Source organism: Urocampus carinirostris, chromosome 2, assembly GCF_059441175.1.
Source record: "Urocampus carinirostris isolate Australia breed hairy pipefish chromosome 2, RoL_Ucar_1.0, whole genome shotgun sequence".
NCBI lineage: Eukaryota > Metazoa > Chordata > Actinopteri > Syngnathiformes > Syngnathidae > Urocampus > Urocampus carinirostris.
Genome location: NC_142350.1, coordinates 8,048,829 through 8,102,434, shown reverse-complemented (window position 1 = coordinate 8,102,434; position 53,606 = coordinate 8,048,829). Strand labels below are relative to the sequence as shown.

At 41.5% G+C, this 53,606-nt stretch overlaps 2 protein-coding genes and 2 pseudogenes across 6 annotated transcripts; 3 read left to right on the top strand and 1 right to left on the bottom strand.

Moving 5' to 3' along the window:
- The first annotated feature begins 905 nt into the window (after positions 1-905).
- chd4a (chromodomain helicase DNA binding protein 4a) lies at positions 906-23,455 on the top strand. Of its 4 annotated transcripts, XM_088328713.1 has the most exons (41): positions 907-1,115; positions 1,354-1,557; positions 5,215-5,321; positions 5,406-5,654; positions 6,469-6,587; positions 6,668-6,930; positions 7,009-7,139; positions 7,281-7,422; positions 7,559-7,725; positions 7,828-8,061; positions 8,136-8,339; positions 8,466-8,674; positions 8,774-8,905; positions 8,968-9,067; positions 9,158-9,349; positions 9,810-10,010; positions 10,090-10,227; positions 10,295-10,416; positions 10,479-10,652; positions 10,972-11,113; positions 11,184-11,315; positions 11,396-11,513; positions 11,589-11,713; positions 11,870-11,962; positions 12,040-12,178; positions 12,263-12,432; positions 12,523-12,700; positions 12,785-12,874; positions 12,965-13,056; positions 13,598-13,731; positions 13,808-13,952; positions 14,016-14,166; positions 15,210-15,313; positions 15,387-15,597; positions 15,665-15,724; positions 15,787-15,939; positions 16,006-16,114; positions 16,216-16,348; positions 20,127-20,322; positions 20,401-20,576; positions 23,130-23,455. In XM_088328713.1, the coding sequence occupies exons 2-41, from the start codon at positions 1,494-1,496 to the stop codon at positions 23,142-23,144; spliced, it is 5,814 nt and encodes a 1,937-aa protein (XP_088184839.1). In that variant the 5' UTR covers positions 907-1,115; positions 1,354-1,493; the 3' UTR covers positions 23,145-23,455. The 4 variants fall into 4 exon arrangements, with proteins under 4 accessions (XP_088184837.1, XP_088184836.1, XP_088184839.1 ...); XM_088328711.1 differs by having other exon boundaries at positions 906-1,115; positions 12,523-12,874; XM_088328710.1 differs by having other exon boundaries at positions 906-1,115; positions 12,523-12,874; positions 15,207-15,313.
- On the bottom strand, positions 17,318-17,434 carry LOC148370899 (U2 spliceosomal RNA; annotated as a pseudogene).
- On the top strand, positions 17,936-18,072 carry LOC148370898 (U2 spliceosomal RNA; annotated as a pseudogene).
- Positions 23,456-31,144: 7,689 nt separating the features above from the next.
- Positions 31,145-51,419, top strand: LOC148370896 (solute carrier family 2, facilitated glucose transporter member 1-like). Of its 2 annotated transcripts, XM_088328708.1 has the most exons (10): positions 31,145-31,389; positions 33,891-33,998; positions 35,332-35,492; positions 38,404-38,644; positions 38,714-38,876; positions 39,902-40,089; positions 40,152-40,256; positions 41,226-41,324; positions 41,409-41,612; positions 46,648-51,419. In XM_088328708.1, exons 1-10 carry the CDS (start codon positions 31,375-31,377, stop codon positions 46,981-46,983), a joined length of 1,620 nt encoding a protein of 539 aa, XP_088184834.1. In that variant the 5' UTR covers positions 31,145-31,374; the 3' UTR covers positions 46,984-51,419. The 2 variants fall into 2 exon arrangements, with proteins under 2 accessions (XP_088184834.1, XP_088184833.1); XM_088328707.1 differs by having other exon boundaries at positions 41,226-41,612.
- Positions 51,420-53,606: the final 2,187 nt, after the last annotated feature.

The window sequence follows — 53,606 nt, the reverse complement described above, 5'->3', positions numbered from 1 at the left end:
GCACATTCAACATCTGGTTGCTGTTGTTTTCCAGTGTAAAAAGTGTCATCCGGCTCTTCAGAAATGAAGACTTCAGCATTGACCAGCAGCGACAATACTGGTACTGAGGAAAAACTATATTTCCGAAATAATGACTATCAAATGACTATCACGTCGTACAATACGCATTAAAATAAGCAATGGTCAAATGGTGTACCACAAGGCCCGAGAACCTAGTTATCTGACTAGGGAGTGTGCCCCGAATTTCTCGCTGGGTTAATACTGTTTCGGTTCACTCAGGCCAAAATCTCCATCACAAAAACTCAATGTTTTTAGAATAAATATAGTCAAATAATTACCAAAACAAAGTTTGTGGAAGTCCTTTGCCAACACAGTTAAATTACTCCCAAGATACACAAATTAAAAAGGGGGCGCAGGGTGTCACCTGTTTCCAGTCCAGGTGAGGGGGATTCAGCCCATCATTTTCATCTGCGTGCCTTCAATTTACGTTACAGTACGCAAGCGCGGTGTGCACGCACTCAAAGTGCGCGTGCACGCGCAAGTCAGTAGTCATGTGGCGCGCACTGTTGCCATGTGACGGCTTGCCCCCCCCCCCCCCCCTATCGCATTTTGGGGGGGGAGTTATTCTTATTGTGGGATGTTAGTGACTGAGCACTATTATGGGATGTCAGATGATGTGGGCGGGGGAGCGTTACTATGACAACCACGATGGGGGTGCATAGAGGAATGGGGAAGATACTAAAAAAAAGGGAGGGGGTGAGTTTAATATTATGGTCTGTATGTTGCAAGGTAACTATGCAGAGTGGGGGGAGGGGTGACCGAAGTGTGTGCGGCAAAGGAGGAGGGAGGGGGGTTTTATATTATGGGATGTCTGCCCCCTGATCTCTTTGTGAGTGCGTGCGCGCGCGCGGGGCGTGTGGAGCGTGCAGAAAAAAGGGACGAACGACGTCGTGCGCGCACACAGAAGCCAAAAACAAGAAAATCTGCTACTTATATATTTTTTACCTGGATGAAGGAGAAGCGCCCGCCAAGTATTGATTGATAGAACAACTGAAGCTGGACTTTTTTGGGGAGGGGGTTATTTAAAAAAAAAAAAACAAGTGTGGAGACAAGTTGTGAGTATACTTTTCTTCTGAATTGATGAAATGATGGCGACTGTTTTTTTCGTCGTTTATTGAGTTTAGACGAAAAGCGGTTAAGATTGTGCTAGCTTGCATGCTAATGGTAAAAAAAGGGGGGGAGTTATACTAACCGGCTGCTAATCTTTTTCGGCATGTTCGATTAAAGTTGAATGTGTTGACTGCTCCATTGTGTGTTATTTCCTCCTTCACTAAAAACTTTGTTTTCTTTTAGTGTTCTTTTCGACGACAACCGAACCGCCTTACGGTACAGCACCCAACGCTGGATTACTATCGTTTAAAGTCAACTTTCTTATTAAGTTAGCTGTTCAAGCTAGCTAAAAAAGAACGAAAACAAGTTTCCGCCTTTCCACGATGTCCGGGAGCGAGGACGATACGGAAGAGTACGGAGCCCCCACGCAGGAGCGCTTAATGCAAGGTAAGACGACGCCAAGCTTGGTTGTTAGCCACGCTGTGCTAATGTTCCTCGCGTTTTTTTCACGTTCATATCAATCATGTCTACTTAGCATTAGCGGCTAACTACCGGGTTGCTAACGGTAGCGGCCGGGCAAGCAACGGCGCGCCATTTATCGGATAATTGAAAAATAATATCACGCAGACACAATGATAAATGTTTTTTTTTAACAACGAAACAAACGCCTGTAACTGTTAAGTGTGGTAGATATATTCCCGCCAGGGCCTTACTTGAGTCTGCTACCGGTATTTTTTTTTTTTTGCGCTTACGTGACGATGACAAGATGGAGGCAGCCAGTTACCTTGGAAGCTGTCGGATGACGTTCGGCGGTGGCTTCCCTCCTCGTGGCCGCCCGCTGCTGCCTGACGCCAAATAAAAATGTAAGACGACAATAAAACAGAAAACAAGCTCTGTCCTTAAGCGAAGTGTTCAAACCCAGTAAGGGCAGACGTTTAACAAAAGCATATTTACGTGGGATGTTATTTAGCAGCTAACGCCCGAAGCATATAGTGTACGCTAGTTAGCCTCCAGCGCTAAAGTATAAATGTGTCTGTCCGTAAAGCATTAACGTTATTATTTTGCGATTAAATCCCTTAAATTGAATATTTAACATTAATGCCGTTGGATGGATGGGAGTGGGCCGAATAAGAGGAATTTCCATATTTATATAATAAAAAGAACAACAATCAGAAGGCACAATTGATGAGCTTGTCTCAAAATCGTGGCCGAAGCGTCAAATTCGACTCCCCTACGCTTAAACGCGCACTAAGCTTCTCAGCATTGCGCTTCTGACAACATTTTTCGCAAACAGTCTGAATAAGTAAGGAACATTAAGTGGCCCGATTAAAACAAAAAGTAAAACACGATCGTGGTGTATATAATGAGTTAAATGTCAACCCAATGCACCCAAACGTTATAATATTCACGATTGCGATTAGTTGTACCCGGGTACGCTTTATTTGGTGTACTGTAGTAGCTTTGTTGTAATTTATGTTTATTGTATATAGTTGTTCACTGATTGTTGTAACCAGAGGACCATTATGAATGAGATTTTGCAAGAGAGTTGGATTAGGGCACAACACCGGTCTGCTAGTTAAGTGTAATATCTGGGCCTCAGCCACCAGCATCTTTGATTTAGGTAAAATAAAAACGTTGAGCCAGGAACACTTCCCCCATTACGCTCTTTACTCTCATATTTTGCAGAATGTTTCTGCTGATGTCATTGCACAATTTTCTGAAACACTGACAACATAGGCCTGTTTACAAGCACTACCTTGTAAACATCGCTTAGCCTAATTTTTATTTTATTCCTTTTCTTTCAAGTTGTTTATTACATGTTTGTCCTGGAATGCCATGTCTAAGCTCGCTGTTAACTATCTTCACTACAATGTTATCAACAACATTTGTAATTCCTAAAAAACCCTCCTATAAAACATTTTTCAGTCGTTGGATCTTGGTCTAGGTCTTTGTTAAAAAGAAGATGTATTACATTTGGTTGTATATGTCCCATCCAAAATAGGTCAACTTTTGTCTACAGAGTTGTTTCAAAAACTCTTGATGGAGCATTTATTGCAACTGTCACTTCCCGACCAAAAAAGGCCTTGGTGTCTTCAACGTCATTTGAACGTCTTCAATCTGTTGAGGAACACAATAGTTTATACAGTAAAAGAATGGCTAGATTTTAAAAATAAGATGTCGGTGTTACCAAGCAGATGCCTGTTTTTATTTTTTATTTTTTTAATCTAATCTAGCACTGCATTATTTTGGGGGGGAAATGCGTTTTTTTTTTTCAGGCATGTATTGCAATTTCAATGTGATTTCCGATTTCAAAAGAAAAACGCATTTCTGTGCTCGTTTTGCTTTTGGGTAGAACTTAAACATAGTGTTGTGCAAACTTGCCTCGAGAGGACGTCCTTAAAGACTGAAGGGTAAACAACTGTAACAAAATAACAACTATACATCTACAAATAAAAACAATTGTAGTTGAATAAATTGTCTTTGTCATTATGAAAAAGTACAATGAAATCCTTTCAGTGTAATAAAGCAATTTGGAAAGCAGTCACAAGAGTCACAAATGTAGCGGTTTTCCACGAGAGGTAGCTCCAAGTCGTCTGTTTCATTGGTAATGAATCTGGCGTTGATGACGAGCCACATTCGACAGTGGTGGCTTAAGATTTGTTTGGCCAAGCTATTGGCTTTCACTTCCGACGCCGCCTCAGTCAATTCCTGGACGCGATAAAAATTCAAGTCACACCCACTGGTGATCAGCTTTTCTTTGCGCTCTTTTGACTTTCCTCAGTCTGATTTCATTGATCAGTTCATTTTCAATGTAACAAGCTGCCAAAGTTAGGAGCTGTCGTGCTTGTTTTGGTTGCCAGTTGTGTGCCCAGCTGCTCGACGGAGCACTTAAACCAGCCTATCAAAGTGATGTACACACGTCTTGCAAACTTTGCCTTGCCTTTATTTGCTGGTGCCATTAAAATCTGCTTCTGATTGCCCAGCACTGTGAAACCCCGAAATGCGAGAATTCTTGTTGGCCAAAGACTCATCACTCAAATAACAAACTGGCACCCTAAATCAATTTTAAGAAGTGTTTTGGGGTTACACTATTGCACTAGGTCACATCGTGATATCGATTCAATTTCGGCTCATCATGCAGCCCTATTATCAATACTTGCACTGGCACCAGATACCAGTATCGCCCACGTTCCATTTGTCATTTACAATGCTTGTACGGGTGCTTGAAATCCTTGAATGCTTGAATTGAATTGTGTTTGAAAAGTGCTGGAATTTTGTGTGTAGTGCTTGTAAGAAAAAATGGCGCGTTAAAAAGGTGAGTTTCTAAATGTGGCCCCAACACTGCTCTCCGATGGATTCGTTTTGCCACTTCATTTCTTCTTTCCTAATGAATAACTACAGCAGGCATTAATTTTTATGGCATTGTCCAATGAAGTGACAGTGCCCCCCTACGGGACAGGTTCATGCTACACCTAAACAGGACAATTGTGCATTAGTGCATAGAATACGTATCAGTTATGGACATTTATCAGGGGCAATGTAGAAAAGGAAGGTAGGCTTTCCCAATGGTAAATTGTAATGGGGTAAACTGAAAATGTAAGCTACATATTGCCGTAATTTCTACACAACACGTATATGGGGATAGATATTTTACACACAGGTGTTCAGATCCACAAAAATCTTTGCAATTTGCTCAAGATCTAAAAATGACATGTCTTGGTAAATGCCATATGCACGCTTAAAAATTGCATATGTGAATCATAGATGTCTGCCAAATATACGACTTACATCAGATATCTTCTTTTAATGGTATTGGAGAATTTGGAAAATTGGCTTTGAAAGTACTTAAAAAGTGCCTGAATTTGGTCATTTAAAGGGTGTACAAAACCTGAAGGAAAATGCTCTGATTTGAAGGTATTCATCTAGGAATATTTATCAGTTTTAATGCTTTTTGTATGTGGTATTGATGATTGACTAAAACCTTATGGGTATTGGCTTGAAAAAATAAATAGGGGATCGACTTGCAGTGCCACAAGCTATTTCAATCTCCTTTTTTTGTCTTTCTGTCCCAACCCGAATTTTCATTGCTCTCCTAATCTATAGATGAAGAAGATGAGATCTCTGAGAACGAAGCTCCAAAGGTGAAGAAAAAGAAGAAGGCTAAAAAGAGCAGAGAAAGTAAAGGCGGCAAACGGCGCTCGCGCAGAGAGGTCAGTTTCCATGTTCAGAAACCAATGGTAAGAGAAGATTAGACTTGCAAGAATTCCGGTGGTTACTCATGAATTACCTTCCAGGAACTTCCCATCAGCTCCCCGGAACCCATGGACGTGGCTGAAGACGAAGCAGTAGACGGCGGTGGCAGCCAAGCTCAGCACTCCGACAGCGAGGGCAGCGACTACACGCCAGGACGCAAGAAGAAGAAACGGCCTAGCAGCAGCAAGGAGAAAAAACGCGGCGGAGCCGGATCTGAACGAAGCTCGTCCAAAAAGAAGGAACCCGAACCAGAAGAAGAAGAAGATGAAGATGATGATGATGACTTCTCAGTAAGGAGAGCTTTGTGGTTGATTGCTTGAAAATTAATGATTGTGAGAAACTGCTGAGCAAAGGGTGCAAAATGTAATGGTTACAATGGTTTTGTTGTATTGCATGTAGATACTCGCTAGTTTAAACAACAATTGCTTAGTGTTCAAGCTGTTGTCATCGTTATTTTAAATGAAAATCGGGTATTAGAAATATGTCAGGTTATACACGACGCTCCAACTGAGTCGTGTAAAAGATCTTCGAGCTCTCGTGTGCCACGAAATGAAAAATGGCTTTTGGCTGTGTATTTTGGGGTAAAATAACATCAAGCCTTTTTTTCTTTGTCTCACCTGTCATGGACACAATATGAGCGATGGTTAAACAAAGAGCTGGTGCAGCCAATAGTGGGCCTCCTACTTAATGACACTTGGAGGTGGAGGGGGCTGTTGCATGTGTGTCTGGGGCGTGTATTGCATATATGCAGTTTCCATGGCAACTTGCCTGCCTGTCTTATTGACCCTTTTCTCTCTCCTGGTTTGGGTTGGAAAAACATTTTTTTTGATTCATTTGTACCGAAGCGTTTTTGAAGATTACTGATTGCAAGCTATGCTTTTGTTTTTCATTATGTGGGGCGGGGGAATCAATTTATGAGTTGAGTTGACTTTGCTCAAATGTTTGATGTCTTCACTTGGAATGAATCCAACACAAGTTACCGTTTTAGTTTTTTCCAAACATTTCTATAATAACTTGAGGGAAAATTGTGAAGGTGGTCATGACAAACATGCACCTGTTGTCATTATTTATTCTTTTTTTTTTTTTTCTGCGGTTTCTATCCAGGAGCCCAAGTCGTCCTCCCAACTGCTGGAGAACTGGGGCATGGAGGACATTGATCACATTTTCACAGAGGAGGATTATCGCTCTCTTACAAACTATAAGGCCTTCAGTCAGTTTGTCAGGTAGACACGCTCACCCTCAACTCAATTGCCAAATAATCAAAGGACAAATAAGCACACTAATTGGGTCGCCACAATCCAAGGCCGCTCATCGCAGCCAAGAACCCCAAAATCGCAGTGTCGAAGATGATGATGGTCCTGGGCGCCAAATGGCGGGAGTTCAGCACCAACAACCCCCTGAAGGGAGCTGCAGCTGCCAATGCCGCTCTAGCCACGGCTCAAGTGCCTGCCGCAGTCGACAACATGGTAGCTGAGGCCGCGCCGGTCCCAGCAGCTGCACTAGCGCTAGCGGAGCCCCAGCCGGCCCCTGTTCCCATCCGTAAAGCCAAGACCAAGGAAGGCAAAGGTACAGCTTACTCTGATTGCAGCGTTAAGGTGTATAACTTGTCTTTGCCTGTGTTTTTTTTTTTTTATGGCTTTGCAGGTCCCAATGCCCGCAAAAAGTCTAAAGCTGCTCCGAAACCACAAGAGAAAAAGAACAACACAAAGAACAAGAAAGTGGCTCCTCTAAAAATCAAGCTGGGAGGCTTTAACAGCAAGAGGAAGCGCTCATCGGTTAGAAACGTCGCTTCATTCTCTCGCAGCAATACCAAAGGAACTCTGGAAACTTAAAATAAACTGCCAAATTTGGGGACCCACAAACAACTCATTGACACTCCAGAAAAATGTGGAAACAGATGTACTTTGTGGTTCCAGAGCGAGGAAGACGAGCCTGACGTGGAAAGTGACTTTGAGGACGGCAGCATGAACAGCGTCTCCGTTTCAGAAGGCTCCAACAGCCGAAGCAGTCGTGGCAAAAAGAAGCCTTCGTCCAAGGCTAAGCCCAAGAGAAAGAAGGGTAACAAGTCCTAAAACTGTTGAAGAAATTCTTGAGGATTGATGACATTCTTTGAAATTCTGGGTGCAATAATTTAGTCAGGCTTAATTTTTTTTAATTTTTTTTTCATTTTCTTTTTTTGTGTGTGTATGTGAAGCTGAAGATGGTGACGGCTACGAGACAGATCATCAGGACTACTGTGAGGTGTGTCAGCAGGGTGGTGAGATCATTCTGTGCGACACTTGCCCCAGAGCCTACCACATGGTCTGCCTGGACCCAGACATGGAGAAAGCCCCTGAGGGAACCTGGAGCTGTCCGCACTGCGTAAGAAAAACTTGCTACTATAAGATAAATAATAAAAACTTGAAATGAATACTGACTATTAGTAATATAAAGTGCAGGTTTCATCTATGTGTTTCCCTCTAGGAGAAAGAGGGCATCCAGTGGGAGGCTAGGGAGGAGCCGTCAGAAGGCGAGGAGGATAACGGTGACACGGGGGAGATGGAGGAGGATGACCACCACATGGAGTTTTGCAGGGTCTGCAAGGACGGTGGCGAGCTCCTCTGTTGTGACTCATGCCCGTCATCCTACCACATACACTGCCTCAACCCACCTCTGCCCGAGATCCCCAACGGCGAGTGGATCTGCCCGCGCTGCCTGGTTAGTTTCCACTCAAACCAACGTCCATTCCCATTCTCAAAACACCACATCAACACATCACCCACTACCAACAGTGCCCCCCAATGAAAGGGAAGGTCCAGAAGATCTTGACGTGGCAGTGGGGAGAACCTCCTCCCCCAACCCCAGTGCCTCGCCCACCGGACCTCGCGGCAGATGCGCCTGACCCAGCCCCGCTGGCAGGGCGACCCGAGCGAGAATTCTTTGCAAAATGGTACAACATGTCCTACTGGCATTGCTCTTGGGTCACTGAACTACAGGTCAGTGGCAACAAAAATAAAGGTCTTAAAAATGGGCACTGTCTTTTTGAAATAAAAAAACACATTAGATACACTTTTACACACTAGCTTTGATGCCCGTTGACTCTTAGTTTCCACCCCTACTAGCTGGAGCTCCACTGCCAGGTGATGTTCAGAAATTACCAGAGGAAAAATGACATGGATGAGCCACCGCCCATTGACTACGGCGACGGTGAGGAGGACAAAAGCGAGAAGAGGAAAAACAAGGACCCCATGTACGCGCAGCTGGATGAAAAGTACCTCCGTTTTGGAATCAAGATGGAGTGGCTGATGATCCACCGCATCCTCAACCACAGGTTGGAGGGAATTAATGTCATCTTTTTTTTATTCTTTTAATAATTTCAATATATTAGGTAACTTATAATTGCATTTCATTCACTCACCTTTTCTTTCAGTGTGGACCGCAAGAACAATGTGCACTACCTGATCAAATGGCGAGAGCTGGCGTATGACCAGGCAACCTGGGAGGCAGACGACATGGATATTCCTGAATTCGATGCCTTCAAACTACAGTACTGGAACCACAGGTGCTTGCTAAGAGCAGCCTTTTTTGTCGACCATCCATATGCTAAAATGCCTTTACCTGCAGAGAGCTGATGATGGGTGACGATGGCAAACCTGGAAAAAAGATCAAGGTTAAGGGACGGGTCAAGCGACTGGACAGACCGCCGGAGAACCCTGTTGTCGACGTAAGCTCATTTAGATTTCTGGCCTTTAAAAAGGATGAGCTGTTTTGTCCTGATGCCAGTTTAACTATTGTTTTGGTTACTGAAAACCAGCCTACCATCAAGTTTGAACGTCAGCCCGAATACCTAGACACTACCGGTGGCACACTTCACCCATACCAGCTGGAGGGCCTCAACTGGCTCCGCTTTTCCTGGGCACAGGGCACTGACACCATTTTGGCCGACGAGATGGGCCTGGGCAAGACTGTCCAGACAGCCGTTTTTCTCTATTCACTGTATAAAGAGGTGGGTGGCGCTTATAAATGAACACCACTTTTTTGGTGCTGAATGTGAAGAATCTGCACATTTGATGGTTTTTATTGTTATTATTAACGGGTAGTAGTAGAAGATAAAAGTATTTGGTGTGTGTGATGGCAAAGGCCTCTTTCATTTTTGATGGGCTGTGGCTGGTCAGCCATTTTGTGTGAAGCAAATTTGGAAACAACAAACAGTTGATTGTCACTCAGATGAACGATTGTGTGTGAGACAGCTGCCACCCAGAGGTGGGAGGGTGGAATGCACCTTATGTACAAAGCACGCTTCAGTGTGTATCTTTGAAATTTACATTCTCATGTAATGTTTTTTTGATATGTTATTAATCCGAAGTAATATTTTGAACTTCATTTGTCGACTGGGGGCTCCTTTTCTAAAAATCCTCCTGTTTCTTTATTCTGGATGATTAATTGAAACATCTCTACACTCGCAGGGTCACTCCAAGGGTCCATTCCTGGTCAGTGCACCACTCTCAACTATCATCAACTGGGAGAGGGAGTTCGAAATGTGGGCACCCGACATGTACGTCGTGACATATGTCGGGGACAAAGATAGCAGGGCTGTCATTCGAGAGAATGAGTTCTCTTTCGAAGACAATGCCATCAGGGGAGGCAAGAAGGTCTCGAGGATGAAGGTGGGCAATTGAAAAAGGTCATTAATTAAATTTATCCAACTCATGAATGATTATTGATGTCTTTCCCTCATCACAACAGAAAGATTCTTCTATTAAGTTTCACGTCCTTCTAACATCCTACGAGCTGATTACTATTGACATGACCATTCTGGGTTCCATCGACTGGGCTTGTTTGGTGGTGGATGAGGCCCATAGGCTGAAGAACAACCAGTCCAAGGTATGGACTCAATAGGTTATTGCTGTATTCCAGTCAGAATATGTTAAAATTTCTCTTTTCCCCACAGTTTTTCCGGGTGCTGAACAACTACCCTTTGCAACACAAGCTTTTGCTCACAGGAACACCGCTTCAAAACAACCTGGAGGAGCTTTTCCACCTGCTCAATTTCCTCACACCTGAGAGATTCAGGTAAACATGTTCTCATTGCCCTCCCTTGCCTATTTTTTTACATAACTGATTTCTGCCTCCAGCAACCTGGAGGGCTTCCTGGAGGAATTTGCTGACATAGCCAAAGAGGACCAGATCAAGAAGCTGCATGACATGCTGGGGCCGCACATGCTCAGGAGGCTCAAGGCCGATGTCTTCAAGCACATGCCTTCCAAGACTGAACTCATCCTGCGAGTGGAGCTCAGCCCACAGCAGAAGTTAGTCATGTTGCATGATAAAAATTGCAAACTTACCCTAATTTAGGCACAGTCTGACTGTACACTTTCAGATAATTATGCATTAACCTTGCATTACTCATTATAAATGTGTTAGTTTTAATTCAGTTGATATTTAGAATACCAATATAAAGGATTCAGTTTTGAAATGTTTTTGATTATAATATTGTCTTATGATATATCTAATTCATTCTTTTTAAATGTTAAAGTGAATTATTTTGTGTCATTTTAAATTTCACCATTTGAAGCAAACTTGCCTTGCATTCAAACTCCATGAATCACGTTTAATCTTTGTCCACAGAAAGTACTACAAATTCATCCTAACCAGGAACTTTGAAGCTCTCAACACCAAAGGAGGAGGAAACCAAGTTTCGCTGCTAAATGTGGTCATGGACCTCAAAAAGTGCTGCAATCATCCGTTCCTCTTCCCTGGAGCAGCAATGGTGCGTTCCAAATTTCTGGGTTGACTGCAAAAAGAGAATTATGATCAAGTGACATTTACTTCTGCCACAGGAAGCTCCCAAGTTGCCCAACGGGATGTACGACGGCAGCTCGCTTATCAAGGCGGCTGGCAAACTGATGCTGCTGCAGAAGATGATGCGGAAGCTGAAGGATGGAGGACACAGAGTGCTCATCTTTTCTCAGGTGAGATGTCGTGCTGTCACATCTCATTGTGTCTCTGTCGTGGTCACATCAGCCACCCTCACTCACTTCTGTCCTTGCAGATGACCAAAATGTTAGACCTTTTGGAAGACTTCCTGGAGAACGAAGGCTACAAGTACGAGCGTATTGACGGCAGCATTACAGGAGGGATGAGACAGGAAGCCATCGATCGCTTTAATGGTAGGAGGCGCCACATCTTATTTCTTTTTCTGACGGGAGTTCAATGATTTATGCCAATATCTTTGATCTGTTTAGCTCCCGGTGCCCAGCAGTTTGCCTTCCTGCTGTCTACAAGGGCTGGAGGTCTTGGCATCAATCTGGCAACCGCAGACACGGTCATCATTTACGACTCTGACTGGAATCCTCACAATGACATACAGGTATGGTGAAATCACAATTTCTTTTGTTGGTCCTCATTTGGTTTTATACACACTCGATATAAAGTCCTATTTAATAATTTAGAATTTACGTTTTCTCATTTCTTGAGTTTCACATTAGTTGCAGCTAATGTTCTTTTTGCTCACCTGTGATTTCAGGCTTTCAGCAGAGCTCATCGAATTGGCCAAAACAAAAAAGTCATGATTTACCGTTTCGTCACCAAGGCTTCGGTGGAAGAAAGAATCACACAGGTTCGGAAGAACATGGTTGCCTGTTGCCCTTGCTATCCTGTTGGGCACATCACTCCAGCTTCTCCCTCACCTGTCAGGTTGCTAAAAAGAAGATGATGCTTACCCATCTGGTCGTCAGGCCCGGTCTAGGCTCAAAGACTGGCTCCATGTCCAAGCAGGAACTCGATGACATTCTCAAGTTTGGGACTGAAGAGCTCTTCAAAGATGAGGGCGAGGGTGCGTCACTACAGAGAGAAAATAATCCATCGCTAAAGTAGACAATGGGGTGGTTTCAACAATTGTTTTTTTTTGTCATCTCAGGTGAGAACAAAGAAGAGGACAGCAGCGTCATCCATTATGACGATAAAGCCATCGACCGGCTGCTGGACAGAAACCAGGATGCCACTGATGACACAGAGTTGCAGAGCATGAACGAGTACCTGAGCTCCTTCAAGGTGGCACAGTATGTGGTGAAAGACGAAGACGAGGAGGTAAGTTGAATCTTTGGGATCTATTTGAAAGTTTTTGATATTGATGTGGGCTCTGATCAAACACATTTGCCAAAAATTCTTGTACATCAGGAGGAAGAGGTGCAGCGCGAGATTATCAAGCAGGAGGAAAGTGTGGATCCCGACTACTGGGAGAAGTTGCTGCGACACCATTATGAGCAGCAGCAGGAAGACCTGGCTCGCAATCTGGGTAAAGGCAAGCGTATACGCAAGCAGGTCAACTACAACGATGGCTCGCAGGAGGATAGAGGTGAGATGCCAGCTGCTGCCGAACTCTTTGAGTCCGCTATTAAATTTAGCTATAACTGGATCCTTATTTTATTTTCGTATTCAGCGGATTGGCAAGATGACCAGTCTGACGGCCAATCGGATTACTCTGTGGCATCCGAGGAGGGAGATGAAGACTTTGATGAGCGATCGGAAGGTAAAAATGGGAGCTTTGTTGTAAATGATCAAAAGGATCATCTTGAGTTCTAGACTTTGTTGACATACTGTCTTTCTCTGTCCAATGCAGCTAATTCACGGAGACCGAGTAGGAAAGGCTTGAGGAATGAAAAGGACAAGCCACTACCCCCCCTGCTGGCCAGGGTCTCAGGCAACATCGAGGTACATGCACTTACTGCGCTGCAAAAGATCTATTCCCATTCATTTTCCATGATGAAAATACAATTACTACCTTATTTTAAAAGCTTGATCCTCATACCCTGTATAGTGTTCCCACCAGTGATTGTGACATTTAAAAGTAGATACATATGCATTCAAGTGATATCCCAACACTTCTGCCTCCTTTAAAACAGCAAAATATAAACTCCACTACAGTAATCCCTTGTCTTTATGTGTTTTAGCTTTTGCAGCCTCGCTGCTTTGCGAAGTTTACATGGATTGTTATATGCATTCTGTTAGGCTAAACAGTGATTTATAGTAGTGGTTATTGGTTAAAAAAAATGTGTGCAGTACCTTTTTATTAGTTAAAATGCATGCTTGGGCCAGAGTATTCAATTGTGACATAATAATACAAATTAATAATAATATGAAAAAGGTTTCCACTTCACAAATTCTGCCTATAATTGGTTCTTTTTGGAATGTAACCCCGCATTAAACTAGGGTTAAATGTATTTCTTAAATTAATGATAGCAATTTTTACCAGGTGCTGGGCTTCAACTCGAGACAGAGGAAGGCTTTCCTGAATGCCGTCATGCGTTACGGCATGCCGCCCCAGGACGCCTTCACCACGCAGTGGTTAGTCCGAGACCTGCGCGGGAAATCTGAGAAGGAATTCAAGTGAGTGTGCTTGGTTTGTATCTTAAATGGGAGAAAACAAACAATAATGAAAACTTTCGCCTTGTGACCCATTCAGGGCCTATGTGTCCCTTTTCATGCGGCACCTTTGCGAACCCGGAGCCGATGGTGCTGAAACTTTCGCCGACGGCGTCCCTAGGGAAGGGCTGTCACGGCAACATGTGCTCACCCGCATTGGTGTCATGTCGCTCATTCGCAAAAAGGTAACTCACTGAGCAGCTTACAGTCCTGTGTTTGCAGCAAAGTCCCACACATGTTTCGTTCAGGTTCAGGAGTTCGAACACGTCAACGGCCAGTGGTCGCTGCCGTGGATGGCCGAGCTTGAGGAAAACAAGCGGCCTGCTCAGCCTGAATCGCCCGGTAAAACGCCATCAACTGGAACGCCTGCCGACACGCAGCCCAACACACCCGCTCCCGGTTAGAACACTTTAACTTTGTAAACTTTGTGGCACGATAGGGCTGCACGTTTGACTGAAATCTAACCGACATTGCAATGTGAAATGCGATTGTGCAATCGCAAGACACTGCATTTTTTTACAAGGATTTATAGTTCCAAGTTGGCTTTTAATTCCCAATTTTTATTTAAGTGATGGAGTGTTTGGCAAAGCAGAACTGGTACAGTTTAGGTTTTAACAGTGCCGGCTAATCAGAGGCCAGTTTTAATGGCATTAGACAATAAAAGCAAAACAAAGTTTACAACCGGCATGCTATACCACGCGCTTACATGTGAGCGGCAACCTTAACAAAACTCCTCAAGAGGATGCACTGTTTTTTTTAAAGTTAAAGCATGTCACTGATTCAGAACTCACAAGAATAAAACTGGCTCAGAAAATCACTTTTCAAATCTAAAATTCCAACAAATTTGCAATCTTGGTCTCAAAAATCTCAATTGGGTTTTTTCCAAAATTCCTATGGTGATACAATTGTATCTAGATGAATCTCAGTTTTTTTTTTCCTCAATAACTCCTTATTTTTGAAGCACTGGATTGTTATAATTTTTTGTCATGAATCCAACCCTAAAAACTATAGTTGGGATCCAAATTTTGGTGCTTAAGATGAAATCTTTAGCACAGCTTTTTTAAACAACCAGTTATGCAAACGTACTAGAAATATAGGTGATTTTTTTTTTTCCTACAATAAACTAAATTGTGTAAACTTATCAACTAATTTTTTTGCCAAAAATAGCTTTTTCTAGTATTTGTTAAGAACTTAATATAAAAAAAAATTGTTTTAGAAAACGGGTGAAACTATTGCTTTTATTAATTGCAGAGTAATTATTTTATTTTTTCTTTAAAAAAAAAAGAAATGTGAATGATTTGATTTAGGAAAAGTGAGAATTTTCTGTATACTCTCTCAGATGGTTAAATATCGTCCCCTACTTCTGACGTTCATTTACGTGTGTTTTTGCCATTCGTCGATGAAACACCATCAACAATGTTTTTATTCATCCTGCTTAGTAGATGAGGCAAAAAGCGAGGAGGGCGCCAGGGAAGGAGACAAAGAGGGGAAAAAGGACAGTGAGGCAGACAAGAACGGAAAGGACGTTCCTAAAAAAGATAACGAGGTGACAAAGCTTAATTTGGTCTCAAAAATGCAAATAAAACGCCATGTAGATTTCAATGGATTCTCCTGCGTAGGTCATCTCTATCCCAGATGAAGGCAAAAAGAGTCCGTCGGAGGAGAAGAAAGCAGATGAGCCTATGGAAACGGAAAAAGCCACTAACGGTGATGCAGATTCCACCAAGGACGGCGATAAGAAGAGTCCTGATGGTCCGACTGAGACTGCGTCGGAAACGGAGGGCAAATGTGAGGCTGCGGAATCTAAACCTCAAGACTCAGACGAAAAAGGTTAATAAGAATAATCAAAATTAACTTAATTAGCCACGTTAAATTTGATTTTAACTTTGTTTTTTAGTACCCCCAGAAGACAAGTCTGAGAAGATGGACACAACCCCACCCCCAGACGACAAAAAAGGTACCACCCCCTCATCACATCAGTGTGAAGTCATTCTCTCAACGCCCCGCCTCCTCCTTCAGAGTCCACAAAAGATGAGAAGGAGCCCCCCAAAGCAGAGGAATCTTCCAAACTGCAGAATGGCGACGGAAGCAAAGAGAGTGCTGCTGCCTTGGAGGAGAAGAAAAAGGCTAAGGGTCGATTTATGTTCAACATTGCCGATGGCGGATTCACGGGTATGCTTGCCCTCATTTGACAAAACCCATGTTGTTCTCCGTTGATGTCTGTTCTTGTTTGTCTAGAACTTCACTCGTTGTGGCAGAACGAAGAACGCGCCGCCACAATGACCAAGAAGACCAATGAGATCTGGCACCGGCGCCATGACTATTGGCTGCTGGCCGGAATCATCCAGTATCCTTTCCTTTTAGCTTTCCTTATGTTTTAAGCCATGAAACTGGACTATTTTTATTTTTCTCTATGTGATTGTTTCCCTTGACGACGGTGTCCCTCAGACACGGCTACGCTCGCTGGCAGGACATCCAGAACGACGTGAAGTTTGCCATCCTCAATGAGCCTTTCAAAGGCGAGATGAACCGAGGCAACTTCCTGGAAATCAAGAACAAGTTTCTGGCCAGGAGGTTTAAGGTAAACCACACCCACTTTCAGTTTTACAGAGATCTTGTTCTAAGGCATTGCAAGATTTGTTTTATCTTGTTTTTTTTTTTTTTTTTTATTTGTGTGCTGCAAAAATAAGGGGGAAATCAAAATGGACAATGAAACCCTTTTGAAGAACGTGCGATTTTACACTTGGTCAGTTTGAAAAATGTGTATAATAACTACGTATTTCATTAGTATCTATGAGGGGTCGGCATCCTATGACACGCCAGCAGTGGCATGTGAGCGCACGGCAAAATAATGGTTATATTTTAAAAATGTGCATTTTGACATGAAGTAAGGTTTATTGTTCTATATTCTTTATCAATTATCCATTATCGGTCAAATCATACTACGCTACAAAGCCAAGAGGCTGAGTCAAGGTCCTAGCCACAGAGTCAAGCAGCGATCAGTGTGAATGCACTGTTCCCGGAGGTACTGCAATGTTCCACGATTGTAGCTTTTTTTTTTTGGTTTGGACAAATTTATTGACACAATTAACAGCAAACAAACAATGTGAAGTTTTAACAACCCTTCTCGACAATCTTAACAGCAAACAAGCATATTCACAATTTCGTTATGTAACATCTTTGAAAGTGTCATTAGATCCGTCCAGTCTTTTTTTTTGGTTTGGTTTGAACAAATTTATTGACACTAAAAACAGAAAACAATCATGACAATCTCAACAGCAATTAAGCACATTCACAATATTATATTCCAATATTACGTTTTTAACAGCAAACACAAAGTGAGGTTTGAACAAACCTTCTCGAAAATCAAACTTATTCACAATTTCATTATATGGGGTTTTTAAGGGTTATTGTTCTATCTTCGTTATTCATTATCCATTATCCGTTATCGGTCAGTTCATTATACGCTACAAAGCCTAGGAGCCGGGACACTTACTCTCAGCCAAAAGGCCAAGCTAAGGTCCTAGCCCTAAAGCCATGTTGCGATCATTGCGAATGCACCGTTCCCGGAGGTACTGCAATACCGGGCCGATGCGTGGAGTGGACAGAGCAAGCTCTTATTCCATCTCCGGAATGCAAAAATCAAAAGGCCAAGCGGCCAAGTTAAGGTCCTAGCAGGCCAAGCTAAGGACCTGGCATCAAAGATGAGGACGGCTTACCGTGAATTTCATAATTGCGGCATAGGGGTTTGGGGTTTTTAAGGGTTATTGATCTATCTTCGTTATTCATTATCCATTATCCGTTATCGGTAAGTTCATTATATGCTACAAAGCCTAGGAGCCGGGACACTTACTCTCAGCCAAAAGGCTAAGCTAAGGTCCTAGCCCTAAAGCCTTGTTGCGATCATTGCGAATGCACCGTTCCCGGAGGTACTGCAATTTCTGATTCGTCCGCAGAACACATAACAGAATAAATCTCTAAAATAAATACATTACAAAAATATACAGTTGCAAATACATATTATACATGGTTACACATATTTACGAAGAAAGACGGTACACCGAGAGAGTTTTCAAAGCTTTAATAATAATAGTATAACTTTCATCCCAAACCGTGCATTTGAAAGGTACCAACACGCTAGTAGGATCACGCTCGCAATGCAACAAACATACCTGTGAAAAAAGGCACCCCGTTAATGTGAAATTCAGTTTGATTTTTGCAACCCGGAGTTGGAATTAGAGCTTGCTCTGTCTACACCACGCATCGGCCCAGTATTGCAGTACCTCCGGAAACGGTGCATTTGCACTGATCGCTGCATGGCTCTGTGGCAGGGACGTTGACTCTGCCTCTTAGCCCGAGAGTAAGTGACTCGGCCCCTTGGGTTTGTAGCGCATTATTTGACCGATAACGGATAATGGATTATTGATAAACAATTTTGAACAATAAACCTGACAAATTCCCCCTCACGGTAAATCGTCTTTAACTTCCTACTTACGACTATCGCCATCAAGGTCACCTTCCTCAGTATTGGAATGTATCTTGACTTTACAGAAAACATATGCTAATGCTTAGAGATTGCAGTTTTTCTCGGCGCACGTATACAACTGGTCTTAATCTTACCTTTTAAATTCCTGCGCCTCTGGTGGCCGTTAGAAAAATTCCATAAATTAGCCGCTTCACTGAATAAGCCGCAGGGCTGAACATTTGGGAAAAAAGTTGCGGCTTATAGTCCGGAATTTTCGGTACTTCAAAACACACGATAGAGCCAACAGATTAAAAAAAACCGACTAAAAGCATTTCTGCACTGTTTGTTTATATAATCTGTTCGTTTCGCCCCAATATTCTCTTTTAAAAGTAGACAACCTTGTGAGATTTCCTTTATGGCCCTAGCCTCTGACCTTTTGATTGACACCACTTTCGACCAATTGCAAGCATTTTTCATGGTTCTTAGCCTACGATAGCCTCTAAAAGCTATATTGAGAAAACGGACATGACCTACAAGGCAGCACGGCGGAGCAGTGGTTAGCGCGTGTGCGGCACAGTTATGAGATTGAATCTCCTGTGTGGAGTTTGCATGTTCTCCCCGTGTTTGCGTGGGTTTCCCCCAGGCACTCCGGTTTCCTCCCACATTCCAAAAACATGCATGTCAGGTTAATTGGCCGGTTCAAATTGTCACACCTCGTTGTGAATGAGCGAGCGAATTGTCTGTCCCTGCGACTAGCTGGCAACCGGTTCAGGGTGTCCACTGTCTGAAGACAGCTGGGATGGGCTCTAGCTCCCCCGTGACCCTACTGAGGATAAGCGGTGAAGATAATGGATGGCTGGGTGGACATGACCTACTTATGCTTCAAAAATCCTAAGCCAGTAGTGACCAATTCAAATGATTGATACATTCCAACATAAATTAATAGGCATATTTACTATGCGTATTCAAATCTGAGCCAAAAATTAACGGGCGTAATGCAACTTGCAGGGCAGCACATTCATTTCAGCACAGCGGCGCAGTGGTTAGCGCGTGTGCGGCACAGTGGTTAGCGCCTGTGCGGAGTTTGTATGTTCTCTCCGTGCTTGTGTGGGTTTCCTCCCGGCACTCCGGTTTCCTCCCACATTCCAAAGACCTGCATTTCAGGTGGATTGGCCGGTCCAAATTGTCCCTAGGTGTGAATGAGCGAGCGAGTTGTCTGTCCCTGCGTGCCCTGCGATTGGCTGGCAACCAGTTCAGGGTGTCCTCTGCCTGATGATTGCTGGGATGGGCTCCAGCACCCCCGCGACCCTACTGATAAGGGGATAAGCGGTGCAGCTAATGAGATGGGATACAACTTGCATCCATTTTAAGCTTGATTATTACGCGCAAGTGTACACAATCATTGATTGACCTCTGGAAAGAGAAGTCATACATTTTTAACTCTTTCACAATATTTAAAAATTGGCCAAAGTAAAATACACGGTTGCATAGGTTTTAGAGCTGTAAACTGGTCGTCTCCAAATGGCCACTTTTGAAAAACGCCTTTACATACCTTTAAAAAAAATGAAATATCTTTTCCCAGATTGTGTTCAAACTTGACAGGTATGGCTTGATGCTCTCATCCCAACTGTTCACCAGCTAAGATAGTGATGCATTTTGCTGGCATGTGTTTGCAAAAAAAGTGTGAGAATAAAATCCTCTTTATTCTATGTGTTCCAATTTGGATTACTCATTGTTACTAGCAATGGCAGTGATTATTTTAGTGAAATGTGACTTGACTACCAGGTGCCTGCGGAGACTACTTTGTTCGCTGCTTTTTAGCTTTTAGTTCATTAAAATGTTGTGACTTTCAGCTTTTTTAAACAAGGCACTCCCCCCTCTCAAAACAATTAAGCTCCTGGAGCAGGCGCTGGTGATCGAGGAGCAACTCAGGCGCGCTGCCTACCTTAACATGTCCGAGGACCCCTCGCACCCATCTATGGCACTTAACACGCGCTTCAGCGAAGTGGAATGTCTGGCGGAGTCTCACCAGCACCTCAGCAAAGAGTCCATGTCGGGCAACAAGCCCGCCAACGCCGTCCTGCACAAAGGTAAGTCACTCAAAAAGGTGCAGGACTTGAAAACAGACGTCGCGTGACACTCGTCGACGATCTCATCTTGTGGTTCAGTGCTGAAGCAGTTGGAGGAGCTGCTGAGCGACATGAAGGCAGACGTCACACGGTTGCCGGCCACTATCGCTCGGATCCCGCCAGTTGCCGTGCGTCTGCAGATGTCCGAAAGGAACATCCTCAGCCGTTTGGCCAGCAGGGGACCCGAAACGCACACGCCCACACAGACGCAGCAGGTACAAGCTGAAGTACTGCATTTCTGTATAATGCGCACCCTCTAATTCTTTTGACAAATCGGTATAAAATTGTGTTTCCATTTTCTTACATCAAACTAAGCATTGTAGGTCAGAAACATTGTGTCGCAAATTATCGCTGCATAATTTGAACCCAGACTGCGGTGGTGAGCGTACTGATTCTTAACCACTAGTCTACTAGGATTATAGATGACAAAGGAAAAGGATTAGATTTTAGTTCATCGTCATCACTCATGGTACCACGTTGCTGAATCCGTGGAGCCATGATTAAAGGTTCTTAAAATTCTTAAACGTACAAAATGTGAGGAAATGGTACATAGTTTTTGCTTAAAATATTTATATATTTAATTGGTATATTCCAATTTTTCCCAAGATAATGCATTTTGAAGACTAAATGTGTAAAGTTTTGGTAGTTTTTGTGGAGAATGCCTAAGCATTTTGTTGCAGGTGGATGCAGTAATGGTACATCAAAGGGGCGAGTAGCCAGAAAGGGGCTAACTAGCACAAAAAAAACTGAGGGCCACCCTCGGGTCTAACCAGGACCGATTAACGAAATTCAGTCGAAGCCTCGGCGGAAAATTGCGTGGCTACCCAACTAAAAAAACAGTGAACAGCTAGGGTAACCGGGAACAAACAATGAAAAGCGGCAACAACTACTTGGATGACTGTGAGATAGTCGACAAATGTATACCAACCACGACACGCATGGCAAAAAACGCAAAGAAAAGGCCACAATTGCACCCCTAAAAGGATGCAAAGGCAGACAAGGATCGCACGCTGTAACAGGAGCAGGTAAACATACCTCACGCAGCTTTGGAGGTAGAAGCCAGAGGTGGGTAGAGAAGCCCAAACATTTACTCAAGTCAAAATACAGTTACTCCAGAATAATATTACTCAGGTAGAAGTAAAAGTAGTCACCCAAATACTTTAGTAAAAGTAAAAAAGTGCCTGGTAAAAAAATTACTCATCTACTGAGTAACTCTAGCAATGTTGTTTTTATTGATTTTTATTTTTTTTAAACAACCAATCATATCAAATGATCAAAGTTCCTCCAAAGGGGTTACCTCACCCAGGAATCACATTTCTCAGCTTCCCTGGTAAGGTCTACTCGGGGGTACTTGAGAGGAGGGTCCGTCAGGAAGTCGACTCCTTGATTCAAGAGGAGCTGTGTGGTTTGTGTCCGGACTGTGGAACAGTGGACCAGCTCTACACACTATACAGGATCCTCAAGGGTGCATTGGAGTTTGCCTATCTGGTCTACATGTGTTTAGTGGAATTGAAGAATGCATCTGTCCGCTGGGATGAGATCCTGCCTCAAGTGAAGGAGTTCACGAGTGAGAGTAGGATGGAACGGGAGATTGATAAACTGTGGGTGCCAACATGCGACCATGTACAGTTCCATTGTGGTGAAGAGAGCTGAGTCAAAAGGCAAAGCTCTCGATTTACTTGGCGATCTGCGTTCCTAGCCTCACTTATGGTCATGAACTGTGGTTCATGACCGAAAGAACATGATCCTGGATACAAGTGGCTGAAATTAGTTTCCTCTGCAGGGTGGCTGGGCTCTCCCTTATATATAAGGTGAGAAGCTCTGTTACCAGGGTGAGACTCTGTGTAAAGCCGCTGCTCTTCCGCATTGAGAGGCGCCAATTCAGGTGGCTCGGGCATCCGATAAGGACCCAGGTTAGTTGGAGAAACAATGTTTCTAGGCTCGGGATCCCTTCTGATGAAGTGGCTGGGGATTGGAAAGTCTGGGCTTCCTTGCTGAGGCTGTTGCCTCACGTGACCCAACCCCAGATAATTTGAAGAAAATGGATAGATGGGTGCACCTCCACATGAAACTGTACGGTCCTTGATTGAGACCAGTAGCGGGAGAGCCCCCTGATCTGACTACTACAGCACCTTCATTATCATTTAGCTGTTGTTTTTTTGGTGTAATTAGTCATTTTGCTCTTCAGAATCTTAGAATTGACGGGCAATGGCTTGTGTCAATACTTATACTGGGGGAAAACTATTCTGTGTTATTTTGCATTTGCTTTCACGATCCTGGGATTTCCTTTTTCAAAATTGATGAATTTTCACAATACATAGTGAAAATCAATTCATTTCGTTTGCAACATATGACTGAGCGGAGCAGATGCAGAGTAAGGCACTCAATTCTCTAACCTTATGGCAGAGGATGATAGTGATATCAATTTTTTCTGATTCGGCGCACACCTCAGCCTCAATCGAGAATTTGTCACAGTACATGGTACCATGGGTTCAAATAGTGTGATAATATAAAACCGACAGCTTTTTTCCTACTCATTTATTACCCTGGTGATCAAGTGGTTAAGAATCTGTGCCCGTCAGCGGCACCGTACGGGTTCGAATTTTGTAGCATCAATTGTGCAAATGTGGTCAGTTATATATTTGCCTGATCTATCATTGCTCAAATATGGTATTGTGTTACGGCAAAACCTCCTGTATAATGTGCACCCAAATTTCAAATAAATACTGTAAGCGTGACCAAATCAACAGTTTCTTCTTTCTTTCTAGATGTCTCAACAGTGACGAACGACGCGGAGCTCTTTACGTCTCGACCAACCCCCCACCCACCCTTAAAATCACATTCCTGATTGGCTGTGGACTGAGCACTCCTGAGCTTGAAGCCAAGCCCAGCTCCCCAAGACCCGCCCCTAACAGAGAGAGACTTGAGTTCCCCGGAGTTGGACAAAACGGACTCTTTTCCGCGTTTTCAGGCTGTGGACACAAAAGCAGTTTTATTTTTTTTCCTGTTTTTTCAACTTCTGTATTAATATTATTGATATAATGTTATTATGATGTTTTTTTTGGGACCTAAATAAAAAAGTGAAATAAAGAGACTCATTTTTGGTTGCTATTTAGCAAAACTGTTACAACAAAAGCATAGATGCCAGTCTAATGACATTGAAACGTGGTGAATTTTATTGCACACTCTGTGCGAAACACAATCTCCCCAGAATATTGAAAAAAAAGACAGGGGTTTAGTGATGCACAGACTTGGTCTCACTTAAAAAGAGCAGCTGTAGACTACCTGTCTTGAGTCAAGATTTTTTTTGTTTTCTGACTTCTTGTTTGATCTGCATTTAAATTTTTAGAAACAAGCAGGCGTTTTAGGGAGCAAAAAGCTGTATTCTTAACACGAAAAGGGATTGTGTTGGTGAATATGCCAACGTGGTTTTAACCCTCGTGGCATGCATTTTTTTTTCTTTTTACACAATGTGTGCCAGTGTACATTATTGGGATGTGATCTTGAAGTGTGATAACTCTTATTCATATTTTTTGTATTTCCAACCCTTAAAATGTTTAGTGGCATCAGACCTATCCATACAGTTTTTCATTTATTTATTCCTCCCCCGCCCCGTAGGACAGTACATATCTTAAAAGTGACTAATATGAACTAAACTGTATAATATACATATAGTGTATATTCATAAGATTTATAGGGGAATATCTTAATGTGGCACAATTAGAGCTTTGTATTACAGTAGTCAAAACGTGAATATTTCTTTCCAATACAGGCCATTTCATTTCATGCCAAAGTATGTTTTTTTTCCTATGCTTGTAGCATATGAGAATCCCACACGTGACACACTTTGATGCCCTAAGTGGTGCAGGTCAAAGCCTACACTGTCACCTTCTCTTTCGTCCAGTCTCTTGTGCGGCAATTGCCAGCTCACTTATAAAAGCTGCCTGTTCAACTGGCTATGCACTTTGCTCCAGCCTCTGATGCTCTCTTTGGAGATTTCAGGTGAAAAAAGGGCCTTGGTGAACATTGGACGACACAGTTGCTTGTCCCACAGGCTCTTTGTCAATTCTCCTTTTGACTTGTACGTGACAGCTGAAATAAGAAGCCTTAAGTATGCACTGAGTTCCTGTGTGGTGTTCGTGTTCCAGCGCATTATTGTTCTCTCTCCTTGTAAATTAGTCATTGCAACTATATGGTCAATAATTTCCTCGTTAAAAAATGAATTGAATGCGTTGCCTGGGCTACTGATGCGGGCAATGGCATATGAAGTTGGCCTGGTAACCGGCAGTGTGGGAGGCACAGAGTGGCCAGCTACTTTGTGATGGAGACCACATGTTTTTTCTGTTTTTGGATCGTCAAATGTTTTGTTCACTCACGTCTTTTTCCACATAATCTTGCATTCTCATCACCCAGATCTTTCTCCATGTCCGCTTGCTCCACATCGTCACCTGGTTCACTGTTTTTAGAAACTTATTTCGTTTGTCCCACTTCTGCTGAGTTTTTACAGTGGCTTGCGCACTTTTTTAACAAATAAATAAAAAAATAAAAAAAGTGGGTGTGCAAAAATAATTCAGCCCCATTGAGTTAATACTTTGTAGCGCCACTTTTTGCTGCGATGTCCGAAAGTCCCTTGGGGTATGTCTCTCAGTTTTGGACATCGAGAAACTGATATTTTTGCCCATTCCTCCTTGCAAAACAGCTCGAGCTCAGTGAGGGTAGATGGAAAGTGTTTGTGAACAGCAGTTTTCAGTTCTTTCGACAGATTCTCAATTAGATTGAGGTCGGGACTTTGACTTGGGCATTCTAACACCTTGATATGTTTTTGGGTGAACCATTATGTTTTGGATCATTGTCTTGTTAGAAGACAAATCTCCGTCCCAGTCTCAGGTCTTTTGCGGACTCCATCAGGTTTTCTTCCAGAATGGTCCTGTATTTGGCTCTATCCATCTTAGAAATTGCTAAAGAAATTATTAATACCACACATATTAAAGGACTGAAATTTACAGATGCACGACAGGGTGGCTGCCTTGGGAAAATGGCCGGTTTTAGTGAACTGTCACTTGATGATCTCAAACAGGTGGTAAATGCGGCCAAACCGACAACTTGCCAGTTCGACCCGCTCCCAGGTTCACTTATTAAAAGTCTTTTTGGCGTCCTTGGACCTTCAGTTCTAAATATTATAAACATATCACTCTCCTCAGGTGTAGTTCCAGCAGCTTTTAAGTCCGCCGTTATTAAACCCACACTGAAACGACCCAACCTTGATCCAGAAATATTAAGTAATTACAGACCTGTGTCAAACCTACCTTTCCTCTCTAAAGTACTCGAAAAAGTAGTGGCACAGCAGCTGAATGCTTTCATATCCGAGAATAACCTTTTTGAATCCATGCAATCAGGATTCAGGGCTAACCACTCTACTGAGACAGTTCTGATCAAGGTAACAAATGATCTCCTAATGTCAATGGATTCTGGCGCTTCATCACTTTTGCTGCTGCTGGATCTTAGTGCTGCTTTTGACACAGTGCACCACAATATCCTACTAGAACGGTTGGAAAAATGGATTGGTCTCTCAGGAACCGTCCTCTCGTGGTTCAGATCCTACCTCTCAGATAGGACGCACTGTGTTAAATATGGTGAAATGACATCTGAGCCCTTTAATGTTACCTGCGGTGTTCCGCAGGGTTCAGTGCTTGGCCCCCTTCTTTTCAACATTTACATGCTTCCATTAGGTGACATTATTCGCAAGTACAATATCAGCTTCCACTGCTACGCAGACGACACTCAACTCTATCTTCCGTTGGAGGAATCTTCCACACTAAACTGTGGAAATTTGGAGGCCTGCCTCACTGAGATAAAAGAGTGGATGTCACTCAATTTCTTGCGTCTTAACTCTGAAAAGACCGAAATGTTAGTCATTGGTCCATCTAAATGGCCACTAGCACAAAGAAAACGGTTGGAAAAATGGATTGGTCTCTCAGGAACCGTCCTCTCGTGGTTCAGATCCTACCTCTCAGATAGGACGCACTGTGTTAAATATGGTGAAATGACATCTGAGCCCTTTAATGTTACCTGCGGTGTTCCGCAGGGTTCAGTGCTTGGCCCCCTTCTTTTCAACATTTACATGCTTCCATTAGGTGACATTATTCGCAAGTACAATATCAGCTTCCACTGCTACGCAGACGACACTCAACTCTATCTTCCGTTGGAGGAATCTTCCACACTAAACTGTGGAAATTTGGAGGCCTGCCTCACTGAGATAAAAGAGTGGATGTCACTCAATTTCTTGCGTCTTAACTCTGAAAAGACCGAAATGTTAGTCATTGGTCCATCTAAATGGCCACTAGCACAAAAAAAACGGTTGGAAAAATGGATTGGTCTCTCAGGAACCGTCCTCTCGTGGTTCAGATCCTACCTCTCAGATAGGACGCACTGTGTTAAATATGGTGAAATGACATCTGAGCCCTTTAATGTTACCTGCGGTGTTCCGCAGGGTTCAGTGCTTGGCCCCCTTCTTTTCAACATTTACATGCTTCCATTAGGTGACATTATTCGCAAGTACAATATCAGCTTCCACTGCTACGCAGACGACACTCAACTCTATCTTCCGTTGGAGGAATCTTCCACACTAAACTGTGGAAATTTGGAGGCCTGCCTCACTGAGATAAAAGAGTGGATGTCACTCAATTTCTTGCGTCTTAACTCTGAAAAGACCGAAATGTTAGTCATTGGTCCATCTAAATGGCCACTAGCACAAAAAAAACGGTTGGAAAAATGGATTGGTCTCTCAGGAACCGTCCTCTCGTGGTTCAGATCCTACCTCTCAGATAGGACGCACTGTGTTAAATATGGTGAAATGACATCTGAGCCCTTTAATGTTACCTGCGGTGTTCCGCAGGGTTCAGTGCTTGGCCCCCTTCTTTTCAACATTTACATGCTTCCATTAGGTGACATTATTCGCAAGTACAATATCAGCTTCCACTGCTACGCAGACGACACTCAACTCTATCTTCCGTTGGAGGAATCTTCCACACTAAACTGTGGAAATTTGGAGGCCTGCCTCACTGAGATAAAAGAGTGGATGTCACTCAATTTCTTGCGTCTTAACTCTGAAAAGACCGAAATGTTAGTCATTGGTCCATCTAAATGGCCACTAGCACAAAAAAAACGGTTGGAAAAATGGATTGGTCTCTCAGGAACCGTCCTCTCGTGGTTCAGATCCTACCTCTCAGATAGGACGCACTGTGTTAAATATGGTGAAATGACATCTGAGCCCTTTAATGTTACCTGCGGTGTTCCGCAGGGTTCAGTGCTTGGCCCCCTTCTTTTCAACATTTACATGCTTCCATTAGGTGACATTATTCGCAAGTACAATATCAGCTTCCACTGCTACGCAGACGACACTCAACTCTATCTTCCGTTGGAGGAATCTTCCACACTAAACTGTGGAAATTTGGAGGCCTGCCTCACTGAGATAAAAGAGTGGATGTCACTCAATTTCTTGCGTCTTAACTCTGAAAAGACCGAAATGTTAGTCATTGGTCCATCTAAATGCCGTGACTTATTCTCAAAAACTGCTGTGAACATTGACAAATGTCACATCACACAGAGTGACTCAGTTAAAAATGTAGGTGTCATATTTGACCCTGATCTAACCTTTGAGATGCATGTAAAGAAAATTACTAGAACCGCTTTCTTCCATCTTCGTAACATTGCCAAAATCCGTTCAATACTGTCTCAGTCTGATGCGGAAACTATAATTCATGCATTTGTTACCTCCCGTCTCGATTATTGTAATGCACTACTCTCCGGTCTCCCGAAGTCCAGAATCAAGTCTCTTCAGCTAGTACAAAATGCCGCAGCGAGGCTTTTAACTAGGACAAAAAAGTACGATCACATAACACCGATTTTGGCTAACTTGCACTGGCTTCCAGTGAGCCAAAGATGTGGCTTCAAGGTTCTCTTAGTATTGTACAAAATCATACATGGACTTGCTCCCTCTTATCTTTCAGATCTGATCTGCCCCTATGTCCCGGTCCGAAGCCTACGATCTGAGAGTGCCGGTCTTCTGGTGATCCCGAGAGCAAAGAAGTGTTCTGCTGGATCGAGAGCGTTCTCCATCCGGGCACCGGTGCTGTGGAATGCTCTTCCCCCTGAGATCCGATCTGCAACCTCAGTGGAAATGTTTAAATCTAAACTTAAAACTCACTTCTACTCCATTGCATATGAATAATAACCTACTCTTCTTGTCGGCTGAAAAATAGTCTGTGTAACATAGTGTACTAATCTGTGAAGCCCTTAGAGACTTATTGTGATTAAGGGCTATACAAATAAAAATGACTTGACTTGACTTGAATCTTCCCTGTCCCTTCTGAAGAAAAGCAGGCCCAAACCATGATGCTGCCACCACCATGTTTGACTGTGGGGATGGTGTGTTGAGGGTGATGAGCTGTGCTGCTTTTACGCCAAACATGCGTTGCATTGTTGCCAAAAAGTTTGATATTGTTCTCATCTGACCAGAGCACCTTCTTCCACGTGTTTGGGGTGTCTGCCAGGTGGCTTGTGGCAAACTTTAAACAACACCTTTTATGGATATCTTTAGGGAAATGGCTTCCTTCTTGCCACTCTTCCATAAAGTGTAGTAGTTGTGCAGTATACGACTGATTGTTGTCCTGTGGACAGATTCTCCCACCTCAGCTGTAGACCTCTGCAGTTCATTCAGAGTGACCATGGGCCTATTGGCTGGATCTCTGATCAGTTTTCTCCTTGTATGAGCTGAAAGTTTAGGGGGATGGCCCGATCTTGTTAGATTTGCAGTGGTCTGACACTCCTTCCATTTCAATATTATTGCTTGCACAGTGCTTAAGCCCTTAGAGACTAATTGTGATTAAGGGCTATACAAATAAAAATGACTTGACTTGATTTGACTTGCTGCTTGGGAAATCTTTTTGTATCCAAATACAGCTTTAAACTTCTCCACAACAGTATCTCATGCCTGCCTGGTGTGTTCCTCGTTCTTCATGATGCTCTCTGTGCTTTAAACAGACCTCTGAGACTATCACAGTGTAGGTGCATTTACAGAGACTTGATTACACACAGGTGGATTCCATTTATCATCGTGAGTCATTTAGAGTAACATGGAATCATTCAGAGATCCTCACTGAACTTCTGGACAGATTTTGCTGCATTGAAAGTAAAGGGGCTGAATGATTTTGCACACCCACATTTCCGTTTTTTATTTGTTAAAAAAGTTTAAAATATCCACTTTATGATTGTGTCCCACTTATTGTTGATGCTTCACAAGAAATTACAGTTTTATATGTTTATGTTTGAAGTCTGAAATGTGGCAAAAGGTCACAAAGTTCAAGGGGGCCAAATAGTTTCGCAAGCCACTGTAGGTTCAAAATCCTCATTGGAAGAGTCAGAGTTGTCAGAGGAAAAAAATTATCCGGTTCAGATTCTACCTCCATGATCAAATGCAGTTCTTCTTCGGTTGAGTATTTCCTTTCCATCCTGCTCAAGTCAGTGTTGGTAGGTAATGGCAATGGATTGACTCGTCCCCTTATATACATTTTCCCAAAGAGGTCACGGTCGAATCTGATTCAAACAGCTGACCAATAATAGTTGAGAGTTGAACAAGATTTTGTTCGAATTGTTTACCATTTCAATGGGAATCGTTCAGATGTTTATCTTTCCCACGAAAGATGCGAGTGAGTGCCAGTGTCACAGAGAACAGCATGGCGGAAGGATGCTGGATAAATATGGCTGTGGCACAATTGTGGATTCCACTGTGTAAAAGAAATACAAATTTCGGGAGATTTATAAAAATTAACATTGGTATGATAGTTCTTGTATTTTTCTTAGTCTTTCAAAGTTTTGTTTTTTAACAATGAACGTTTTTTTTTACCACTAGGAGGCACTAAATATTACACACTGTCTCTTTAATAAAACAATGTTGGAACACTTTTCTTTCCGGCCACAAGGGGAGGAGCAGTCACAAAACAGTGAATAGATAAGAGGAAAACTTAATAATGTAATTATATGAACTTGTATTAAGTAATATGCAAAGATGAACTAATTATGCAATAAAACAGGGGTGGCCAAACGAAAAATATACAAACACAAAATGGTAAAAGTAGCAATATTGACAAAGGATGTTGTTTTGGTGCAACTTTTATCCCTAATGAACCTTACTGTATACCCCCTCCCATACACTTTTTTTCCCATGTAGCATTAATTGCTACTGCTCTCAACCAACATTCAAACAGCTGGCTACATTTTCCTCACTGGATTTTTATAATCATGATTTTATTTTATTACGATTTTTCAATGCTTAGCAAATTTAGTACTTGAAACAGAAACTTCCACCACTCACCAAGCTTGCCCACCAAGCTTTAAAGAGACTTAAAACTACAGAATTTACAAAATGATTCACAATTATTTATACGTGGGTTATTTTTGTAGTTCGATATTTCAATTTTATTTTCACTTTAGAATATATAATGACACTATATATATATATATATATATATATATATATATATATATATATATATATATATATATATATATCGAATAATCCATATAGAAAATAAACAATTGATACCTGAACCAATTTCAAACGACATTAAAGCTTCGTTGCCCTGGTAACTGCGTTTATGTCATCATCCGCAACATCAGCATCACTCAAGGTCGCGCTCGCAAAGCATTTTGGGATTCGACGCTATCGACTCTACCTGCGCATGCGCGTCTCGTCACGCCATTCGACCTGCATCTGCGCATGCACCCTCTTCCAGCAGCATCAAATAACCATTTAGATGTCCCTAATAAAGTGACCACGTCCGCATGCGTGCATGCCGCGGCTAGCGTCGGACATGGCGGATATCGATGAGGATGCGTGCGCACCTCGGCGACTGGGGGGCGGGGCCAAGTCACGACATCCTTTTTTTTTCTTTTGCTAGCACCTGACCATCTCCATCCGTCGGCTGCAGTTTTTGCTCCTCTTCGGCCAACAAAATGGAGGGACAGCCGGTGAGTTATAAAAATTGTTTTATTATATATATATATATTTATCTACTTAAATTTTAAAACAAATCAACTAGATTTGAGCTTTTTATGTGTGTTCACTGAAAGATAACAAGATAGAGATTGCATCACTTGGAAAATCTGCATATTATGCTAATATAGCAGGTATTTGTATAGTTTTAAACAAGGTAATTCATGTATTGTACTCTTTAGGAGTACAGTATGGGTTTCCTGTCTTTTTGCTCATATAAAATAAGAACAACACTTTATTTGCTCACTAATTTATACAAATAAGTCAAATAACTAACACAATCATTGACTTATAAATAAGATTGGTTAGTATTCATTGTTATCATTATTTTTATTATCATAATTATTATCATTATTATTATAAATCTATGAGTTACTCTAACATTGTCACAAACATGAGCTAGACGGCTGCCTCCTATAAAAGCACTCATAAAAACATCAAATGAACGAAGGACGCCCTTCAATATAGTCTTGCTGACAGAGCAAAAAAACAAAACAAAAAAAAACACAATCAATGGGACTGGTCGCCAGTTAGAGAATCTAGGCACAAACAAATGACCACTTGCCACGTGTTGTGACTCTTTTTTTTCCATCTCTGGCGTCTTTTGCCCTCAAAAGCAGTCTGTGATTTAGTGAGGTTGAAAAGTCCATTAATCGAGTGGTGTCCAAAAGTTTGTTTCCAGTCGTTTTGTAACAGGTTATATCCATTAGCATTTCTCACTGTCTTCAGTGTCATGCATGGATTAACAGAATGTGGTGTGTCTCTCAAAAGTAGCTCTTTTGGAATGTTTATTATTTTATTCTTAAACATTTTATTGTGGGGCTGTACAGAATGAAATGTGAATTCTATATTTTTTAGCCTTTTGCAGCTCAATTTTAAAAGATAGGGGGTGGGGCATCAGAAAGAAAACATTTCCAATGTTTATTCATACATTAGATTGCTTGTATCAAATGTACATTTTATCCAAATGTGGAAAAAATACCCCCCAAAAAAGCTCGACCTAAATTTAAGCTTAATTATTACCCATAATGGCAGTTGTTACCCCGCAACGTATTTTATCTCAATGGCGGAGAAGTGGTGGGTGTGTGGTCGCCACAGCAACAGTCTCGTCCGATTCCCTGAAGACAAACACGATGTCACGTTAATTGCATTTGCGCGATCACACTTGTTTGTCTTGAATCAATTATTTAGCCATTGCTTATGCGATTGTTTTAATTGTTTTAATTTCAATTAAAATGATGTGTTCTATTTACATTTGTCTCAAAATAGTTCCTTGATATTGTTTCAGGTTATAAGATAGTAATAACACGATATCACTATGGCATGGTTTGTCCTTTGCTATTACAGAGTTAAACAAAAGACAAAACAAAAAAAAAGTGTTAAATTGCAGTTGTAAAATATCAAAACACGTTATGCATACAATCTTAGTAATAACATAGTGGTGACATAGTAATAGCACAAGGGTCAGAATAATAGCATTGTCTGTCTTAATCAAGTCAAGTCATGTTTATTTATCTAGCCCTTAATCACAAAGAGTCTCAAAGGGCTGCACAGACCACAGGTTATTGCAAACCACAGACTATTCCTACACCATCCCCTGATCTAAAACCTACACGAGGGCAAGGAAAAACTCAAAAACCTCAACATAAGGAAAATGAAGAAACTCTGCTAAAACAATTCAAAAAAGTGTTAAATTTTAGTTATGGGCGATTTTAACAGTTTATGTAGTAAGCATTTAGTAACCCTCTAGTAATAACATGGTAATTACACAGCAATAGCAATATTATAAACTAACATCATAATAGCAAGGTCTCTCATTTTCCAAATCAAAATTAGACAAAACAAAAAAGTGTTGCGTTTCAGTTTTACAATATTGTACCCGGTTATGTAATGCCAATTTAGTAATAGCTTAGTAATAACACAATGATGATATGGTAATAACATAACATCATATACAGAAAAGATACTTACTGGCATCCTATGAAACTTCCCTTGCAAGTGTCCAATATTAAAACAGAACAAACTTATCTTAGACTAAAATAAAAATAGCATGGTTTTTCCTTGCTTAAACCAAAGTGTTAAATTTCAGTTACCAGATTTGTATTAGTATTGTATGTAATGCTACTTGAGTAATAACCTGGAAAAAAACATAGTAATGCTAAAATGGTTGCGCACCATTCGAGCATGTATATCCTTAAGATCCCAAACGACAACATTCTCACCACCCTCGCTTTGCTCTCATGTGATGAACATTGTAATAACAGAATTTAGTAAAAATAACATGATAATAATATGGTTTGATATAACAAGTTATTTAATAAAAGCTTTGTAATAACATAGTAATACCATAGTAATAACACAATATCCTATAATGATCTGAAAATAGTACATAGTCTGTCCTTTGTTAGGGTAAAATGAAATTAATCAAATAATGAAAATGTTTATAAAATTCCTGATTTGTGTGTTTTGCCTGTAGGGGCAAGACAAGCAGGTGACTGCTTACCTGCTCTTCTCCCTGACGACGGCTGTCATTGGCTCGCTCCAGTTCGGCTTTAACACGGGCGTCATCAATGCACCTGAACAGGTAAACCTGATAATTCGATATTCTGCTGTAAAAATACATTTAACAAATTCTAATCCTTGGGGGCTGGTCCTGATATGGGTTGCAGTTCTTCAGGCGTATGAGGCTCTGGCGGAAACTAAGTCAATTGTAGAAGCAATAATGACCAGTGTATGTCGCGGTACTAAAAAAAAAGTAATTACAAGTACTAGTTACTTCATTTAAAAATTAATTGTGTTACCTCCCCAGCACAGTGATCTCAAAGTAATTATCTAGTTACGAATTACTGTATATACTCACATTGAAGGTGACCCACCTAAGACTGCTCAAAAGCAGCCACTTAATAAAAGATATAGAAAAAAAACATAAACAACAACCTGTGGAAGTGATGAAGAATTCGTATTTCTTGGCTTGTGCAATCTTGAGAGCTTGCAAACTAACACAGTCGAGACACTCTATATCATGTTGTCCATTGTCTTCAAACCACTAAAATAGGTCCTTCTCCATTTCTTGATACTGTCCAACCCCTATTCTTTTTTTTTCTCCAAGTATGGTGTATCGCAAAAATAATTTACAAGTAAAAAGACCAAAATTCAACACTCTCTCACCGTAAATTGTGTGCTCAGGTTTGCCCCATTGATTTTGTTGTTCCTGTATCGCCATGCCCCCTCCCAACATGCTGCCTCCCATTTGTTACTGGTGACACACATTCAAATATGCGCATAAAAATTGACCCCCTGATTTCAGAATTTGATTTTATAGTTGAAAATATGGTTTGGATGCGAGTTTATGTGGTAGGGAAAATATCACGACATCAGTAGGAAGAAATCACGTGCTCTCCTTGTGTTCTGTGCTTGAGATGGGGCCCTTGTATTCAGTTAAAGGTAAGATCTTGGGCCCAGGCCTGAAACCAGCCCAAACCCGGCCCGAAGTTCGCCTCCTCACAAATACAAAAAATAAAATTCGGGCTTGCTTCGGTCCCTCAAATCAAGGTGATTGGTTGGGCTCGGGCTGGTTCGGGCTTTTATACTGCAGGGTCGGGTCAGTTTGGGCTGGGTTTTTTAGGCCTGATCTTACCTCTAATTCAGTGTTATTTTCAAGGTTCATATAAAAACACACCCACCATACTAGTGTTCCTGTTGGGTCATAGGATTAATCACTATCGATTAGAAGACAATCCTAATTTCGCTTATAAATTGTAGTGGAGAAACACATCATATTGTAACAAGAATTGAGTTACATATGTTATAGGTAATGCGTTTCAGTACTCATTCCAGAGAAAAGTAAAGTTCCTTTGTCATGCGTATCTCCCAACACTGGTAATAACCATGTAATTAATGCTTTCAAACACTTTAAGAAACTGCGAGCCTTCTTCAATGACACGTGGATGGAACGTTACGGCGAGCCAATCGACGCTGGCTTGTGCACGGTAGTATGGAGCGTCACCGTAGCCATTTTCAGCGTGGGTGGTATGGTCGGCTCCTTCAGCGTCGGTGTCATGGCCAATCGCTTCGGCAGGTGAGTGCCAACATTTAAATCATATTTTTGGACAGTATTTTCAGTAGCCTATGTTTTCTACTGCTAGCTATTTTTTGAGATTTAGATTTTGGATATCATGGTGTAATCAAACTGTATGGTAATAACATCATCGTGTACTCCTGTCCACAAGGGGGCGCTCCATTATTCTGGTCAATTCAAGCACCTCATATCTTTACAATTGAATAAGCAAATATTTTTTTCTACTTCTAGCTAACTGTTGTGTAACACCATTCTAATAACAAAGTAATAACATCCAATATGACATTGTACTCCTGCCCAACAATGTTCTTGGTTCAGTCAAGTCATGTTTATTTGTATAGCCCTTAATCACAAAGAGTCTGAAAGGGCTGCACAGACCATAGATTATTGCAAACCGCAGACTACAATTACACCCTCCCCTGATCTAAAACTTACATGAGGGCAAGGAAAAACTCAAAACCTCAACGTGAGGAAAATTAAGAAACTTTGAGAAGGGACTGCACATGAGGTAATTCCCCCTTCCAGGATGACCAGGCTGCAACGGATGTTGCAATAACAAAAAATACACAGATATTAGCCACATTAAATATAGGTTATTCAAATGCTATACGTAGAATAGAAGTGTGTTTTAAGCTTAGATTTAACTCATTCAAGTACCTACAATTGAAAGTAACAAATGTTTACTATTGCTCACTATTTTCATTTTATTTTATAGTTTTGTGCTTATGGTGTAAAAACATTTTGATAACATTTTAATAAAAATGTAATGACATTGTGGTAAACATAAATCAGAAGGGGAAATTTTCAATGATTCACAGTAACAGCACAAGTATGTATGCAAATTTTGGCGCAATTTGAGAACCCAGTTAGTGTTATTGCAGTCTCTGGAACCTGGTTCAATCAGGAAAAGGGAGTCGAATTTGAAATAAATGATAATCAGTTAAACTATGTAAATAGATCAAATAAAACAGAAGGAGGAGTCGCTATATATGTGCACAAGAGTGCACATATACCAGAGTCTGGTCCGCATTGCCGGCAATAAGTCGGATTCGTTCCCGGTGAGGGTTGGGCTCCGCTAGGGCTGCCCTTTGTCACCGATTCTGTTCATAACTTTTATGGACAGAATTTCTAGGCGCAGCCTTGGCGGGGATGGAGTCCGGTTTGGGGGCCTCAGCATTGCGTCACTGCTTTTTGCAGATGATGTGGTGCTGTTGGCTTCCTCAGCCCGTGATCTTCAGCTCTCGCTGGAGCAATTCGCAACCGAGTGTGAAGCGGCCGGGATGGGGATCAGCACCTCCAAGTCCGAGGCCATGGTTCTCAGTCGGAAAAGGGTGGTATGCTCCCTCCGTGTCGGGGAGGAGGTCTTGCCCCAAGTGGAGGAGTTCAAGTATCTTGGGGTCTTGTTCACGAGTGAGGGTAGGATGGAATGGGAGATCGACAGACGGGTCGGTGCAGCGTCTGCCGTCATTCGGACCCTGTACCGGTCTGTCGTGGTGAAGAGGGAGCTGAGCCGAAAGGCAAAGCTCTCGATCTACCAGTCGATCTACGTTCCTACCCTCACCTATGGTCATGAACTTTGGGTCATGACCGAAAGAACTCGATCCCGGATACAAGCGGCAGAAATAAGTTTCCTCCGCAGGGTGGCTGGGTTCTCCCTTAGAGATAGGGTGAGAAGCTCAGTTATCTGGGAGGGACTCGGAGTAGAGCCACTGCTCCTCCGCGTTGAGAGGAGCCAGTTGAGGTGGCTCGGGCATCTAATAAGGATGCCTCCTGGACGCCTCCCTCGGGAGGTGTTCCGGGCATGTCCCACCGGCAGGAGGCCCCGGGGGCGGCCCAGGACACGTTGGAGAGACTATGTCTCTCGGCTGGCTTGGGAACGCCTCGGGGTCCCGTCGGATGAGCTGGAGGAAGTGGCTGGGGATAGGGACGTCTGGGCTTCCCTTTTAACGCTGCTGCCCCCGCAACCCGACCTCGGATAAGCGGAAGACAATGGATGGATGGATGGATGGATGGATGGATGGATGGATGTTAAAAATAAAAGTTGAATTAATTCATGGAAACATCACATGATATTTAGAGAAAATTAAATGCAGCAAATGATTATTATTGCCAGGTATTTGTTGAGTTCTATAGTTCTGCATTTATGAATAGAATAGAATAGAATGGAATAGAATAGAAATGAATAGAAATGAATAGAAATGAATAGAAATGAATAGAAATGAATAGAAATGAATAGAAATGAATAGAAATGAATATAAATGAATAGAAATGAATAGAAACGAATAGAATAGAATAGAATAGAATAGAACAGAATGTATTGGCATTGTGGCGTCACGGTGGTGGTTAGCGTGTCCACGGCACAGTTCAAAGGTCATGGGATCAAATCCTCCTGTGCAGAGTTTGCATGTTCTCCATGTGCTTGCGTGGGTTTCCTCCGGGCACTCCGATTTCCTCCCACATTCCAAAAACATGCATGTCAGTTAACAAAAATAAATAAGTATTGTGTAAAAAACCTTGTCATAAAACTGTATTGGCATCATTAGTTTCCCGCCCACCAGGAGGCGCTGGATTATCCTGGTTAAATCTTTCAACTACTTAAATTCTAAAGTGTCAAATGCTTCCTATAAACTGGGTATTTGTTGAGGTATATAGTTCTACTTTTATGGTGTAATAACATTGTAATGACATTGTACCAGTGTCATAATGACATTGTAATTCAGCCCACCATATATTCCCGTTCAACTCCTTCAAGTATTTCATATTTTTAGGGGAAATATGAAGTAGCAAACATTTACTACTGCGAGTTGAGTTTTATAATTCAGATTTCTATGGTGCAATAACAATGCAACAACAATGTAATAGCAATGTAATGACATTAGAATAACATAATGATGACACTGCCACCCAATAGAAGGCGCTCCATGTTCCTGGTCAACATCTTGGCAGTGATCGGCGGTCTGCTGATGGGCTCGAGCACTTTATGCTCGTCATATGAGCTGGTGATCGCCGGACGGTTGGTCATCGGTCTTTTCTGCGGACTTTTCACTGGCTTGACTCCGATGTACGTAGGCGAGGTGTCACCAACCCCACTCAGGGGCGCATTCGGCACTTTGCACCAGCTGGGCGTGGTCGTGGGCATCCTCGTGGCTCAGGTCCGCAAGTTGTGACAAGTAAAAGCTTCAACTGAGTGTCGTGATTTGTAATTTTTGTCTTGGTTGCAGATCTTGGGTCTGGAAGGGTTGCTGGGCTCTGCCCGCCTTTGGCCATTACTGCTGGCGCTAACGGTGGCGCCGGCTGTGCTACAGTGCATTCTGCTGCCCTTCTGCCCCGAGAGCCCCCGATTTCTTCTGATCAACCTCAAGCAGGAAGAGCAGGCTCGAAAAGGTTAGTGCAGCTAGAACCTAGCATTATCAAATATTCCTAAAGCAGCTTACATTAGCAGCTAACCAGGCTAGTTGCTTATGTAAATGCCACTATTTGGTATTGCTAGAAGCAGTGGTAGCAGAAGTAACTCTTGTTAGCACCACTAGAGTTCTAAGCTTGGGGGGGAGGTGGTATTTGAAGGCAAGAGTTGAAAAGCAGCTAGCTTTAGCAACTAACAACACTAATTGCTGATGCTAAGTTCACTAATTGCTAATATTAGCATTTGTGCCAGTAGAAGTAGCCATTGTTCGCAGCTTTATTATAGGAACTATTCACATTGTGGGGGAAAAAATGTAACATATATATTTGAAATTGAAGATTTGGAAAACAGGTAGCTAATGCCGTTAGTAGCTAATGCTAGCAGCCGTGGTAGCAGAAGTACCTCTTGTTAGCGGCGCAAGGAAATAAACTATTTTCTCTGGGAGGAAAAATGATTTAACACAAATTTAAGATTGAAGATAGTCTCTGATCTAATGCCAATAGCTGCAAATGCTAGCAACGCTGCTAGCAGAAGTAGTGGCTCTAAAGTGCTACTCCTCTAAGGGCAAAAAACTTAAAGACCAATCTGTAAATGAAGATTTTGAAAGCAGCTAGTGTTACCAACTAACAAGGCAAGTTGCTAATGCCAATGTCACTAGTTGCTAATGCTAGGACCCGTGCCAGATAAAAAAGCCCTTCTCAGTCAACTTAAAACAGAAACAACAAATAAAACAACTTTAAATAAACAAAACGTTTTTTATATGACATTCTTTACTTTTGGTATTTAGGAAGCGCTGAAGTTTGTTTTTGTAATTAGTAAAGAACTATTGAAAATGATGTAATAAGAAATATAGTAAAAACCTAGTAATAACATGCTAATAACAGGGTAATAACAGAATAGTCCCATGGCCTGCCCTTTACTATTAGAAAAAAAACATTTTTTGGAGAAAATGTTCCTTTTTCTTAAATAACTATCACAAAATGCATTTTCTTTCTTCCGCACGCAGTTCTTGTCCGTCTGCGCGGCAGCGAGAACGTGAGCAGGGACTTGCAGGAAATGAAAGAGGAGAGCAACAAGATGGCGCTAGAGAAGAAAGTGACCATCGCCGAATTGTTCCGTTGCCGCGACTACCGCCAACCGTTGCTCATTGCCGTCATGCTGCAACTGTCGCAGCAACTGTCCGGCATCAATGCTGTGAGTGGACGCAAAAAGCGTACCTTTTGCTACAATCGGGTAGATGAAGGCTGTCTTGGCAGGTCTTTTATTACTCGACGGGCATCTTCACATCGGCGGGGGTCAGCCAGCCCGTCTACGCCACCATCGGCGCCGGAATCGTCAACACCATCTTCACTGTTGTGTCGGTGGGTGCTCGTTTTTTTGTATCTGTATGTAACATTGTTTTTTTACGTGTTATTTTTATTTTGTATTTCTTATTTTGTATTTTTTCATTTTTAATTCTCATACTTTTATTTTTTCATTATTATTTTAGTTTTATTTTATGTATTATTCCTGTATTTATTTTTTCAAATAATACATTTAGTTATTTGTATTTTTATGATCATTATTTTCTTAATTATTTTGTTTTAATGAGATCTTTTCAATACTTTTATTTTGATTAAAATGTATTTTCATTAAAACTGGATATGTACTTTTTTCAATACCCTTTTTTCATTGAAATAATTTCTTTGAATAAGAAATGTATCTTTTCAATACCCCTTTTTATTTTTATGAAAATTATTTTTAATACTCTTTTTTATCTATTTATTTTGAAATGATAAATGCATTATCAGTATCCCTTTTAATTCAAATGTATTAGTTTATTTATCTTCATGAAAATGTATCTTTTCAACGTCCTTTTTCATTTCCCCCCTTTAAGACTAGTAATGTCATTTTTAAATAACTATTTTCAGTAAAATGTGAATTAACTGAGATAATGTTAATAATATATTTTTAAATTTACCATTATTTAAACAATAAGATTTGGAAGATTTGTTTTCTTTTTTTTTTTAAACTAGAAAGCTGGTTCACGTTTAATTGTTTATTTTTTTTACACAAATGTTTGATGAAAACAAAGATTCAAGGGCAAAAAAATGAATGAAAATAATAAAACTTTGCTTTGTTCAGTTAAATTCCCAGAAAAAAAAGACAAATGATGTTGAAGCGTTAGTTTTCATTGTAAAAAGTTTGTCATATAAATCCTTTAAGTTGGAGCAGCCTCATTTAAGTCATTCACATATGCAAAGTCGAGAAAATGTTGCCACGATCAAAGCACTATAAGTCGTTAAGATCTACTGTTGCACTGTAATAACAATGTCATAACACTTGATCAGCTCTTCCTGGTGGAGAAAGCCGGCCGTAGGACTCTTCACCTGCTTGGCCTAGGCGGGATGGCCTTAGCAGCGCTTCTCATGACGGTGGCTCTCCTGCAGGTGAGTTATCCCCCTCGCCTGGATCCAGGTGACCCCCCTCTAAACCTGGTCCCAGGTAACCCTTACCTGTGCCTCCTTTTCCAGAAAGAGGTGCCGGGCATGAGCTACGCAGCCATCCTGGCCGTGATGGTGTTCGTGGCCATGTTCGAATTGGGTCCGGGCCCCATCCCTTGGTTCATTGTGGCCGAGCTCTTTTCACAGGGGCCCCGGCCTGCTGCCATGGCCGTCGCCGGATGCTGCAACTGGACCTCCAACTTCCTGGTTGGAATTAGCTTCCCTAAACTGGAGGTTTGCACAAAAATAACTTGTTCTCTCTTTGTGCTAGCCTCACTTACTTACTCCTCAAAATATTTTTGTATGCAATGATAAATATATAATAAAATATAAAGTATAAAATGAATATAAATTTAATATTAAAAAAATATATATATATCTATATATATATCTCATCTCATCTCATCAGCTACACCGCTTATCCTCATTAGGGTTGCGGGGGGGCTGGAGCCCATCCCAGCCATCTCCGGGCAGTGGGCAGGGGACACCCTGAAGTGGTTGCCAGCCAATCGCAGGGCACACAGGGGCAGACGACTCATTCGCTCATTCACACCTATGGACAATTTGGACCGGCCAATTCACCTGAAATGCATGTTTTTGGAACGTGGGAGGAAACCGGAGTGCCCGGAGGAAACCCACGCAAGCACGGGGAGAACATACAAACTCCGCACAGGAAGCCTGGAGCTGGATTTTACACCACAGGTTCCCATGACATGAACTGTGCCGCACAAGCGCTAACCACTGCGCCGCCGTGCTGCCCTATGTATATATATATATATATATATATATATATATATATATATGTATATATATATATATGTATATATATATATATATATATATATGTATATATATATATGTATATATATATATATATATATATATATATATATATATATACGACGGCACTGTGGTTAGTGCGTGTGCGGCACAGTTCTGAGGTCATGAGATCGAACCTCCTGTGTGGAGTTTGCATGTTCTCCCCGTGTTTGCGTGGGTTTCCTCCGGGCACTCCGATTTCCTCCCACATTCCAAAAACATGCAGGTTAGGTTAATTGGCCGGTCCAAATTGTCCCTAGGTGTGAATGAGGGAGTGAATTGTCTGTCTCTGTGTGCCCTGCGACTGGCTGGCAACCATTTCAGGGTGTCCCCTGCCCACTGCCCGAAGATAGCTGGGATGGGCTCCAGCACCCCCGTAACCCTACTAAGGATAAGCGGTGCAGATAATGGATGGATGGATGGATATATATATATTCAGATTCAGATTCAGATCTACTTTATTGTCATTCTAGTACACGTGTATACAGAACGAATTGTCGATACATCTGACCCGCACAGTTTCCTCGAATGTACAGATATAAGTAAAAGTTGTATTGTATTATGGCTACGTATAGTATTTTACCATAGTGCCGATAGTGCAAGTGGAGTAGCTAACCAGATGTGCAAAATGGGCATTCAGGTTAACAAGTCAGGTAAACAGTAACATTAACACTGTAACAATAACGCTGTAAGTACAATAGTGCAGAGAGCAAATGTGCAAGGAGTGGCAAGCTATAAAGAACTGCCAGTAGTGCAAAAAGTCAGATTAGCAGCCGTTTAGATTTAGGTTAACTATATGTTAGATTGACCATTTAACAGTCTAATGGCCAGGGGGACTAGACTACTGCGGAACCTGGTGGTCCTGCACCGCACACCGCAGTACCTCTTCCCAGAGGCTAGCAGAGTGAACAGTCCATGATAGGGGTGAGAGGGGTCCCCGATAATGTTCTTAGCATGGGATAGGCAGCGTTTCTGGCCAATGTCCTGAATGGAGGGAAGTGTAGTCCCGATTATTTTCTCTGCTGTCCTCGTTACCCTCCTCACACTACCCCAGTCGGTAGCGCTGCAGCCTCCACACCACACAGAGATACAGCTGGTCAGGATACTCTCTATGGTGCCCCTGTAGAATGTGATGAGGGAGGGTGGGGGCAGGTGGGCTCTCCTCATCCTCCGCAGGAAGTACAGGCGCTGCTGTGCCCTCTTAACCAGTGATGCAGTGTTCACGGACCAGGTGAGTTTGTTTGTAATGTGCACCCCTAGGAACTTGATACTGCTGACAACCTCCACAGCCTTGTTGTTGATGCAAAGTGGGGCATGGTTGTATATATATATATATATATATATATATATATATATATATATATCCATTGACGTGGATGGATGGTGTTATGAGTGCACTGCAGGAAAGAGTTGTAAATATAACGGAAGCTAGAGCTCTTGTTGGTGATAGAAAGGAGTAGAGAGGTGTTGTGAAAGGATAGTGGGATTGTGGACGCGTTCTCAAGGATGGGCTGAGCACCCGTATGATGCGGCAGGGGTAAACCAGTGAAAGCTGTCGGGCCCTGCTGTTGAACAAAAGAGTGTGTTGTGTCACCCTGACCCGAGTGACACGGCCGCTTTCTGGTGTCCCGTTTCATCTGGAGGGACGAAAGCATGACCAACTTAGGTGCCAAGGTTCCTAACTTGTTTGGGTGTTTGGGCAATTGGGTTGGCCATGGTCCAAAAATTTCTGTGTGTGTTTTTTTTGTTTTTTTTTGCTATTTATTCCCCTTTTATTTTCTTTGCTATTGTATGTGTGTGTCTTGCTGTCGGTCACCCCTCCTAAGGGATATGACCAAGGTATATATATATATATATATATATATATATATATATATATATATATATATATATATATATATATATCCATCCATCCATCCAATATCTTACGCTTATCTGAGGTCGGGTCGTGGGGGCAGCAGCCTTAAAAGAGAAGCCCAGACGTCCCTATCCCCAGCCACCTCCTCCAGCTCATCCGACGGGATCCCGAGGCATTCCCAAGCCAGTCGAGAGACATAGTCTCTCCAGCGTGTCCTGGATCCCCCCCGGGGCCTCCTGCCGGTGGGACATGCCCAGAACTTCTCCTGAGGGAAGCGTCCAGGAGGCATCCTTATCAGATGCCCGAGCCACCTCAACTGGCTCCTCTCAATGCGGAGGAGCAGTGGCTCCACACAGAGTCCCTCCCGGATGACTGAGCTTCTCACCTTATCTCTAAGGGAGAACCCAGGCACCCTGCGGAGGAATCTCATTTCGGCCACTTGTATCCGGGATCTTGTTCTTTTGGTCATGACCCAAAGTTCATGACCATAAGTGAGGGCAGGAACGTAGATCGACTGGTAGATCGAGAGCTTTGCCTTTCGGCTCAGCTCCCTCTTCACCACGACGATGCGAAAGCCCAACTCAGAGTCCTCTGGCTCTGCTTGCCCAGAGGAAGACGTGTCGGTGGGATTGAGGAGGTCTTCACGTACTCCGCCCACCGATTCACAACGTCCTGGGTCGAGGTCAGCAGTGCCCCATCGTCACTATACACAGTGTCAATGGCACACTGCTTCCCCCCCTAAGACGTCGGATGGTGGACCAGATTTTCCTCGAAGCCGTTCGGAAGTCTGCTTCCATGGCCTCGGCAAACTCCTCCCATGCTTGAGTTTTTGCCTCGGCAACCGCCGAAGCAGCATTCCGCTTGGCCAGCCGATCCATGCCAGCTGTTTCCAGAGTCCCACAGGCCAGGAAGGCCCGATAAGACTCTTTCTTCAGCTTGACGGCATCCTTCACCGCCGGTGACCACCAACAAGTCTGAGGGTTGCCGCCGCGGCAGGCACGGACTACCTTACGGCCACAGCTCCGATCAGCCGCTTCGAAAATGGTTGCGCAAAACATGGTCCACTCGGACTCAATGTCCCCCGCCTCCCTCGGGACATGGGTAAAGTTCTGCCGGAGGTGCGAATTGAAACTTCTTCTGACAGGAGATTCTGCCAGCCGTCCCGACAGACCCTCACAACACGCTTGGGTCTGCCGGGTCAGACCGGCATCTTCCCCCACCGTCGAAGCCAACTCACCACCAGGTGGTGATCAGTTGACAGCTCCGCCCCTCTTTTCACCCGAGTGTCCAGAACATGCGGCCGCAGGTCAAACGATACCACGACAAAGTCGATCATCGAACTACGGCCTAGGGTATCCTGGTGCCAAGTGCACATATGGACACCCTTATGTCTGAACATGGTGTTCGTTATGGACAAACCATGACGGGCACAGAAGTCCAATAACAAAACACCACTCGGGTTCAGGTCAGGGGGGCCGTTCTTCCCAATCACGCCCCTCCAGGTCTCACTGTCATTACCCACGTGAGCGTTGAAGTCTCCCAGCAGTACAAGGGAGTTCCCAGGGGGCGCCCTCTGAAGCACACCCTCTAAGGACTGCAAGAAGGGTGTGTACTCTAAACTGCTATTTGGTGCATAAGCACAAACAACAGTCAAGACCCGTCCCCCCACCCGAAGGCGGAGGGAGGCTACCCTCTCGTCTACTGGGGTAAACCCCAACATACATGCGCCGAGCAACTAATATGCTTTGCGCCTCTCACTACGGGCAACTCCAGAATGGAAGAGAGTCCAACCCCTCTCGAGAGGACTGGTACCAGAGCCCAAGCCGTGCGTGGAGGTAAGTCCGACTATATCTAGTCGGAATTTCTCAACCTCACGCACCAACTCGGGCTCCTTCCCTGCCAGAGAGGTAACGTTCCATGTCCCAAAAGCCAGTTTCTGTAGCCGGGGATCGTCGCGCCAAGGACCCCTCCCTTGGCTGCTACCCAGCTCTCTGCGCACCCGACCCCTTTGGCCCCTCCTACAGGTGGTGAGCCCATGGGAAGAGGGTCCCACGGGGTCCAGCTGGGCACAGCGCGAAGGGACGACGTGGGACCCTCTTCCCATGGGCTCGACCACCAGGCGCTCGCCAGCGGGCCCCACCTCCAGGCCTGGCTCCAGAAGGGGGCCCCGGTAACCCGCGTCCGGGCGAGGGAAATTCAGGACCAATTTTTTTGCTCGTCATAAGGGGTCTTTTGATCTGCGTTTTGTCTGGCCACTCACCTAAAACCTGTTTGCCATGGGTGAGCCTACCAGGGGCTTAAAGCCCCCGACAACATAGCTCCTAGGATCATTGGGACACACAAACTCCTCCACCACGATAAGGTAGCAGATCAAGGAGGAGTATGTATGTATATATATATATATATATATATATATATATATATATATATATATATATATATATATATATATATTCTTTTTTTTTCTTTTTAATTTCATTTGTTTTTTTATTATTCTGTGGTGCAGTGGTTAGCGCATTCGCCTCCTACACGGTGTGTAATATTGAATGTTTTTGGTCCCTATTTCATGATTTATTTGTTTCTGTGCATCAGGAACTGTGCGGTCCGTGGGTTTTCTTGATCTTCACCGCCTTTCTGGTGCTCTTCTTCATCTTCACCTACCGCAAAGTCCCAGAAACAAAAGGAAAAACCTTCGACGAGATATCGCGCTGTTTCGGGACGGGAGGGGGCCCTGACCCCGCCCCGGCCCCGGTCGCCGCAGCCCCTACCCCAGAGGAACCCCAAATACCTGAGAACAACGCCAAAGAGGAGAAAGAAAAAGAAAAAGAGAAGGAGAAGCTCCCCTTGGTGGAGACAAGCAGCCTAGCAGGCGAGCACAATGAGACCACTCCCCTCCAAGCAAAATCGGTGGTGGTGGAGACGGTTTAATCGTCCCGTTTCGTTTGCATCTTTTTCTGTTTGATCGACATTCCGCCGTTAAAATCGGTTGCACTAGGTTAAGACATGCCTCCAGATAATTGGTTGAGGTGTCGGGGTGGGCGTGGTCAACTGGGTTGGGTCATTTCCTGTATGCGCCTGCCTGCGGCACTTTGTAAGCTATATGTAGGAAACAAGCCAACATGGGGTTGGGCACAAATGTTTGTAGAAATTTCCCCAGATAATTGTTTATTCTAAAAATGTATTCATTTTTAAAAATGATCATAATATTTGTCTTATATATTTATCATGCTAAAAATAATTAGTAGCATTGAAACAATGTATTTAATTTATTAAGTTCCTCAAATCAATTGTTTTTTTTAATTAAATTCAAACAAAATTCAATTGAATTACAAAAATATATGTGAATGAAATAAACATATAAACATGCCTTAAGTCAATTTAAATTGGTTCCTTGAAATAAATAAATAATAATTATTTTGAACAATAATTGGTTTAATTAATTAATTTAATTTAATTCATTTTCTAAAATTAATTTCTATCAAATTACATAAATTTAATTTTCTGAACTCAAAATATTTTTTGACATCTATGAGGAACTAAAATAAATTGAAAATGGTCAATTTGATTTTTTTTAAACATTTATGATATCAGACAAGAATTAATTTAATGATTTTTAAATAATTGAATTAGTTTAATTCAAACAAATGTTGTTTAAATAAAATTGAGTAAAATAATAAGAAAATATAAAAATCTAATTAAATTAAATAAAAATACTTTTTGACTATTCCATAAGTAAATGAAATACAAACTGCGTCGTTTGATTTAAAAAAAATATTTTTCAGCAATTCAAACTAATGTAATTATTTCAATCAATTTAATTCAACCAACTGTTATTTCAGTTAAATGAATTCAATTGCATCCAAATATATAAATTGAATGCATTAAAACTAAAATATTTTCTGACCATTCTATCAGCATATAAAATCAAATTAAGTAAATTGGGTATTTTATAATGTAGTTATTATTAAAAAAAAACGGTTGGTCGAATAAAATAATTTAATTAATCAAAATATTTTCTGACTATTGTAGAAAACTGTGTAAAAAACAAACATAATGAACGAATAAACGATCATTTTTTAATGAATTCGATACATTTTAGCACCTACATTGTTCAAAATTCTAAATCATGCAATTAGGCAATCAAATGAATAAATACCGAGGAAATATTCTTATAGCATAAAATATAACCAATTTGAAATTGTAATCCATTTTTATTGACGTGTTGTAGTTGATATTATTTTTTATTCATAAAATTGTACTCAATTGGTCTTAATTAAGATTTAATTTAAAATGTGTTAACCAAAAAACAAATGTGCACCAAAGCTAAGGCATTGTGACTTCTGCTGCTGTTACCATGGCAACCACTCATTCAGACATTCTTGCCTCATGGATTTTAGCTTTTAGTCAGACAAAACCAAAGTATATTTTTATTAACCTGCCTTCAGTATTAAGTATAATCACTATTTTCCTATTCTGGATGACAAGATTATCATATATTCTTGTCATATCATATATATATATATATATATATATATATATATGTATATATATATATATATATATATATATATATATATATATATATATATATATATATATATATATATATATATACACATAGATTTTTATTAACAATAGCCATTTTCCTATTATCTACAGCAACGTGCAATGTAGTACAGTAGTTACGATTATTATAAAAGTTATGATTATTTCTGCACTTTAAAGAAATGCCCTAATAATGTTGAAAAATATGTGCACTCTACTTATGTCACCTTTATGAAACCTTGTAAAATCCTTTTTGACATTTATTTAGAGGCTTGTGAAGATAAAGAAATACCTTTTTGCTGAAAAGTGGTCGACAAAATTGTGGGGCGAGGCTAAAACGGACCCAAATTTGCATACTTCCGTTATTGGACAAGAGAGGGCGACAACCCTCTCAATCTGGCAGTGTATTTATATGGCCAGAGTATTTATGAAGGACCTCCAAAATTAAAATCCTAAAATGAAAAAAAAAATGCGTGTACGTAAAAATTGAATGATGATATTTAAAAAAAAAACACTAAATGGAAAGACAGCCACACAACCGTGTAGGTAAACAATCGAATTACCGTATTTTCCGCACTATAAGGCGCACCGGGTTATAGGGCGCACCCCGAAAAAATAGTTTTTGGTCCTATTTTTGACATACATAAGACGCACCGGATTATAAGGCGCTACAATGGGAACGTGGACAAAACAGTCAGATAGTTCAGTCCAACTTATTACCCTTAATATTCCCAAAGCTTGCAAAGAAGCAAATACGTGTTGAGAACACGTGCGGATGCGGTGTCCGTACGATGTCACTCAAATGCATCGTTCCATCATTCGGAAGGTTAAAGTCTTGGGATTCAAGAAATGCCAACCATTCCTTAGTTTCTATTTTCTTTTCCGCTCGCAACTTTACTGTGCATATGACAATAAACACTTGGAATTGAGTTTAATTTAAAAATAGACACTCCATTCCATCCATTATCTGGACCGCTTATCACAGAAACATCGAGTTCAGTCTGAAACAAGACATATAGCCGGAGTAGCTCACCGAAGTCCTTGTGTTCGTAATAATGTGCAGCCGTGGTCTTCTTATATCCGTGAGTGTAGTAAATACAAGAAAATAAAATATTTACAAACAGTGTATAGTAAAAAATGCATTCTGTATGCCGTCAAACCACGTGCTATACACATTGATCTTTTTCGGCCGATTGCAGGCTTTGTTTTGCCGTTTAAGCCAATGCCAGCCTGTAAATGATAAAAAGGATCCGCCTCTTGACCTCCGAATAACTTTAGCCAATAGTGATCGATTCAACTGATGATTGACACATCTCTTTTGGCCAATTGCAGGCTTTGCTTTGCCGTTCAAGCCAATGCCAGCCTGTAAATTATAAAAAGGATCCGCCCCTTCATCTCCGAATAACTTTAGCCAATAGTGATGATTGACACATTGGTTAGCCAATGAAACGCCGGTAAATAAATCCCAGCATACACCGTGGACTACTTGGCGTTCGGGGGAAAATCTAGTCGGCGGCTGCAAGTTAGTTGCAAGAGTTTGCGAATTAATATTGATCCATAAATAAGGCGCACTGTATTATAAGGCGCATGGTCAGCTTTTGAAAAAAATAAAAGCTTTTAGGTGCGCCTTATAGTGCGTAAAATACGGTAAATACAAAATTAAGACAACATCGAAACTTGTTAACACAAAATACTTTATTACAATTGCAAGTATAAACATTATTAATGTATAATTTGAGTTACAAATTTGTTTTCATTATCTTTTATTAATTATTATTTTATTATAATGAATTATTTTATTCTTTTTACGTGTGTTTTTGTATTAGTTTAAATATTAATGTTAATAAATGTTTACTTTTTATATGTTATTGATGTATTTCTGTGACCTTTTGAGTATTGAAATATAAAGAATGTGTTTTTCATTCATTTTATTCTTCTTTCTATTTAAAAAAACATTTTTTCACAATTTCTGGGGTCCTCCACACAGACTGGGCGTAATTTCAGTGCATTTAAAGGCCACGCCCACAGCACCCAAAAAACAATTTCAGGCATCATATTAATTTTTGGGGTGTATTTTTTGGTTACTTATTCCAATTAGGAGGTTTTCTTCACAAAAAACAATCATAGAGTGCAAATGCATACATATTTAGGAATTAGATTTAAATATTTACAAATAAAGTAAGCTTCACAATATTATATTTAGCAGTATTGCAATTTTTTAATGTTCGAACATGAACAGTAAGCTTGGATAGAGAAAAATGAAAAACTATACTTAGATAGTCATTTATAAAACTAAAACTGGGTCAAAAACAAATGTAGCGTCCCCTCAACCACCACAATAGGCATCGGTAGCACTTTTTTAGATTTTAGTGTTCTCTCAATCACCACTAGATGTGCAAGTAACACAATTTTATTTATCGGCGTTCGCGATTTTTTGCTGCTCGGAAAAGATTTCATTTATTGACATTTTTCCCCCGTTTGAATCGAAGTCCAGTACCGATGTGTCGTCTTCTGCTTTTGGAATCGCTGTGACAACATTGTGTCGTTGCTAATCGTGTGACGCAACTTTTAAAAAGAGAAGAAAAAAAATCACCGTGCTGCACTTCTTTCCGCAAAGATATTGTTTTAAAAAAAATCGTGAATTGTCGTTGGTGGTTTTCAATGTTGCTTTTTGTGGTTGTGATCAGGCACAAAATGGACACCGGGGGGTAACTTTCCACATGGTGTGTGCGTGTGTGTGTGGTGTGTGTGTGGTGTGTTGAGTGTGCTTTTTTGTGTTTGTACTCTGTAGAATATTCTGGAATAAAACCTGTACACTATCTGATGGCACATTTTTTTGTGTAAAATCTTCATTCTTCAAAAGCTCATTTCCCATCTACATTGACCTCTAGGAGCAAATTATCACACACTGTCACTTTAGGCTTAACACGATCAACATTGGTACTATTTTTAACACATTCTTCAAATGTATTTGTTTGTTGGTTAGAAATTAAACATTGAAGAACAGTATTTTATACTCCCAAACTAACTATTTTTTAAGTCTAAAAATAAATTTTTAGTACAAAAATAACCACTTTTTTCAGTTTTGGTTAAAAAAATGAATAAAATAAGAGGTTATTTACACAAAATGTTTGTTTTCCTCTAAAGTAGTGAACAATATATCTAATGTCGTAATTTTGGGAGAATATATTTTAAAATGATAATTTTTCTTATTGAAATTATTTTTTATTTTAAATAAATTGAATTATTAATTAGGGTGGCACGATGGATGAGTGGTTAGCAATTCCACGGCACAGTTCTGAGGTCATGGGATCAAATCCAGCTACTAGCCTTCCTGTGCAGAGTTTGCATGTTCTCCCTGTGCCTGCGTGGGTTTCCTCCCACATTCCCAAAAATATGCATGTCAGGTTAAATGACTGGTCCAAATTGTCCCTAGGTGTGAATGAGTGAATTGTCTGTCTCTGTGTGCCCTGAAACTGTCTGGCAACCAGTTCAGGGTGTCTACTGGCTGGAATGGGCTCCAGCACCCCCGCAACCCTACTGAGGATATGCGGTGTAGATAATGGATGGATGGATGAATTGTTATTCAATTTGTACAACCCAAAATACTGTATGTGTGTGAAAACATATTGTTTCAAATACAGTGGAACCTCGGTTCTCGACCATAATCCGTTCCAGAACCCTGTTCGAAAACCAATTTGTTCAATCACCGAAATCATTTTTGCCATTAAAAATAATGTAAATCGTTTTAATCCGTTCCAACACACTGAATGTTTACCTTGAATGTTTAACGTAAACATAAAGCTAATCCCAGCTAATCGTACGTTCGCTTTATCGTGATCTTCAGTACGAAAGATTACGCTAACATGAACGTGTAAAAATAAAAAAATCAGGTCGTTTACAAGTCATTTAGCACACGGGTCTCCACAAGAAGTGGTGAGCGGTTCATTGGGAAGGGGGCTGCGTTCCAACACCATGAATGTTGGGCTCCGTTCCAACACCCTGAATGTTTACCTTGAATGTTTAACGTAAACATGAAGCTAACCCAGGCTAATCGTACGTTTGCGTTATTGTAATCTTCCGTACGAAAGATTACGCTAACGTTTACGAACGTTTAAAAATAAAAAAAAGGATAAAGAAAAGAATTATGCATATGATTTCTTACCTTTGTGGTGGTCAGCAGAAGGCGCAGGTGGACGGTGGGGAGAGGATCAGACACTCGCACACCTTCTTCATATTTTGCTATTATTTTTCTTAAATGCAATAGTTGTACGCACTACTTTTCTTTTTTCACCTGTAGCAACTTTGCTGCTGGCACTGAGTTTCTTCGGAGGCATAATTAGGGGCTAAAACACTTCGTACACCTATATTAAAAGCCAAAGCAAAACGAAGCACGTCCGCACGCAATAACAGTTGGTCACGAAAAGAGCCATCTACACCCGTACGCCGCTCAGCATTGCACCCTAGCGTACGCACTCACGCATTACCGGTGTTCGAACTCCGATTTTTTGACCGAACAGCAAAGCGATAATTTCTGGAAGTTTTTGGTCGGACTCCGATTTGTTCGAACTGAGAGGCGTTCGAAAACCGAGGTTCCACTGTAAATCAATTTGTCATTGCTATTTACGAACAGGATTTATCATTTTAAATATATATTTTAAATGTATTCATTTATTCATTTACAAGTAACGAAAAGCAATGGCTGAATTCGCATTTTTTTCATCCAAAATACATAGTTTGGAAACAACTATTTTGTTTAGTCTTTGAGTACAAAATTAGTACTTTCTACATGATGTTTTTTTACAAAGGAAAAATATTTGAAAAATATTATTGACAATCCTCGAATTGATCAAAATATTAATTTAGAAAAATATTATTTATGGAACATTCGGCGTTTTTATTCAATTCAGATGTTGTTTTATTTTTAAAACTCATACAATTTTTGGGTGCTTGTGAAAAACATTATTTTTTTTACAAAATATAGCGGGGCAAAATGTATTAGTTGA

Bases quoted from the DNA above. Each gene is read 5' to 3' on its own strand.
- LOC148370896 (XM_088328707.1), top strand. The intron at 33,999-35,331 runs GTAAACCTGATA...AAACACTTTAAG, and splicing joins TCATCAATGCACCTGAACAG to AAACTGCGAGCCTTCTTCAA. The intron at 38,645-38,713 runs GTCCGCAAGTTG...TCTTGGTTGCAG, and splicing joins TGGGCATCCTCGTGGCTCAG to ATCTTGGGTCTGGAAGGGTT.
- chd4a (XM_088328710.1), top strand. From the start codon at position 1,494: ATGTCCGGGAGCGAGGACGATACGGAAGAGTACGGAGCCCCCACGCAG. The intron at 11,316-11,395 runs GTGAGATGTCGT...CTGTCCTTGCAG, and splicing joins GAGTGCTCATCTTTTCTCAG to ATGACCAAAATGTTAGACCT. The intron at 13,057-13,597 runs GTACATGCACTT...AATTTTTACCAG, and splicing joins GGGTCTCAGGCAACATCGAG to GTGCTGGGCTTCAACTCGAG.